A 72,089-nucleotide genomic window follows, 5' to 3' on the forward strand; every position below is an offset into this window, starting at 1 on the left:
CTTTTGAATTATTGTGAATAATTTTATTGATCAGAGTTGCTAGGTCTTTCACAGTTGATTATCATTATGATACTGCTGTAACTGTGTACAATGTTCTCCTGGTTCTGCTCACTTCATTTTGCATTAGTTCATATACATCTTCCTAGGTGTTCTCAAAACATCCCCTTCATCATTTCTTATATCAAAACAGTATTCCATCACAACCATATACTGTACCAAAACTTGTTCAATTATTCCTCAATTGACAGCCATCCATTTCCAATTCTTTGCTACCAAAAAAAGAGCACCTATAAAAATTTTTTTTTTTTGTATACATGGCTCCTTTTCCTTTTCCTTTGATCTCTTTGGGATAGTAGTATTGCTGGATCATAGTATGCAAAGGTTTATAACCCTATGGTCATAGTTCCAAATTGTTCTGAATGGTGAAATTCACAGCTTCACCAACAGTGCAATAGCGTCCCTATGTTTCTACATCCCTTCCAGCATAATATTTTCCTTTTCAGTTATGCTGGCCAATCAGATGGGTGTAAGGTTGTACATTAGAGTTGTTTTAATTTGCGTTTCTCTATTAGTGATTTAGAATGTTTTTTCACATGACTAGTGATGATTTTGATTTCCTCTGAAAACATTAATATCTATTGACTATTTTCCAATTCAAGAACATCTCATAGTTTTTTTTTTCAAATATGGATTGGTTTCCCATATATTTGAGAAATGAGATATTTATTTAAAAAAACCTGATATAACACCCCATTTCCTACTTCCTGCTTTCCTTCTACTTTCAGCCATATTCTTTTTTGTTTTAGTGAAAACTTTTTCATCTAATGTAATAAAAATTATCCATTTTATTTCCTATATTCCTCTCTATATCATTTGGTCACAAACTATTTTCACAGGTAATTTTTTTCATATTCCCCTAATTTGTTTACAATACTACCTTTTAGTTCTAAATTACATATCCATTTTGACCTTAACTTCATATATGGTATAATATATTGCTCTATGCCCTACTTTCTATAAGATTGCCTTCCAGTTTTCCCAGCAGTTTTTGTCAAATAGTGAGTTCTTGCTCCAAAAGACTAGGATTTTGGGTTTATCAAATGTTAATTTACTGTGGTCATTTATATCTATATATTTTGTATCTAATCTGTTCCATTTATCAACCAATTTATTTCTCACACAATATCAGGTTATTTTGATTATTACCTTTTTTATTGTTTGAGATGTGGCAATGTTAGGCTATCTTCTTTCAACTAAAAAAATTACACTGTATTCTCAACTTTGTGTTATTTCAAAGGAATTTTTAAAATTAATTTATTTTGATTTATCAACAATCACTTCCAAATGCTTTTGAGTTTGAAATTTTTCGCCCCGTTGCTCCCCACCACCTTCCCCAAAACAGCACACAATCTGATATAGGCTATACATATACATTCCTATTGAACATATTTTCACAGTAGTGATGTTGTAAGTAAGAATTAGAATCAATAGGAGGAAACACCAGAAAGAGGAAACAAAACTCAATAGAAGAAAAAAATAGCAAATAGTATGCTTCAATCTGCATTCAAACTCCATAGTTTTTTCTTTGGATGTGGATAGCATTTTGCATCACGAGGCCCTTGGAGATGTCTTAGATCCTTGTATTGCTGGGAGGGGTTAAGTCCATCCATCATTATTAGTCATCACACAACATGGCTGTTATTGTGTGCAACATTCTCCTGGTTCTGCTCACTTCCCCAGCATCAGATCATTCAAGTCTTTCTAGGCTTTTCTGAAATCAGCCTGTTCATCATTTCTTATAGCACAATAGTATTCCATTGCATTCATATATCACAACTTGTTCAGCCATTCCTCAACTGATGGGCATCCTCTCAATTTCCAATTCTTTGCCACCACAAAAAGAGCTGCTATAAATATATTATATATATATATATATATATATATATATATATATATATATATATGTATGTATGTATATTTGTACATGTGGGTCCTTTTCCCATTTGTATGATCTCTTTGGGATATAGCCCTAAAAGTGCACATTTGTGGTATGCACATTTTTATAGCCCTTTGGGTGAAGTTCCAAATTGCTCTCCAAAATGGTTGGATCATTTCACAACTCCACCAACAATGCATTAGTGTTCCAATTTTCCCACATGCTCTCCAACATTTATCAGTTTCTTGTTTTGTCATGTTGGCCAATCTGATAGGTGTGATGTGGTCCCTCAGAGTTGTTTTGATTTGCATTTCTCTAATCAATAGTGATTTAGAGCATTTTTTTATATGACTATAGGTGGCTTTAATTTCTTCATCTGAGAACTTCCTGTTCATATCTCCAAAGGAATTTTTTAAAATATTCTTAGCTTTATAAAATAATCCCTCATAGTTTGATTGGTATGGCACTGAAATAAGTTAATTTGGGCATTTTCATTTTTATTCTATTGGTTCCATCTATCCATGAGCAATTAATATTTCTTCAGTTGTTTAGATAAGTGTTTATATGTGTAAAATGTTTTGTAATTCTGTTAATATAGTTCCTGGGTTTGTCTTTGCAGTAGACTTTCAAGTATTTTATGTTATCTTCAGTTATTTTAAATGAAATTTCTCTTTCTATCTCTTCCTGTGATGTTTTGTTGGTAATACATAGAAATACTACTGATTCACGAGAGTTTATTTTATATCCTGAAACTTCACTAAATTGCTATTTGATTTGAACAGATTTTTAGTTGATTTTCTAGGATTTTCTAAGCATAACATCATATCAAGTGCAAAAAGTGATAGTGTTGTTTCCTCATCAAATATTCTTATTTATTTATTTTTCTTATATTTTTGCTACAGATAGCATTTCTAGTCCAATATGGAATAGTAACGGTGATAATAGGCATCCTTGCTTCATCATGATCTAACCAGAAAGTCTTCTACTTTATCTGTATAATACATGATGCTTGCTCTTGGTTTTAAATACTACTTATTTTTTAAATAAAAAATCCATTTATTCTTATGATTTCTGGCATTTTTAATAGAAATGGGTATTGTATTTTGTCATAAGATTTTTTTTTGCATCTATTGATATATGAGTCTTGTTTTTTAATTAACATATTCAATTATGCTGATTGTTTTCATAATATTGAAAAGTCTCTGAATTCCTGGTTTAAATGACCACTGGTCATATTGTATGATCTTTGTGATATATTGCTATAGTTTCCTTACTAGTATTTTATTTAAAATTTTTTGCATCTTCTATCTCGGAAATTGTTCTATAATTTTCTTTCTGTTTTTGATCTTCCTGGTTTGGGTATCAAATTCATATTTGTGTCATAGAAGGGATTTGGTGAGGCTCTTCTTTACCTGTCTTTTTTCAAATAATTCATATAATATTAGAACTAATTGTTCTTTAAATGTTTGATTGAATTTGTTTGTAAATCCATCTGGTCCTGGGGCTTTTTTCTTAGGTATCTCATTTGTGGCTTGCTAATTTTTCTTTCTGAAAAAGAGCTATTTATGCATTCTATTTCCTCTTTTGTTAATCTGGATAATTTGTGTATTTCTGTAATTATTTATCCATTTCATTTAGCTTGTAAGTTGCATTGGTGTATAATTGAGCAAAGTAGCTCTAAATAATTGCTTTAATTTTATGTTTATTGGTTATGCCTTCACCTTTTTCATTTTTGATACTAGTGATTTGGTTTTCATTTTTATTTTTTTAGTCAATTAACCAGTGAATTATCCTAGACTATTTTGTTAGTTCAATGGCTATTTTTTTTTAACTTTCAATTTTATTAATCTCTCCTTTGATTTTCAAGATTTCTATTTTGGTGCTTAATTGGTGATTTTTAATGTGTTCTTTTTATAGTTTGTTTGTTTGTTTGTTTGTTTTTGCAAGCCCAATTAATTGATCTGCTCTTTCTCCATTTTTTTGATGGAAGTGAACATTCAAAGACATACATTTTTCCCAAAGTACTGTTTGATCTGCATCCAAAAACTTTTGTTATGTTGTCTCATTGTATTCTTTATCTATAATGAAATTATTGATTCTTTCATTTTCCTCAATTATTTTCATTCCTTTGCCTTGGTTTCATTATTTCTTGATTTCTCATGGAGTCTTTAGCTTCTACCTGACCAACTTCAATTTTTAAAGATTATTTTCTTCAGTGAGGTTTTGTACCTCTTTTATACTTTGGCCAATTCTGATTTTAAGGAGTTATTTTCTTCAGCATTTCATGCCTCTTTTACCAATCTGTTAATGCTCTTTCCATAATTTTCTTGCATTTCTCTTATTTTTTCCCAATTTTTCCTATCTTTAAAATATGCTGGGTTTTTTTAACTTTTTAAAAAACATCTCTTGTGTTAGCTCTTCTAGGAATTCTTGTTAGGCTTGTATCCAATTTGTATTATTATTATTATTTTTTTCCTTTCAGTCTTTGTTTGTAGATATTTTCATGTCATCTTTTCCTGAATTTGTGTTGAGCTCCTATTACCATAGAAGTTTTGGATGGTCAGGTGCATTTTTTTTATTTTGTTCATTTTACAGAGTATTTGTTTTTTACTTTGAAGGTTTTTGTTAGAGTTTGGCTCTGCTCACCTTTAGGGAAAAAAATATGATTCTCCTGAGCTTCAGACATTTTTGTCCTGCTGTTTTCATAGCCAGTTTTAGGTGTCTTTAAGTTTTCAATGCTTTCAATGTGGTGCGATCTGGAGGGAGTTGTGGTCACTGTTCTCCTGATCTGTGCTCTGGTACAGACCCAAGTAGGACCCCTGTTCCATCATGACCACAACTCCTCTAAATCCTAGAACTATAGTCCAGAGTAGGGTAATGGGAAATGGAGTTGCCAAGTGGCTCTTGGTCTTGCATCCAGTGCTGGCAAAGAGGTGCCCTGAAATCTTTTTTTTTCTGACCAAATACTTTATCTCCGTAGTGATCCTGGGTGCTGAGTGTTCCTGGTACCTCTATTGCTGCTATTGCCCCCACACCAGTGGCTACAGACTTCCCTTTGTGTTATAATCTGTCTTAGGCTACAGAAATTATTCACTCTGCCTTTTTTTGTTGTTATGCTGCTTAGAACTCAATCTGATGCTCTTATTCAATTGTGTAGAGGGAATATTGGGAGAGCTCAGCAAAAATGCTCCCTTTACTCTGTCATCTTGGCTCCTTTCCCCTAATCTTAAAATTGTTTTCCTCATGGCCATGTCATAAAGCTGGTCACTGTAAAGTGAAATTCTGGCTATGAACACCTTGCTGACTTCAATCACTTGAAATCAGTAGAAAAATAGAATACTTGGGTAAAGATGCCTCTGTGAATGAGAAGAATGGGAGAAGTGAAGCAGAAAGTGGATTGCCTGTTTCATTGCTCCAAACCAGTCCCATTTATCCTATATATAATCTTTCAATGCTTCATTGGATTCATGATCTTATCACTTGTGTTAGTCCCTCCAAGACAATAGAATGCAATTGACCCACTCCTATTAGACTATCTCTGACTCTGGTTACCATCTTTCCCAAAAATCCTTTGAAGGAGATTCACATGATTGGACACTTCCTCCTGATATCATGGAATGTTAGGGGAAAAATGCAGCATAGGGATTGTCCAAAATTTATTCCTCCCTCTTATCACATAATTGGGCCACCTTTTTTCTTCTATTTCTATATATCTTTGATAATTTTTATTGTGTCATCCCCTAAGGGCAATTCAATATTTGTAATATACTGTAGCTTATTTGTATCCATCATACATCACTGCCCTAGATCTACATATGAGCTACAATTTCGATTATTAGGACAATGTGATATTTCAAGATTCTCAGATATGTAGTGTCAATGGAAGAATCAAAATGTCACAGATCATTCTTGTACACTTGAAGGTTTCTGACACTGCAGAATAATGAAGACTTTCCCCATGGGAATTTATTATTTATTAAATTAGTGTTAAATTATTAATTGTTAGAAACGTTAATTTATTCTGGTGGTATGAGATTTTTCCAGAAAATTCCAGATTTCACTGATTGTTAGACAATTCTATTTCAAAGAAAAAATACATTTCCCAATAAAACTGTGATATTTGAAGAGCAATTCTTACTTTTGTTTTACAACTAAAATGGAAGCCGTGAAGCATCTTTTTGAGCTCCCTCATTTTCTAGATAAGGAAAAAAATAAGGGAAAGAGACTTTCCAAAGATCAAATTGTCATTTAGTGGCAGGCCTGGAATTTGAATCCAGATTCTCAGGTTTTTAACCTTTTACTACCAGTTTGACCCATATGACAAGTTACTTAACTTCTCTCTAACCCTCAGATTCCTCATATATAAAGAGTGGCTCAGACTAGATGACATCTAAGGTCCCTTCTAACTCTTAAGACTATGATCCCATGACTTAAAACCCAGTCCTCTTTCCATTTCACATGGATTGAAGCTGCTAGGAAGATAAGATTTTATTTCAAAGAGAAGCTTAGTATCAGTGAAGATAACATAGTTTCCTAAATGCAAGCTCTCACTTTGCCTCATTCAATTCTAGGTGCAATTCATTAACTATCTAAGGAATCTATACAATACATGTAGGCATACATGCTGCTGAACCAGCACTATGGTCAATCAGTCTAAATGCCTATCAGAGTTGTATAATAGGCCTCGAGGATCCATTTTACAGTTTTCCATTGTGGATACATGGGCCAAGCTCAAATGAGTGATTGTAGATCTCACTCAGGAGTTTCATGTAATCAAGACAATATCATTTAAGAAGAACAGAATTTGGAGGATCTTGCCATTTATAGATAATCCCTCTTACATTTAAACTCTGCAATGTACATACTCTATGAAAGTGACCATTAGCTCTGGATTGTAAAACATATTTGCCTTCATTCTTGTGTTTTATGAAGTCTCTTGAATGATTTTGAGCCACACCCAGGAAACACCTTATTGGAAAAGAGGCTTTAAGGTAGCATTTTATTATATTGAATCAAATGTCATTGTTTAATAAATTAATCAGCTAGTATTTGTTAAGATTTTACTATGTGTCAGTCACTGTGCTAAGCACTGAGAATACGGGTTTGGGGGGGGGGATGACGACACAACCTGCCCTAAGGGAGTTTATATTCTAATGGGGTATATAATACATACAAAAAAATAAGTACATTCAAAACATGCAAAGACTAGGTGGAAGTTAACCTTAGAAGGCCATGAATTAGCAGCTAAGGAAACCAAGAAAATCTTCCTGAAGAAGGCTGCATTGGAGTTGAGATTTAAGGTCATTGATTCCAAGAAGTCAGGAGAAAGAGCATTTCAGTATAGAGAAAAGACATTACAAAGACAAAGAGATGGAAGATGGAGTATTGCACATAAGGAGTCGCAAGTAGGCCAATCCTGATGAACCAGTACATTCAGTAACATATAAGGTAAAGAAAGTCAGGAAGTGGGTGGGCTGTTAAGAGCTTTAAATATCAAATGAAGTAGTTTCTATTTGATCCTGGAAGTCACAGGAAGCCACTATCGTTTATTATTTGGGAAATGAATTTTGATATGGTAAGATTTATACTTTAGGAATTTCACTTTAGCAGTTTTGTGAAGGATTGCTTAGAGTCGGGAAAGGTTTGAAGCAGGGAGACCAATTAGAAGGCAATTTCAGTGGTCAAGGCATGATGTTGTGAGGCCCCAAATTAGGGCAGCAGCTGTGTTATCTAAGAGAAAAAGATGGTTATAAGAGTTGTGGACATAGAAAAGACAAGATGTGACAGATATGGGGAGGGGTTGACAGTGAGGAGTTTAAGGATAACACTTATGTTACAAACCTGGGTGACGAAAAGTATGATATTGGTCTCAATAGTGAAATTTAGAGGAAAAAATAGGGAAATTGGATTGCCTGGGGGAATAGGAAAATAAAGAGTTTTGTTTTGTTGATGTTGAATTTGAGATTCTTTGGGATACCCAATTTGATATATCTAGTAGGAAGATGTTGATGTGGACTAGGAATAGGTTGATCTGGAAATCAGCAGCATAGTAATGATAACTGAGCCCAGGGAACTTGATAATGACAATTGTGCAACACATGGTACTTAAATTGCAATTATATCATGGTGTTTTTCTTTTTTTTTTCTAACAAATGTGTAACTAGCACATAGTAGGTGTTGTGTGGATACTTATTGTCTTCTTCCCCTCTTTTTTGGTATTTCTTACCTCATTGATTGTCTAGTTGAATTGGGCTTATGGGTAGATTATGTTGATATCCCTTTCCTTCTTCAGCCCTTCTAGTATAACCTTCTAAGCTCTGTACTCCACGGAAAAAGGCAACTTTCCTTGCTGGAGGTGTATTGTTTTCAATGGTTTCATGTTTCACTGGTATAAGAGTAGCTGTGCTCTCTCCTTCTAGACAAGCTTTTGGAGTTTATTTTATGTATTTCTGTTTGTTGTTCTTCATTTGCTTCAGTCATGTATGACCATCATCTCATTTGGGGTTTTCTTGGCAAAGATTCTAGGGACATTTGCCATTTCCTTCTCCACATCATTTTGCACACAAGGATACTGAGGCAAACAGGGTTAAGTGACTTGTCCAGGTTCACCAGTTAGTAAGTGTCTGAGACCAAAGTTGAACTCAGGAAGATAAGCTTTCCAGACTCTAGGCAAGTCATTCTATCCACTGTACCACCAAGCTACCCCTTTTCCATATTAAAATATTTACAATTTCATTATTTTTAATTTACTAGGAAAATGAGTGATGGTAATCACAGGCAAGAAAGTGAGAAGGCTTTAAAGAAAACAAAGCCTATTCTTACTTACAGTTCATGTGTGTTTGTTTCTGGGAGGGTTATAAGAAATCACTCACTGTACTTTTCTAATGGGGAACCTCAAGCATTCTTTTCCTCTCATCCATGAAGATTTCCACTCTTATAATAGGCTTTTCCCTGTCAGACATAAGGGATACAACTAATGATTGTTAGCAGCTAATTTCCCAAGTGAAAGTCTATGAAATTAATGTTTTTTAATACTTTTAAAAGTTATTATCATTTTAACTAGGAAAATCCAATATACCTATAATAATTATAGGAAAAGCTAAAATGCATCCTAAATAATTATGCTCTAGTACAGCAGCTAGGTGGCACAGTGGATAGAGCCCCTGGCTTAGAGTCAAGAAGACTTATCTTTGTGAGCTCAAATATGGCTTCAGACATTTACTAGCTGTGTGGCCATGGAAAAGTCACTAAACTCTGTTTGCCTCAGTTTCCTCATCTTTAAATGAGCTAGAGAATAAAATGGTAAACCACTCCAATATATCCACCAAAAACAAAAACAAAACACAAAAACAAACTAAAAGAGATCACAAAGAGTTAGAGATGATTGAAAAATGAGTGGCCTACAGAAATAATATTTAGCTTTTGTATTTAAACAAAAAGGGAGGCACTTACTTTTATTGGTAGATATATGTTTAGTGTCATTGCTTTTGGGAAAAAGCCTTTTAAAAGAATAAATTTAAGTAGTTTTTGGTGTTGGTACAGTTCAAGTGCTATAAGTAAACTGGATCATTTGAGGTATCCAATTTATCTGTGATGTTAATCTGTGATGATAAATTCAGATATAACTTAGAAAAACAGTGAAAATAGTGCTGACCTTGCAGTCTGAAAATCTGAATTTGAATCTTACCTCTGCCACTTAACACCTCAGTTGCCTTGGACAGCTCATTTAACCATTTCTGGGTATCTGTTTCCTCACCTGTAAAATGAGATGATTTGACTCCATGAGCCCCATGAATCCTTGCAGTCCTAAATCTATTGTGCTATGATCTCTGAATCTGATCCTAAGGAGCTCTACCTCATCCTTCTCAAGGCATATTTGAAAATCTCAAATATTACAGGACAATTAAAATTTTCTCTCCAAGGAATTAATTTGTTCCATTGCCTGGAGATTTTCAGAAATTGCTAGGTCTCACTGATGTCTCTCTCTGCACAATTCTCCTACTGTGAAAACAAACCAACACAAAACATAGTTGAATGAACTTATCGTCTTTGCAGAGTGAACTTCACTTTGAAACTTAGCAATTATAAACATATCTTTTGCAGGAAAGTTCCTTTTAAGAGAATTATTCTTGCAAAAATGCTAGAAGAGATAAACTGATCAAAATTACAAAATATAAACTTATGACAATTACTCATTAAATAATTAAATTAAAGGGACATTTATTTTTCTATCATTATGCAAAACATCAATTTAGAATGATTAGAGCCATATAATGAAAAAGTAATGAAACATTATTTAAGCCTGTGATGTGACAGGTCTGCCTCTAGTAATTAGGTTTTACTTAATTGATTTAAATGTTGAAAGAAAAGAAGAAACTAATTGGGGGATTATAGTGAACAGACAAATTGTGTCTGGGAAACAAATAAAATAAAACCATGATCATACAAAAATAAATTTATTTTTGATGATTATCTTTAAGTATAAGATAATTAGGCAATGCCAGAGCTGAAAGGAACTTTTGTAGTCATCTAATCCAATTACCCACTTTACATATGAAGAAACCAAGGTACAGAGAGGTAAAGAAATTCACCTAAGAACTCATATTGAGCCTAAGTTTTCTAGAGGTAAGGCTTTTACTATTCCTTCTACACCTGGCTGAAGATGATTCAAAGAACTAGAGAATTAAGTAGCCTCTATCTTTTATCTCTTAAGTTAAAAAGAAAGATTCAGAGGAAGAACAGAAGTCTAAAAAGGTACTTAGGAAGAAAGATAGTACTGGTTCTAGCTTAAACATTTGTCCTTGATTCAGAGAGGTAGTGGGCATTCAGAGTCACACTCAGAAAGGAAAGTAGTCAAGATTACTTTGAGGTCAGTTTTCATCACTCAGAGGTGGTAAATGTCAGTCTGAGAACACTTGCAGAGTCTTTTGCATCCATAGACCACCATAGAGAATTTATCATTTATCATCTTATTCTTATAAATTTGCATCTACTTCATGTATGAGACCTTTTTCAGAGAACATTGCTACAAATATATATGCATGTGTGTACGTATATATACATATACACGTACACACATACATATATACATATATGTGTGTACATGTATATATATGTGTGTGTGTATACATATATATATATATATATATATATATATACACACATACATGTATATGCTTGTGATTTTTATTGAAGTTTCTTCTTCTTCTTGAAATCCCTAGTGTTTCAGGACTCTTTGATCCCCCCATTATTCATTTTCTGATTCCTTCTACTTTGCTAACAGTTATACCCCAAAGACTGGATTATAAAGCTTTTTCTACTTCTTAGGGGCACATAGGGTTTATTAGTCTCTGAATACCATCTCTGACTAAAATCTGAGGTTGACCAGACTAGCTTCAGGAGAATTTCAATCACCTTCCTTCAGGCCTGCTGCAGTCAACAAACTGGCAACACTCAGCAATTATTCTATTTTTCATTGTCTTTCCTTTCTTTCTTCTCTTCTCTTCCTTCCTTCCTTCCTTCCTTCCTTCCTTCCTTCCTTCCTTCCTTCCTTCCTTCCTTCCTTCCTTCCTTCCTTCCTTCCTTCCTTCCTTCCTTCCTTCCTTCCTTCCTTCCTTCCTTCCTTCCTTCCTTCCCTTCTTCTCTGGCTTAGCTGAATGAGGAGCTGTTGTTTTTTTTTTCAAGGTGATCGAGGTCATGGAAGATGCTTCTAACCTAGGGCTCAGGCCTAGAAATAAGAGAGAATATTGTTAGTTCTCCTCCACCCCTTCCTTTCATGTACCTGGGAAGTCAATGTTTGTCTCTCAATGTGTAAGGTAGTGGGCTTATAAGGGATAAGGATATCTTGGAAGAGACTTTGAAGCAGGTAGAAATCCCAGGATAAGCCTCAAACACAAGCCTGAAAGTTTGCTTTCTGTCACTGACAGAGGGCCATGGAGGATGATTGAAGATGTGGAGGTGGAGATTTAGTGAGGTGTTTAAGGATTAAAATTGTGTATTAATTCATGAGCTTTTTACTTTGTCAAAGTTCTCTCTTCTTTGTCCTGTAGATCCAACTGTATTTGCTCTATATCTGATAAATAATCTGTACTGCTATGCCTGCTTCGAGAGGAATAGAGTGAAATGGGTCTGAAAAAAGTGACCGACGCACCCTGTTGTTGGTCATGTGACTCTAAAACATAATGACAAGATATATGGGATCAAGGGACATGTAGTAAGCTGGACTTGGAAAAAAGAAGGAATATGTAATTATCAAGGAGAGAAGGATAGCAGAGAGTGGGGAATGACGTCAAAGGGTTTTAAAAGGTACAGAAAATGGAATTGTAAAATGCTAATAATAGGTAAAATGAGGCATATTTTTTCTGGGCAAGAAAAGTGTTTATTAATAGTAACTTGTATAGCTGTTAATAGAGTGGGTCACTCTGGCAACTTCAGAAAACTTCAGATGACACAGAAAAAAAAGACAGTATTCAAGAACAGAGGGGATGAGGTAGTTGAGAAGCCCTAGAATTTGGTTGTCAGTGGGGAAGGTGGAGTAGCCTTTAGAAATGATCATACCCCTCTCTGACAATTACCAAATGTTAATTGCTTTGGAGACCCCAACTGCCTCTAGTTATCTTTGCTAGAAAATCAGGACCACGAAAATCAAGACCAGCAGATTAGTTGTCTCTTGGAGACCCCTAGTTTTACATGGACAGGCAAGGACTGAAGATTTGTGTTTTGAGAGAAATTATTATTAATAAAAAATGATTTTCAGAAATCCAGAGTTACAAGTCCTGATTTTAAAAGTTCTGTCTCTTGAAAGACATTACTGACATTGGACTAACTTTTTTGTTCAGACCCCACCCAGCTGGGGAAGCCATAGTGCTTTAAGCCCAGGTTTGGGTAGGGATACATTCTTTAAATAGATTGCTCAAGACAGGGGATAACTTAGAATTAAATGACATAATCAAAGTTCATTTAAATACATTCAGTCCCTCACTGTAATATTCATTCTCTTATTAACTGTCAACCAATCAGAGTTGATTGCAACCCTTGGGAACACCCCTCTTCCAATGGGCACGTAAGCCAAGAGCTCAATGGCATGATTGTCTTTGGTCTAAGAGAGAGACATTCAAATGATCATCCTATTATTAATAAACATGCAAGCATTATTAATAGAACAATTAAATTACCCAGAAATTATGTCTTTTGCACCTTTTATAATGTTACTCTTTGGAGGATTAAGGTTTATCTGGTTTAAGCTGATCGTTCATCTACAGCCGAAAAATGAGTCCCAAGTTAAACTGTTTAGCAAGAAAATTTTGAATGTTGAGTGGTGGGGGAAGCCAGGAGCATGAACAGTAGCACTACTCTCTTTTAACTACACTTTTAAGCCAAATTAGACTAGGAAAGACTGACTTTTGAGCAAGGTAAATTCAAGCAGATGCTGACAATTCTAAAAATCAATGCAGCATAAATATTAATTACATTATAAAATCGATGCAGTAGAAATCAGAGGTAATATTAATTTTTATGACTCAGAGGAATATTCTCAGCAAATGGAATATCATCTGTAAAGTAAGAAGTGAAGTATTTGAGAGAATAGAGTGAAGAAATGAAATAGGGAATTAGGGAATGTTAAATGAATTGCTTCACTGAGGGTCAAGATTAGGTTAGAAAACAAAGATAAACATAAACTTAACATTAACATAAACTTAAGATATAAATGACTTCAAAAACTATTTAGATAATATCAAAAATAGAATAGATCTATCATGGAATTTTGGGAAAATCCAGGTTATCCACATTATACCCCTTACCTTTGAAGTTGACACCAGGGAAGTCAACCCTTCCATCCTATGAGACTTCCTTTATAGTTATTATGAGAGACAGAACATCAGAGAACATATAGATCTCAGTCAATGTGCTATTTCTTATGTTTGAATATAAAGTATTTTAAAACTGTCATAATCAAGTAAACACATTTTTTCTTATTTATTATTTTATTTTTCCCTAGTTACATGCAAAAAGAATTTTAACATCACTTTTAAAACTTTGAGTTTTAAATTCTCTCTCTTCCTCCCTCTCCATTTCCTCATTGAGATGGTAAGAAAGTCAATATAGGTCATACGTGTGTAGTTATGCAAAACATTTCTGTAATAGTCATGTTGTGAAAGAAAACATAGATCAAAAAGAAAGAAAAAAACTCGAGAAACATTCTGAAAGTTAAAAAAATGTATGTTTCAATCAGTATTCAGACAGCATCAGTTCTTTCTCTGGAGACAGACAGCATTTTTCATCATAAGTCCTTCAAAGCTGTTTTGGATCATTGTATTGCTGAGAACATCTAAGACATTCACAACTGATCATCTTACAATATTGCTGTTATTTTGTGTATGCAAACTTTCAAAAGACAAAACACGTACAACTTTGTCAGTACATAGAGTATTTCATTTGTATCAAAGTCAAGTTTATAAGCAAATATGTTTTATGTTATTTTAATAACTCACTTTAAGAGAATAAGGCACTTACATATGGATGATTAATATTTGAAGACAAATTGCGTCCATCTGAATACTTTAAAATTTGAACATCGCTTGTCCTTTTTTCCCTTGGAACTCCCAACAACTATAATCTGTGCCACTCATAAGACAGATGATTACCATTACAGCTATGTCTAACTTATAGTTTTAGAGTCCCTAATAAATATAGCTTACTGGGTCACTGAAAAAATGATCCACTTAGTGTAGGAGTGTGCCAATTGTATTCATGACCTGAAATTCTATTGGGGAGTTTGTAGCTCTAAGGAGAATTAAAAATTCATTGATAATTTGTAGTTATATAAAATAAAACTATGTGAAGCTGAAACATTTTCTCTCTTTAACCATTCACTAGCCTTTAGCCAAGACCAAAATCAAATAGTATGTACCTACACTCTGGAAAGGGAAGAGTTCAAGGGTGCCTGATCACGGCCCCTAAGTCCATAATTGTTATCATATTATCTATGAGTCAGTCTTATTTCTATATGAAGGAGATGAATGGAAATTTTAAGAATGTTAATCTTAGGGGTATTGAAAAAGATTGAAAAAAGCACACCTATTAGGGTCATCAAGAATTATAGAATCTTTGAGTTGAAAATATCCTTGAGGCAAATCCAGCACAACCACCCACATGACAAGAATTGTGTTCTATGTTAGGTGGTAGCTAGGTGGCATAGTGGATAAAGGGATGGACTTTGTGCTGGGATGATTTGAATTTATATTCTGCCACAGACTCATTATAACTTATTATGACTCATATTATAGTGTCAAGTGCTCTGAAACCATAAAGTACTATGTGACTGTTAGCTATTATTATTTTAAAGCATTCTTGAAAATGATTACAAAAGGAAAGGACTCTGGGAAGATTGTGGAATGAGGAAGAAAATTATCTGGCTCTCCCAAATTTGCCAACAATTTAAGTGTAATGGAAGAATACTCAACAAAAATATAAACTGCCTAGATTAACAAAAGAGGAAATAGAATATCTAAATAAGCCTATTTTAGAAATGAACAGGTCATAAATGAAATTCCCAACGTGTGTATGTGGGGGGGTGTGGAGCACCAGGACCAGATGTATTTACAAGAAATTTTTCCAAATAGTTGAAGATCAATTAATTACAGTATTAAATAAATTATTTGGAATAATAGGCAAAGGAATCCTACCAATCTCCTTTTATGAAACAAATATGGTACTTATACATAAACTAGAAAGGTCAAAAAGAAAGAAAGAAAATTATAGATCAATTTCACTAATGAATATGGATTCAAAAATACTAAATAAAATATTTGCTAAGAGACTACAATATATCACAAAGATTATGCTTTGTGACCAAGTGGGATTTAAACCAAAAATTCAGGGATGGTTTAACATAAGGGAAATGTCCATTATCACCAATATTATCCAAATTGTATTAAAAAATGCTAGCAATATTGTAGGATTATGGTTTTTAATTCATTCTACTATCTGTTTCCATTTTATGGGAGAGTTCATCCCACCTACATTCACAATTAAGATTACTATCTGTGTCTTTTTCTCCATCCTTTTTCCCCCCGTTTATGCTTTTATTTCTGTTTTCTCCTCCCCCCCACTAGTGTTTTGTTTTTGACCTCTGCCTCCTTGAGTCCCTCCTTCCCTCTATTAGTCCATTCCCTTTTCTTCCCCTTTAGCCTTACTGCTTCTTCCCTCCTTTTTATCCCCCTCCCTTTTCTTTCCTTTTCCCTTCTACTGCCTATAGGGCAAGTTAGATTTCTATACCTAACTATGTTATTCCCTTCTTGAGACAAATCTGATGAGAGTAAGGTTCAAACAATGCTCACTCCCCTCCCTTTTTTCCCTCTGCTGTAATAGGTTTTTGTGTCTTTTGCTGTAATGTAATTTACCCTTGTCTGCCTCCTCCTTTCTCAGTACATTTTCTTAGATCAGACTAATCCACTTACTTGGATCCATTTAACCCACTTGATTAGATTTTTTTAATCATTACATCAAATCAACTTATATCCACCCCCTTTATGTATACTCCTTTAAAATGGTGTAACAACAATACAGTCCTCAAGAGTTGCAAGTGTCATCTTCCCTTGTAGGGATGAAGACAGTTTGCCCTTATTAACAACATATTGTATTTTTCTGTCCATTTACCTTTTTATGTCTCTCTTGAATCTTGGACTTGAAGATCAAATTTTTTGTTGAGCTCTGGTCTTTTTATGAGGAAGGTTTGGAAGTCCCCTATTTTGTTGAATATCCATCTCCTCCCTTGAAATATCAGGCTCATTTTCACTGGGTAGTTGATCCTTGGCTGCAATCCAAGCTCCTTCGCCTTCCGGAATATCATGTTCCACTTCCTGCAGTCTTTTAATGTAGAAGCTGCAAGTCCTGTGTAATCCTGACTGTGGTTCCATGATATTTAAACTGTTTTTGTTTTGTTTTGTTTTGTTTTTTGGTCCAGCTGCTTGCAGTATTTTCTCTTTCATCTGGTAATTTTGGAATTTAGCTCTTATATTTCTTGGCATTTTCAATCTGGATCTCTTTCAGGCACTGAGCAGTGGATTCTTTCTATTGTTATTTTACCTTCCTGTTCCAGGACTTCAGGACAGTTTTCCTTTTGATTTCCTGAAAGATACTGTCCAGACTCTTTTTTTCATCATGATTTTCAGGTAGTCAAATAATTTTTAAGTTGTCTCTCCTCTTTGAAAAAAACTGCTGGGAAAACTGGAAAAGAGTATGGCAGAAACTATGCATAGACCAAAATCTCTCACCATATACCAAAATAAAGTCAAAATGGGTTCATGATTTAGATATAAAGGCTGATACTATAAGCAAACTGGGAGAACAAGGAATAGTTTACCTATCAGATCAAAACAGAAGAATTCATGACTGAACTAAACGGAAAGCAAAATGGATAATTGTGTTACATTAAATTTTTTTAAATGGTGTTGTATGAATAAAAGAAATGTAGCCAAGATAAGAATCTATAGAGAACTTTGCCAAATATACATGAATATGAGTCATTCTCCAATTGATAAATGGTCAAAGGATATGATCAGGCAATTTTTTGATGAATAAAACAAATCTATACATATTCATGTAAAAATGTTCTAACTAGACTATGTATCATCAATATTATTCAATATTGTTTTAGACCATTTAAAATAACTAAACAGTATAAAATACCTGAACATATGCCTGCCCAAACAGACACAGGAACTATATAAACATAAACATAAAATACTTTTTATACAAATAAAGTCAGATCTAAAAAATTTATTGTTCATGGATAGGTAAAGCCAACATAATAAAAAAATAACAATTTTACCTAACTAATCTATTTATATAATGCCATTCCAATTAAATTACTAAAAAAAAATCTTACTGAGTTAGAACAAATAGTAACAAAATTCATTTGAAAAAACAAAAGTTGAAGAATTTCAAAGAAACCAGGATAAAAAAAAGATGTAAAAGAAGCAGATTCAGTAGTATCAGACCTTAAACTACATTATAAGATGTGAACATTGTTGAAGTGTAAAATTGATCATTTTGATTACTTTAAATTAGTGTGTTTTATGTAAATAAAATCTATGTAGACAAGAATAGAAGGAATGTAGATAACTGAGGGGAAATCATTAATAGACAACTTCTCACATTGGATGTGATTGGGTTGGAATATTTCTGTGGTGTAGAAAATTATGAGCTAGTTGATTTAGAAAAAAATATGAAAGACTTGGACTTATGAAGGTGCTATCCACCTTTAGAGAAATACGTGACAAGTAGAAATAAACATAGTATGGTCTTACATATATGTCTATGAGTGTATATATGTCTATTTATAGATATCTATGTATATGCATATACGTATACATGCATATGTATATGTACACATACATGCATACACACACACACACACACTTATATATATACAAAATCTCAGTTAGTATCTTTCTTTAAGGTGGGGGGAGGGAAAAAGAAAGGGGGAAAAAAACAAAGTAAAATTTGCAAAACAAAGAACAAAAGAAAACCTACAAAGAAGCAAAGAAAAGCTGGGTAGCTTTGAAAAAAAAGTGGAGTATTTATTATATAGACTTTCTTAAAATGGAAATTTATTGTTTTATATTGAATCCTCTCATATGTTCTGCTGTATACATGGCAATGTTTTTTTTTTCCCTCTTCTCATTTTGTATTTAAGTTTAAAATAAATTTTTAAAAATTACAGAAAAAGAAAATATGCTATGAATCATTATTCATTAGAGAAATGCAATTTTAAAAAACTGAGTTATTTCATATCTACCAGATTGGCTAAAATGATAGAAAAGGAAAATGACAAATGTTGAAAGGGATGTGGAAAAATTGTGAAACTAATACACTCTTGGTGGAACTAATAAGTGATCCAACCATTTTGGGCAGCAATCTGGAATTATACCCAAAGAGTTATAGAACTATGTACACCCTTTGATTCAGCAATACAACTATTAGTCTGTTTCCCAAGGTGATCAGGGAGAAAAGGAAAATATGTTCTACATGTTCTAAAATATTTATAGCATCTCACTTTATAGCAGCTTTCCAGTAAAGAACTGGAAATTATGAAGGGATACCCCTCAGTCAGGGAATGGCTAAACAAGTGGTATGTGATTGTAATGAAATACTACTGTGCTGTAAGAAATGATGAAGTGGTTGATTTAAGGAAAAAAAACATGGAAAGATTTGCATGAAATAATGAAGTGAAATGAGCAGAACCGAAAGAACATAGTAACAGCAATATTGTTTTTTTAATAGTATTTTTTTTAATTTTGGGAGTTTTAAAATCTATTTAGGCTGATCAAATTGGGGGGAAGGGGCTTCTAAGTGCTATCTTTCTTAGTTTTAAAAATTATAATGAAAAGGAAATTTGCAAAATTGAGTTCTAACCCTGACCTATTGCCATTTCCTTTACTCTCCTAGGAATTTAATCCAATATTGGCTGCCCTTGAGGCAATATGATTGAATAGATTTAAGGTTGCAGAAATGGGGTGCTATTATTTTGCCCTAGAGTAAGGAGAAGTTGGATTCAGTTCCTGCTTTTCACAGGTACTAGTTGTGATTACGAGCAAGACATTCAACAACTAACTACTCACAGAAAAGACTACACATTACAGCTGGAGTTGCTGATCTGCATTGTGGAGGGAATTCCTAGTCAGTCAATCAGTAAGCAATTGCTTCTTAAGGTTTTACTATGTGTCAAGTGTTGTGCTATATCCTGGGGATTAAAAAGAAATCATTGCCATCAAATAAATTACATTCTAATGGGAGAGGAAAATGTGTGAATAACTATTTATTTATTCATATATATACATATATGTGTGTATTTAAACATACATACACATATATTATACATGTATATGACTATCATGTCTCCTTATTCTGAATGCCCTACCTTCCAATGTAACATAAGGCCATGTTGGAAATACAAAACATATTGAGCATTCAACAAGCAGATAGTGCCAAGATCACCTTATGTCTATTTTGTACACGTCTGTGTTGATGTTATTAGTTCTAGCTAAACTGTAAGATCATTGGTGGCAAGGACTGATTTTCTTTGGGTGTTTCTGGCCATTGTATCCCCAGAGCAGAGCACAGGGACTGGAATATCATCATTGTTCAGAAATTTAGTAGCACATGTATAGTAATGAGAATTCCATCTTTTGCTACTGGGAAAAAAAAAAACCTAGTGAAATAGGGGGTGTCTTCTGAGTAGAGTTTAACATTAACATCAGAGGAGTATTTCCATAGATAACACAGTTTACATATGTAATTCAATTTTGCTCACATTCTCCTTAGCTAACAGTTTGATAGCAGACAACATGCATAATCCATGATGGAATACAGGTTGCCTCAGAAGACAAATTTTATCTGAGAAATGCATCTGATAAATTAATAGCCATGACAGATGCAGAATGAAATGAAAGTACCCTTAGAGAGAAATTAGATGTATACTGGTATTCAGTGCAATCCCCAGCATGATCACAATGTTTCTCCAACATACTCTGAGGAGAAGTTCTGTTGGTAAGATATCTGCAGAAAGTCCCTTTCATGCTTCTCTTGAGTCTTGTATTTGAAAGTCAAATTTTCTATTCAGCTCTGCTCTTTTCATCAAGAATGCTTGAAAGTCCTCTATTTCACTGAATTTCCAGATTTTCCCAGAAAGATTGTACTTAATTTTGCTGAGTGGGTGATTCTTGATTGTAATCCTATCTCCTTTGACCTCCAGAATATTATATTCCAAGCCTTACAGTCCCTTAATGTAGAAGCTGCCAAATCTTGTGTTATCCTGATTTTGTTTTCATAATACTTGAATTGTTTCTTTCTAGCTGCTTGCAGTATTTTCTCCTTGACTGGGAAATCTGGAATTTGGATACAATATTTCCTTTGGTGATCTGTTTCAGGAGGTGATTGGTGGATTCTGTCCATTTCCATTTTATGCTCTAGCTCTAGAGTATAAGGGTAGTTTTCCTTGAAAATTTCTTGAAAGATGATGGCTTTAAGGTAGTCCAATAATTTTTAAATTTTCTCTCCTGGATCTATTTTCCAGGTCAGTTGTTTTTCCAATGAGATATTTGACATTGTATTCTATTTTTTTTTCCATTCTTTTGGTTTTGTTTTACATTTTGATTTTTCATAGTCATTAGCTCCCATTTCCTCTATTATAATTTTTCAGGAAATATTTTCTTCAGTGAACTTTTGGACTTCCTTTTCCATTTGGCCAATTCTACTTTTTAAGGCATTCTTTTCCTCATTGGCATTTTCTACCCCTTTTGCATTTTGGGTTAGTCTATTTTTAAGGTATAATTTTCTTCAGTATTTTTTGGGTCTCCTTTAGCAAGCTGTTGACTTGTTTTTCATGCTTTTCTTGTATCACTGTCATTTCTCTTCCCAGTTTTTCCTCTACTTCTCTTGCTTCTCACGATTCTTTTTGAGCTCTTCCATGGCCTCGGACTGATTCATATTTTTCTTGGAGGCTTTGGATGTAGGATCTTTGACTTTGTTGTCTTCTTATGGTTGTATGTTTTGATCTTACATAGAATGTAAGATTCTGTGGTCTGACTTTTTTTTTTTGCAATGTTTCCTCACTTTCCCAGACAATTACTTGAGTTTTAAACTGTTTGTTAAGGTAGGGGTCTGCTTCCAGTGTGAAGAATGTACTGTCGGGGGTTTGTGCTGCTTTTTTCAGAGATACTACTAGGGGCCTATAAATTTTCAGTTCTTCCAAGGTAGTATGGTCAAGGATGAGATGTTACTCCTTTCCTGACCTGGGCTTTGGTCTATAAATGACCACAAGCACTCTTTTCTGCCTTGGAACTGGGAAGAGGATTCTGTCTCCACTGCCATGACAAGCTCCACCATACCAACACTCCTCCTAGCCCCAGGCCTGCCACCTAGAACTGTGACCCAGATCCAAAGATGGGAAAAGAAAGAGAATCTTGCTTCAGTGCCAGCAAAGATATTGCTGCGATCCCCCTCTGATCAGCCACTTGATCACTCCTCCATCTGTGGGCTGAGAGCTCTGGAATCAGCTGCTGGTCCAGGGCCTCTGACAGGCCTGGGGCAGGACCAAGCTCCTCTTTCATTGTGGTACAATAGATCTTTCCCAGTGGCCCTCTAAGTTTTCTTTGGTGTTTGTTGGTTGAGAAGTCTGGAAGCTGCCATAGCTCCCTTGATTCAACCTCCTGAGGACTGCTCCAGGTTGGCTGAGGCCTAGTCTTTGCCAGCACAACGTGTGTGGACCATGTTGAACTGTGCTCCTCTTCCAGCCCAGTGCAACAGATCTTTCCAATCAACCATCCAGGTTGTCTTGGGCTGGACATTTGTTTCACTTTCTCTTTTTGTGGGTTCTGCTGCTCTAGAATTTGTTTAGAGCCATTTTTTACAGGTATTTGGATGGGTTTGGGGGAGAACTCAAGCAGGTCACTGCTTTTACTCAGCCATCTTGTCTCAGCCTAGCAATTTTTTTTTTAAGAATAACTGTGACTAAGATATTTTGAGTATTACAAATACTCAAATCAACTACAAAGGACCTATGAAAGAAGATGCTATCCACCTCCAGAGAAAGAACTGATAAATAGATGTATAGCATGTTTACACACACATACATATGTATATATAATATATATATATATATATATATATATATATATACACATATGAATGTATGTCTGTATGTATGTATGTATTTATATCTGTGTCTAATGGCGACCTTCTCTAGTGTGGGCTAGGGAGGGATGGGGAAAATAATAAAAAGTGCCCAGCAGACAACAAAAGTATACTCAGAAGGTAGGACAGAAAAGCAAGGTAGCTTTGAATATGATGTATTGTATTTATTACATAGTTTTTGAAAAAAAAAAGTAAACAGTATGAAATGAAGATTCATGATTTAATATTGAAAACTCTCTTTGTGTGGTGCTATGTAAATGGAATTTTTTTGTCTTTTTGTGTTTAAGTCCAAAATGAATATAAACATTTTAAAGTGATTATTTTTTAAAAATCTGCTTATATACTCAATGTCAACTTTGTTGATATGGAGTTCATTTACTAATGAGAAAGGCAATTACATTTTCAGGTAGGTCCTTCTAGAAAAAAAAATCCCCAAGCTTTTTCATATTTAGATGAATTTTGCCTTCCTATAATTTATTAGCCATTGATCTTAGTGTCTGTTAGACATAGATATGTTCCACTACAATGATGAAGGCTAAATGAATATGTGTGTGTGTATACATATATGTGTGTGTGTATATGTGTATATATAATATATATATGTGTGTGTGTGTGTGTGTGTGTATATATATATATATATATATATATATATATATATATATATATATATATATATATATATATATATATATATATATATGGAGAGAGAGAGAGAGAGAATTGTGTAGTTGTAGGATTATAAACCCTTCATATTATTTCATTAATTTGTTAAGACCAAGACAGTGAACATCAAACAACCTGACAACTTATCTTAGTTTAGATCCTTAGGACAACTAATTGTAAAATACCTATTCCATTGTGTTGTCATTGTCTTCCATTAATGTCTCTTGAGAATCTGCTAATCAAACCTTGCAAGTATAGCACCCTCCTGCTTATCAACTCCCCTCCCTTCCTGTCTCTTGCATGATTTGTGAAATCACCTTTGAAAATTGTGTTACTTTAGACAGTGTCTGGCTGAAAACAAAATCATAAGCATTTATACATCAGAATATCTTCTATGCATATCCCTCACAGTGACTCTTGGACATTTGCCCCTTCATGGACCCAAACAGCAGGGAGAGCAAAATCACAGCAATTCAGTTCTTCCATGTTCTCATCTATAAGCTAAGTGAATCACTCATTAACAACTGCTGTCTCTCTTAAGACTATCCTGATGAATATAAGAATGAGAAACCAACATATTTCTCCTAAAAAAGAAACAAAAAATAAACAAACAAACAACTGGTGTAGGTAAGGAGAGAGTCAGCGTCCATTTCACTTTTCCTTGAAATTATATAGAAAGTTTCATCTTCCCCCAAATTCTGCCTAGGTAATTTCTCACACTTGAGATCAAATGAATGTCTTAGCTTTACCTTTCTCACTTTAGTATTGAACAACATCTGAGAATATTGCAGATCCTCAGAGCAGATGGAACAAGAGAGGGAGAAAGGAGAGTGCTATCTGACTGTCAAAGTTCCTTCTTTTACAAGGACTGGAAATTGTTTTTCCTCTCTCTTAAATTACTCAACTCTACTGGTCACTGCCCAAACAAGAATGCTATTGTCTCTTAAGCTCATTCGCTCCTGACTGAGTTGTATGCAAAAATGGTCACTACTCAGGGGAACTCAAGCAAGCTATCAATAAAGTACTTACTATAGCTGGTTATTTCTCTAATTGATGGGGATATTAATAGAAAACTGAGATCATTTTTGCCTTTAAGAAGCCTACATTTTATAAGGGGCATATAACACATTGTCAAGTAAGGTTCAGTGAAAAGAGTACTGGCTCTGTAGCTAGTCAGAGGACTGAAGTCTAGAATCAACATCTGAAACTACCGGTATGACTTTGGGAAAGGCTTCTAACCTCCTGAGGCCTCAATTTACTCAATTATAGCATGAGGGCCTACACTAGATGGCCCTTTGAGGTCCCTTCCTGCTCTAGAGCTATGGTACTGAGCAATAAAGTATGGGCACCAAAAAAAAAAAACATGATAGAGGCAGGGAAAACTCATGGGGAAATCAAGTTAGGCTGTATAGACAAGAAAAAATAATTCTAGAGGTAGACTTGCCATGCTGAAATTTGATTAATATTATAATGGTAGGCAATAACTAGGAATTTAAATATTTATAGTTTTGTATCCCTTAAAGCAATCTGTCTTCATGGGCACAAAAGGGAAATTTTTTCTCCTGACCATTTCTCTATAACTCTTTATTAATAAAATTTTAAAATAAATGTTACAAAAATATTTGGTAAAATATTAAATTTTGCCTCTAAGTTTTGTTATTTTTCAAAGATATACTTCAGTGACATTACGTGCTCTCTAATTAAAAGTGTGTTTAGTTTAAATCTTCTGAAATGTATTTCTTTCCTTAATTTCTTATTTTTTTGCCCCAGTAGCTCAAAAAACCAAGTCTAACTATTATCAGCATCTTTTTGTCTACTTAACTCAGGGGCAGAGTTGACTTGAGGGTTTTCTGCTACAGTTTGCACCTCCTAGCCAAGGACAGGGATGGAGGAGGGGGGACATAGATGTAACAGGGAATATATTACAGAATACAGAAGAAATGATAGCCCTTAGCTCTGGAGTTAGAGCTCACTGAGTCACACATGTTAGTGTTGTTATCTTTGATGTCTATCTGTGCTTAACACCTACCTGAATTTTTCTGACTTCACTGCCTTCCTGTCTGTGGTATAAATCTAATCATTTCAACTATGTCTACCTTAGAAATTGTCTTATGTGATTTAAAGTAGTTGTTAGTCTGCTTTTCTTTAGCCAAACCCCAAGTCTTGATCACACTTGTGTTTTTTGTTTCTTTGTTTGTTTCATTTTGTTTTATTCATGTCCTGTTGTGACAGACTAACCAGTGGGTAAGTTAGTGGTCCTTGTAAAATGAATAGTGTTTCTTCTGTCATTTATATAATATTTCCCCTGGTCATAAATGCCATATTTATAGTACAAATGTATATTATAATACTATACTATAGATCTCTACAATACTATAATATAATACTATGGTATAAATAGTTTAATAAAAGAATGGTATCTGTAAACATACATTGCTTTTTGCTTATGAATTATAGTACCTTTTAAAGGTTTTGACTGTTGTCTGAACATAGTTAATGTCTAAAGCAGGGAAGAAAAATAGAAACTCATGAATTATCCTTCAATTTATGTTTCCATTGAAAATATTTAACTTATAGTTTGCTTTGATCAAAGGTATTTCTACATTTAAATGCTAACCAAGTCTGATTCCTTGATTTGAAAGGATTATTTTCGTTTGAAGTGTAAACAGGGAGATATTCACATATTTGCTGATTACAGAAAACTCAGGTTACACCAGGGACAGACCATAAGTGCTGCTGATCATAGGATCATAGGATTTTAGATTTCAAAGGGACCTCAGAAGACCTCTATATCTAGAGGAGAATTCCCGGCACAATATAGACAATCAGCCAGTTTTCCCCTCAAGACCTTTAATGAAGGGAAATACACTCTTTTTCCCAAGAAAGCCCATTCCACTTGTGGAAAGCTCTAATTATTCAGTTTTTTTCTTACCTCAAGCCTAAATGTGTTCCCTTTAACATTTTCACCCACTGTTCCTTCTCTTGGCCATTCAGGCCAATTTGACCAAATCTCTTTCCCATGATATGACTCAACTCTGAAGACAGCTGCTGTGTTAGCCTCTAACAAAATCTTTTTTCTCCAGAATAAAGATCCCCACTTCCTTCAATAAATTCTCATATAGCATAACCTTGAGGTGCTTTAGTAAGCAGCCTGGTTGTCTTCTTCTAGGCCTTCTTCTTTTAAATGCTCTTTACAGAAAGTGACAAGTAGGACTCTGCATTAAAGTATTACTACAGATATAGTGTGACAGTGCAGAGGAAGCAAAACTAACACTTGTCAATTATTTTTTTTCTGCTTTCCGAATTGTTTTGCAACTACAACAAAATAGTACATAGTATACACTGTATAACAACATCAAAGTAAAGATGTAATTCTCAAGGTGCTCCTATGGCAAGGCTGAAGATTTCAGTCTCTAGCATGCGGGATTTAGGCTGCAGTCCTTTTTATTTAGATGTATTGCTGGGCAGGTCCATCTTGATCTGTACTGAATTTGTTGTTCACAAAAACTCAGATTCTTTTTTTTTTTAAGGTGAACTGAAGTCTAGACATTCCTTTCCACCTTGTACCTACAAAATCAATTCCTCTTAAAATTTTGTATTTATCCTTACCAAATGCTGTCGTACTTAATTTGGCCCAACTTTCTAGGTTATTGAGATCTTTTATGATCTTGATTTTGCCATCTGACAAGTTAGTTACCACACTTTTTCCCTTCCCCCCAGGTCATCTGAAAATTTGATAAGCATTTCATCTCTACCTTTATTTACTCTATTGATGAAAAGGTTAAATAGTATGGGACCAAGCATGAACGCATAGGCTACTCCAAGAGAGTCCTAATTTAGAAAGACATTGCACTGGTAATGATTATTCTTTGGTCCACACATTCAATCATTGCAATACCCATATAACCATGCTATTATCTAGTCCATATTTTTCTAACTTTTTCAAAACAGGATTAATTTTCATCTAGCCTGTATTTTTCTATCTTTTTCTCTTTTTCTTTTTTTACACAGAATTAACTTTAGAGACTGATATAGGCCATAATCTCGATGAAGAAGGGTACAATTGATAATAACCTTTTCTTCAACGCCCAAGACTGACTGCTTCACTTCCACTATCTCATATCTGTGCATTTTTGCTTTCTCTATCCAGGTGTGCTTTTGACAGCTCCCTGTATAAAGGGCATGGCTTTCATCAAGAACATCCTGTAATATTCTGCAATTGCCAACCATCCAGGTGCCTATTGGGGAAAGGGTATATCATTGATACATCACTGGCATTTGTTTGACTATGTGTCAACTGTCACTCTATATTACATAAGACAGAGGCCTACAACTTACTATATGTGTCTATATATGTGAATTCCTAGGGAATATCTGAATTTAAGGTGGAAAGGATTTTTTAGGATGTTTTTAAAGTAGAGGTGAATTTGAGAAGGTGATACGAAAAAAATGAAGGTGTATTTGAAAATACATTTGAATAGAAGCATAGAATTAATAGTCTCAAGAGGTGGAAGGGTTCAGAAAAGGATATCTAGTCCAACTTCTTTTATACATAAGGAAAATAGGACCCAAACAGTTTAAATGACTTGACCAAAGTCATATAAGTAGTCAACTTGGAGCCCAGATTCAAACTCAGGTCATGTGAAGCCAATTTCCATGCTTTTCTACTGCACCAAGGGAACAATGAATAATACTTCCTCAAATATTTAAGCCCTCCTTTATTTCTGTAAGAATTAATTTCTAAATTTATGTAAATATTCTTTCAGTATGCATATAAGTTCTGACTGTATCTTTACAGATGCTCATATATTATAATTATTCTAAAATCAAAAAAAATTCTATTATCTTCCTACAAACATTTTGGAAAAGTATGGTAAGAATAATGAACTTTGCTGATGTTGTAAATATCTTGCTACATTATTGATGCTATTAATTATTTTCATTAATTTTCATTGAATGTCTTATATCCTGTAAGACTCAGGGGTGGGGAGCCTGTAACCTCTAGGCCACATGTGGCCCTCTAAGTCCTCAAGTGTGATTCAGTCAAACTGTCACTCTTGAGAACCTAGAGGGCAACATGGGGTCTCGAGGCTGCAGGTTGCCCACCGCTGCTAAGTAAATCACATTATCTACTACTGTTCTTTACCTAAGCTTGTTCTTTAAATTTATTTTTATCTTATTGCTATAGCTTAGCATTTCTAAAACAATAGCAAATAATAGTTGACAATATACAGTCTTTCTTTATCCATTGATCTTATTGGAAAGGCTTCTAGTGTTGCACTATTACAAATACTGCTGGTGCTTAATTTTAGACAGTTACTGTTTATCATTTTAAGGGACCTAATTGCTGTATTTTATCAAAGGCCTTTTCTGCATCTATTAATATAATTGTGTGATATTTATTGTTTTTGTTGTTATATTATCTATGATGTTTATTTTTCTTTATTCCAATGTATAAATAACTATCACTGAGAAGGAAATGGAGAGTCTTATAAGGGTAAATATGCTTTAACATAATAGAACTATAATTTTTTTTAAAGAAGTAAAATAAAAGCTATAAGAAAAATATATAGAAAAAAGAAGAAAAAGGAGTAGGAGGAGGAAAAGGAGGAGAATGAACATGTACTGAAAGTAAGAAATAACTGGGGGACAACTCATGAGTATTATAGTATAAATAGTTTAATAAAAGAATGGCATATGTAAATGTATGTTGTTTTTTGCTTATAAATTACAGTAGCTTTAAAAGATTTTGATTGATATCTGAACATAGTTAATGTCTAAAGCAAGGGAAAATGTAGAAAAATCATGAATTATGAAAATTCATGAGCTCCACTATTATACTTATGATGTCAGGAGAAAGCAGAGAAGGCTCTTAATTGGATGGTATCTCCATGGCCATGGGCAAGTAACAAGCTTCCAAAGTTTCAGTTTCTTAATCTTTTAAAAGGAGATAGTGTTTGTTGGGTTACTTTTCAATGAGTGATGTGTAAACTTTAAAGCATTCTATAAATGTAATTGTTATCTAGCACAAAAAGTCAATCATGTTTACCCTTTCTAGTTTTTCTTTGAAGGAGAAAAAATGTCTAGTAGAAATTCTTTTCTCAACTTCAGAAAAAACTATATGAAGAAGTATTTCTTTGCTAAGAGTTATTTGGTTACAGTTTCCAAGATCCCTGAATGAAAATGGAGATGGAGTTTAGATCGACAGTATTAAAGGGTGGCTCCAAATGTTCTTTTCTCAGCCAGATATCCCAAAACATCATGTTTTTTAGGCAATTGGCGTTAAGTGACTTGTCCAGGGTCACACAGCTAGTAAGTGTCAAGTGTTTGGTCTGAGGCTGGATTTGAACTCAGGTCCTCCTCCTTCAGGGCCAGTTCTCTAACCACTGTGCCACCTAGCTGCCCCCCAAAACATCATTTTCATGGCCCTGCAAATTCCTTCCTATCAAAACCCTGGGAAATCTGTGGAAATGCAACTTAGTTCTTCTTTTAGCCCCATGTTTGGCACATAATAAGTGCTAATAAGTTCTTTTTTTTCCTCTTTACTAACTATATCTATCCATTCATTCATTCATTCATTCATTTATTCAGACAAGGTCATTAAAGCAATGACCTGTAACACAAAACCCTTTAGCCTACCTAGACTTGCCAAAAGACTCTTTCAAAACAGCTGTAAATCCAACCTAAGAAGAGTTTTTTTTTTTTCTGAGATACTTAGTGCCTCAGGTACTATAGAGACCCAGAGTCAGGCCTCTTATCTGTGAGCTCTAAGATTGTCTGAGTATGGTTGATGTTGGAGTCTTTAGTGTAATGAGGTACTAAAACTAAGCTGCAAAGAGTTTGGCCATGGGCAATTAGGCTCTTTGGGGATAGAAGACCTAAGAAAAGGAGGGCTGTTTTATTTTTAATTTTTTTGTTTTGATTTTTTTTTCATGTTGCATTAATTTTCTAAAATGTCACCACCCTACTCAAGGACCTACTAGTTCCTTGTTTTTATCACACCTATCATACTGTCTTCTTGCCATAAATGGTCATTATTTAACAGTAACCCTTGCTTTCTCAAAGTGTTGGTAAAAGTTCATAAAAAGCTCCCTTTCATTCTAAGAATATAAAAACTATTGAAAAAAAAACTGAAGTTGATGAGATTCTCGCTTAATTTACAGCCTGAGGCATTAGAAAGAATAGAGTCCCAGAATCCTTTAATAATGCAGTTACACATTTCCATTTGCTCATGAAAACTGCTTACTTATGACAAGTTCAAAAGGTACTACAAAAATATTTAGAGATATACAGGATGGGTTTAAAAAGAGTCTGGCTGAGCACTTTTTCAGGCATGGGAGGAACTGCTGACGGATAGTGATTGTAGGAGATCTAGAATCCAATTTAGCTATTGATATCTTTGCAATGCCTCTCTTTACTGAATTAGGGTGAGGTTTACAGAGATTAAAGAAGCAGATCAGAATATCAACACCCTTGAACTTACACAATCTCCTCCCCCTCACCCTTGTTAGTACATATAACTTTATAATGAAAATATCAATGGAAAAATGAGAACATAATATGAGTAACTGAGACCATATCAAAAATCTAAAAAAAAATCAAATGATAAAGAAATTAGAAAAATGGTATTTATAAAATGAATTTATATTAAAAATATTAAATATATGTCCATACAGTTGGTAAAAATTACACAATATGTTAAAGATTAATGAATCAGATACAAGGAAGATAATCAGCTCCACAGTATTTGTACTATCAGGATGTATAATTTTGCCACCTGAACCTCAACCTTTAGCATGTTTCCTCCCTGATATATCTCTCCCCCCTTCATACTGGATGAATTTTGTTGTATCCCTGTTGCATCTTACCCATTTGTATTGCCATGTAGTGAGTGTATATATGTTGAGTTTTTGTTTGTTTTGTCTGCTTGCTGTGCCACATGATAATAAAGCTTGTTTGTATCAGCTTCCCAAATATCAATATCCTGTAAATTCCTGCACTGGTATCTTGCTTTAACCAGGGCAGTAAAACACGCGCGCACACACACACACACACACACACACACACACACCCTCACACAAAAAGGTTTGTCTATTAAATAAAAGATATTCATTTAGCATAGCATTCTACCACATCACTGAGGATCAAAGAGAAGGATATATTGAGGGATGTCACCATCTTTAATGGCCAGCTCAGAGCAAAAGATCCTATCTAAGGAATATTTAGATAAAAGATTGGCTCTTTCCCCAGTGTCCCCTCCAAGTGCCTACTATTCACAGACACTATAATATAATCCACTGTTTTGTCATCCAGACAGACATTGCCAGTAAACTGAATTCTGCCTCAACTGCTGAGGCCCAAGGTTAGCTACAGATGAAGGAAATCCAAGTTAAGCAAAGAGCCTAACCTCTGTTTAAATATTAGGAATTTTCTTAAGTAGCTGCTTGGCATTATTGTGACTCATATATTTGAGTGTAAAATAACCTCTCTTAAGCTAAAATTGTGTGAACTACATGGACCATTTTGTTGCTCTGGAGTTTTAAAAAGGTAATTATTGTAATAAAATATTACACTAACCTGATCTTAGGTGCATTAGTTGAAATAGTGTCCCTTACAAAGTCTTATTTAATGTTTCATTCTGTCATTAGGGTGATTCAAATATGCTAGAAAATAATATTTCCTGGCAAGTTTAGCCATCCTATAAATGCAATCCTGGAAAAAATTGAATCAGTTTTCTGAGGAATGTTATGTGTATTAAGTATGGAGAAGCTCAGCATAAGGAAGCTGGTCACTTGGTGATGAATTTTTTTGGCCATGGAAATTTTTCAAAATGAAGAAAAATTTAAAAAAAAAACTTCCCTCAGTCTGGTATGGCCACCTTCAACTTCTGTAATAAGAGTAGAATAACAGAGGAAAAGACAGCCAAGAGTCCTTATAAACACATAATTTTTAGACCGTATAAACTCTCTCTTAGTTGATAGTATTCTAAGTGTGAGAGCCTTATTTAATAACCAATGAATGGAAATACTATTAGAGGTTTGGAACTACATCGATCTTAATAAATTCCCACTACAACTGAAACCAAAAGAAAGAAACAAAATTGCTTCTAAACAAAAAGTTGTCTTTTAGGTTGACTTTAGAGAAGAATTGTATCATATGCAATAGAAGTAATTTTTTATAATATATTATTATGACATAAATGTACAGTATATAATTCATAACATGCTATTAGGTATTATCACATTGGCTTTATTATGCACCCAAAGGTAGCCAATAAATATCATTTCATCAGACATTTGGCAATTTCTATCTCCTGCCTTTACTCCAACAACTTGGCTTCACCTGCAGCAATTTCTATTTCCTCGAAAATAGTTCTACAATTCTCACCTTACATAAATTCACATTTTGTAAATTCAACTTAACATAAAGAATTCTGAAATAAATCTGCACTCCAAAAAAACACAAAAAAGAAAATTCCTTACACAAAGCAGACACTGTATGATAACAAAGACTGTACTATATGGAAAGGTAGGAAGCTGAGAAGGATTTCTAAGTCAGTTCCTTTGTGTCTATGGACTGTGAATGGCACTGTACCTTTTTCCCTGTGTTAATATTTTCACCATGGCTGGCAGCAAATGTGCTCTTGAGGAGAAAAGTAAACCATCCCCAAAACATAAGCCAATAGAGTTGGAAATTAAAATGAAAATAATTAGAAAATAAAAAAGGTGAAAATTGTTATCTACTGCACATGAAATTTGTCTTGCCGTGTCAGCTGTAGACACTGTAGTGAAGGATGCTGACCAGATGAAAGAGCAAGCAAAAGGCAATGCTTGCATGAAATCAACTTATCTGTCCAAATAAACAGAAGGTGCAATTCTAGAGCTGGATAAAACTATTATGTGGATAGAAGATCAGACTCAGAAGAATATCCCTTTAAATTTAATGATAATTCAAGCCAAGCTCAGAGCCACTTTGAAGATTTAAAGGTAAAGTACCCTAAAGGAACACAGGAATTTATAGCAAGCAGTGGTTGGTTTGCATGATTTAAAAATCATGCAGGTTTTCATAATGTGTAAGTGTCTGGAGTGGCAGCTAATGTAAATATTGAAACAGCAAAGAAATTCCCAGAGTAACTGCAAAAAAAATAAATAGGTGAAGTTCCCTATTTGCTAGAGCAAATCTTTAATGTAGACAAAACCAGCCTATTTTATCAAAGAATGATATCTCCAAACTACATTTCAGTGGAGGAAAAAAAAAAACTATGCCAGGGGCATAAAGCTTATTAGAAAAATAGTTACTCTTCTGCTTGGAGGGAATCCATCTGGGACTTACAAATTAAAACCTGTTTTTGTGCACCACACAGATAATTCCAGAGCACCGAAAAGAATCAGCACAATAACACTACCTGTGAACTATTTCATTAACCCCAAAGCATGGAGAGCACTTATCATCTTTGAACAATGGTTTATGCACTGCTTTATTCCCAAGTCCCAAGAATTCCCAAGAAGTTTTGTAATGATAATGTCATTTCTTTCAAGATTCTACTTATTTTGGATAATACTCCAGATTACCCTCCCCACCTGGATAATTTTAATGAAAATGTAAAAGAGATCTACCTTCCCCCAATACTACCTTATTATTACAACCTATGGATCAGAGAGTGATTGTGAATTTCAAGGCATATTATTTACACACTACATTTGCCCGGACAAGTATAGCTTTGGATATAAATAAGGACTAGACATTGAGAGATTTCTAGAAGTCCTATAATATTTACTAGGCAATCTAGAATATTGCTAAGGCATTGAATGATATAACAGAAACATATATGAAAAGAGTTTGGAGAAAGTGTGCCTACAGCTCATTGCCAGTTTTCATGGATTTGACAAACCAAGGTTAAGTGACTTTCCCAGGATCACACAACTAATAAGTATCTAAGGCCAGATCTGAATTCAGGTCTTCCTGACTCCAGATACAACATTCTATCCACTACTCTGCCTAGGTGCCTCTTAACCAATGTATCTTTCTGGACTCTTTTTCATATTAGACTTAGCTACTCTACTTGCTATCCATGCCCTGTCTACCAGCCTCAGTCCTACCTTTCCTTTGTATGTACTTGGAAAACTCTCCCTCCTCATTTCTGCTTCTCAGAATCTCTAGCTCTGTTTAAGCTCAGCTTATGTGCCACATTCAATATGAAGTCTTCCCTAGTTCCCCCTTTTGTTGACTTCCCAGTAAAAATTTACACATATACCCCCCACACACACACTTTTATTTATTCACCTTTATTGGAATTTTAAAGATCATGTTACCAAATCTTCTCTCTTTAGATCCCTGATTTCAAGTCTTGGGTGATAGTAATGCTGGTTCCTTGGTAATTGTAGTATTTCTTTCTGGTTGCTTGAATTTCTTTTTCCTTTTATTTAGAAGTTCTGGATTTTGGCTATGACATTCCTGGATAGTTTCAGTTTTTACTTCTTTCAGGAGGTTATCAATGGATTATTTTCATTTTTCCTTTGCATGCTGATTCTAACGAATGTGAGTGGTTTTCTTTTATGAATTTTAGAATATGGCTTATAAGATTTTTGTTTGTTCATGGCTTTCATGGAAATAAATGATTCCTAAATTATCTTTCTTTGAATGTCTTTTAAGGTCACTTATTTTTCATAGCAGATAGCTTACATTTTCTTATACTTTAAGCAGGTTTTGACTTGGTTCTTATATTTCTCTTTGTCTTCTGAATCAGTAAATACCAATTCTGGATTCTAATGTTTGCTTCATTCTGTTTTTTTTTCAGGAGTCTACTATCTGAATAATGATTTCTACCTTCTATCTTAAGCCATTTAACCTCATTTCAAATTCATTTCTCATTTAAAAAAAATCTCTTACATTATTTATTTAATTCACTCTTACAACTAAATCATGTTTTTTTTTCCCCTTTTAGGTCCTTGTGGGGTTACTGCGTTCTTGGTTTACATCTTGGGCTGCTCTTAACCCATGTTATTTTTTAATTATGCTTCATATTTTCTCTTATTTGCCAATATTTTTAGCCTTAGTTACTTGTTTGGTACACTTAGGCCAGTTCCCTCTAGTACTGTTGGATAGGTTGGGTAGGTTTTATTTGGTCCTGAATACTCCCACCTCCATAAGTGTAGAAACCACAGCCACTGCCAACTTGCAGATAGTGGCTGCTTTTAGCACCACTCTTTGTTTTAGTTTTCAGTTTTAATGTTTTGTGCAGGTTTAGGCCTCATATATATCTCATATAGTCCTCACTGGGAGTTCTCTATATCCATCTACCCACCCTCTCCTATGGCCCTAAAAGTCCCTGTGGGGTATTGTATTTCACATTGGTCTCAGGCCTCCTGTACCACCTTCCCATTCTGGTAACCCAGGTGCTGAGTTGGCCTTGTTTCTAACAGAATTCTGAAGATAGCTCAGCCATGCTCTCCCTACCTGGGCATTCACCTACTGGGGTTCTCCACTCATATTCTGACAGACCAGAGCTGGAAATTGACTTCATGTACCCAATTATTACAGCCAGTACTAGCTTAAAACACCTTTGTTCAGAGCACTGACTGGCTTCTGGTCTATTTATATTTGTGGAAATTTGAGGGGTTCCTCATCTCTCCTCACCTCCAATAACTTCTATACAAGCTACAATGATTTTTACTTTGCCTTTACTGTTTCTGAGTTTAACTGCACTCCTATCAGCTTCCATAACTTGACTATTATATCACACTCCACCTACCTTTGGTCTTTATGTATACTTCTGAACTGGACAGACTCGATCATACACACACACACACACACACACACACACACACACACACACACACACACATTTATTTATTTATTTATTTATTTATTTATTTATTGTCATTAGTCTTTCTTGGTGATATACAATATGTGCTGAAGTTAATACAGGTGGGTTAGATTCACAATAACCTTTCACAATGCCATATGAACTAGAAGAACAGGATGATTCTACCTCAACATGTATATTTGTCTAAGCTTACATTTGCAAGATCAGAGGAACCAAAGGTTTATACTTTTTATCAGCTAAAGAATATCTTATGAAATAGTTATATTAATTCATTTTTTTTTGTTTTCAGGTAGACCTTCTACTACTTAGAATCCAAGAATTTAAGGCCTGTGTGAGTTATTTCAAATATGGGTCACATGTATTCTATCTGAAATAAATTTATGAGCTTTGATCCACTGTGTGGGAAATCTCTTTTCCAAAGCAATAATTACACAATATTCAGAAAACAGTGGAGGCAGGGTGCCCCAGCAGCAAATACCTTTGTTTTGCAGTCAGACGACCTAGGTTATAACACAGTTTCTGACACAACTTGTATAATTTTGGAAAAGTTACTTAACTTCCCTGGTCTTAGTTTCCTTGTGCATAAAAAATCAGGGAATAGGGTTTGGGGGTAAATGGGAAGAATAGACCAGATAGCCTTTAAGGTCCCTTTCATCTCTCAACTTATCATACTCTGAATAACAAAATAAAATTATTCCATAAAGACTTTCATATTTAATTTTCCTATAACAACAGTTATCAACCATCTTACGTGTGGGTGCGACAAAGAATGAATATATTTCTGAAGGATTGCTTCATATGAGAATAACTGAAAATGGGATGCCAAAACTCCTACACTTGATGAGGCACTGCAGAGAGACTACAATGAAGAATAATATTGATAGTTACTAATCTGCTATCTAAGCAAACTTTTAACATTACTTATTTTGGCACATTTCAAATGCCCAAAGTGAAATATGAATGCCCAACTATGACTCTGGCAGCCCAAGAAAAATATTTGATTTATCTTAAAAAAGGAAGTATGAAAGAAAGAAATATAGAAAGAAAAAAAAAGAAAGTCATTCATTTCAAACACCCCAATTCAGACAGTATTTCGTTTTATAAGATGACACTATTTCATGCAGTAGTCAGAGGCTGAAGATCGCAGTTGGTACAAAGAAAAAAGCTACATTTGGACTCAGTCAAACCACAAACATTTATTAAATGTTTTCTATTTACTAGGGTCTATGCTAAGCACTGGATATACAACAAAACACAACAAAAGCAGGGTCCTTGCTGAAAGAACTTCATATTCTCATGAAGAAGACAATCTGCAAACCATCATGTCCATGCAAGATATATATAGTATAAATGGGAGGAAATATCAGCAGGAAGGCATTAGCAGTGAAGAAAGGGAAGTGGTGATAGAGAGGGAGAACTAAGAAAAGAGAAGAAAAAGAAGTAAGAATTTGAGCTGAGACTTGAAAGAATCCAGAAGGCAGAGGTAAGGAGAGCAATTAGGGATGAGGGACAGTCATTAAAAAAGCATGCTGTGCAAAGACAGAGTGTTACAGAGGAGGAAAAGCAAGAAAGCTTATATAGCTATAAGTAAGAAGGCCTGTATGGCTATGTGAGAGAACTGAAACGTTAAAAAGACTGAAAAGGCAGGTAGGGACCAGATCGTGAAGGGGTTGAAAAGCCTTTCTGAACAAAAAAGAAGACTTTCATATTCACAAAAAATAGAGGTTTTTGTGAATTTTTGATTATTTTTATACTTACAAAAAGAAAACTTTATATTTAAACTTGAAGGTAATAGGAAGCCACAATTTATTGAATAGGCTGTGACAGTCAGACCTGCACTTTATGATCACTGATAGTTTGGTATTGGATAGGCTGGAATGGGTATTGATTTGAGTCAAGGAGACCAAAAAGAAAGCTATTGACAAAGTACAACCATAAGGTGATGGTAGCCTGCAACAGCATACGAATTTACAAGTGGAAAGAGGTCATATAATACAGATGGTGTGAAAGTAGAAATGACTATGGAATCAGATCAGATATGGGGGAGAAGTGAGTTATTTATTTCTGACATGGATGAAGGAGGTGATAATGGGGTAAGACATCTGAATGATGAGGAATAAAGACAGAGAAAAGGAGGACTTCATAGAAAAGTAAAGTAGTAGACAGAGTTCTTGAATTAAAGATGGGGGGAGGATCTTAAGGACAGTTGAGAAGGTTTGGAATGGTCATTGGAGAGAATACCAAAGTGAATGGATTGGGGAGGGAAATGAATTGCCTTGCTGTGGGGAAGGCCTAGTTAAGATTATCCAACATAAACCTGTAGTGAATCTATAAGAATCATGATTTCCTCCATCTACATTCAACAGCACATGCATGTAGTAAAAGCGGTGGCAAGGCCTGATTAGTAATAGGCTAAGGAAATAATCAGATGGTTAAGAAAGAGAAGGAAAGACATTATAACTAGTGCAGTGAAAATGACCTGGGAAAGAACTGAAGGATGGAACAATTACAGGTCACAGGAAGGAGGAAGAATAGAGCTAAGGGAGTGGGGAAAAAAAAGATTATGAACAAATAAGAAAATTTCAAATTTTATGAAGTAGAAAGTTGTGGGTAATAGCGAGATAAAGGGTGTGAGCTGAGACACAGTGGATGAGTTAGTCATAGGTGCTGAGTGGAATGAGAACTGGGAAATGTTTCAAGCAGTATGAATATGTATGTTGGAGTCCTCTTCAGGAGTTACAATGACAGCTAGGGCTTTCATATCACTGAAAAGAAGAGTGCATAACAGAATGGGAGCATGTTAATGACTGAGGAATAAATCACAGCAGAGTATCTAAGGGAGGTATCAGGGTGGAAACCGTAAGCCAGTTACCAGACTCTTTGAGGAAAGAAGGGCAATGTAACAAGAGGCTGGTAGATAACAAGTACCATAATTTTGATCAGGTGGGAGATATGGATTGGGTGAATATAAAGGGAGAGAGGTTACTAAGAAGTAACCTTCCCGGCTGAGGAATAGTATGGAAATGAGAATGAGGAGCAAGGTGAGTAAGCTGAATTCCCCACCAATACCAGTGAGAAATGAATAAAAGTGCAACCCGTGTTCAAAAGGGTGGTCAGGGATACAGTACCATCAGGAAGGAGCAAAGTCTAAGTGAAAGCAAGAAGGGAGTGAGAAATGAATAAAAATGCAACCCGTGTTCAAAAGGGTGGTCAGGGATACAGTACCATCAGGAAGGAGAAAAGTCTAAGTGAAAGCAAGAAGGGAGTGAGAAATGAAAAGGTTTAAGATCAAAGAAAGTTTAACAAGGGAGCAAGCATTAGAATTTCTGGAAAGAGGACAGTACCACAGGATAGGAACATGCAAATGACTGAGGAATTAGTCTTAGTAGAGAATATCAGTGGGAAGAGAGAATCCTATTGAAGAAGACAAGTAATTAAACACTTTGCAGCCTTCCCTTGAGGTCCAGTCTCATATCAGGTAATGCTGCTGTGTGATTTGAGGCCTGGAAGCAAGACTCACAACAGGTAGAAGCAAGAGAAAGTACAACTTGGGGGAGTCAGAAATGGAAGAAGGTTTTGGCAAAGAGATGGTGGGGGAGTTCTGATTAGAGAAAGGCTTCCTGAGAATTGGAGGAAGTCCTGGGGCAAAGACAGAGTCTACAGGCAGGTGTCTCAGATTAGAAGCTGAGACCTTGCTCCCTGAGGCATCCTAAGTGTGAAGAGACCATAAAAGGGTGTGCAGAGGTTTTAATTCTACCTTGCTATCTGGTTGACCACAGGCAAGTCACTTGACTTCTCTCCATCTTAGTTTCCCTATAATTAAAATGAAAAGGTTGGACTAGATGACTTTCAGCGTCCCTTCTAGCAGCAAATTTATAGTTTGATATTTATCCCGTATTATCTACGTATCTTTCTATATGCCTATGATGTTTTTTGTATCCAGAATACAATCATTCTTCACCTGACTGTTAAATTTAGAACCAGGGAAAAGTATTAAGATGTGTGTTATTTCAGCACAATTAAGCTGTACCTTAACACTTCTGGAAGCCAATATGGCAGAGTAAACAGTAAATTATTGTAACTCTCCCACATTAACCTCCAAACAACCAAAAATCAGAACCAGCCAAAAGGTGGGGTGAAACAACCTTTTAGCCTGAGAAATTTGGAAGAATGGCAAGAAAGGTCCATCTAACTTGGGAAAAAAGGGGAACACATTCCAGGCCAGGGAGCATTACAGCAAGTCAGCAGAAAGCCCCACCTCAGCAAACCAGTGGGAGAACATGAGCCCCAGTGTAGTGGAGCAGCTAAGTGCTAACACCAAGACCCCACACATGCCTTAACATAGCCAGGGGAACCAGCAGCCTCCACCTCTGAGAACCACCATGTGCTTCAGTGTAGCCTCAGGTGAAAGGGCATTGTCCACCACCCAGAACTCTTGTGCTTCAGTGTAGCCTGGAGGAAAGGCAGCAACACCCCACAGGACCTCAGCACATGCCAGACACTACTACTAGGAACCCAGCTTAGGTAAGGTATCAGACCTACATGACCTCCTGCAGTGCCAACCACCACTCCACCTCCCATGGCATCTCCACAGCACAGCACTAGACATGATGGTTTCCTATGGGCCTCAAGGTGGCATCAGCAAAGCACCAGGTAAACAGCCAGGGCCTGCAGCCACTGGCAACAGAAGCCTGAGACAGTGCCCCTTTCAACCTCGGTTCAGAGCTCAAATTTAGAAGAAAGGGGAAAAAAGCCTGTTTAAAAAAAAAAAGATGAGCACAAAAACAAGAAAAATGGCTTTCATCATACAAAGTTATTATAGTGACAGGGAAGACCAAGACACAAACTCAGAAGAGGACAACAATGTCAAAACACCTATGGACAAAACCCCAAAGAAAAATGGAAAGTGGTTTCAAGCCCAGAAAGAACACATAGGAAAATTCAAAGAGGAGTTTAAAAAATCATATGAGAGGTAAAAGAAAAAATGGAAAAAGAAATGAGAGTGACACAAGAGAATTATGAAAAAGGAGTCAACAGCTTAAAAAACTGATTTAAAAAAAAGTAGAATTGGCCAAATGGAAAAGGAGATACAAAAATCCACTGAAGAAAACATCTCCTTAAGGGGGCAGCTAGGTGGCACAGTGAAAAGAGCACCCTGGATTCAGGAGGACCTGAGTTCAAATCTTTCCTCAGACACATAGCATTTACTAGCTGTGTGACTCTGGGCAAGTCAGTTAAGCCACATTTCCCAACAACAAAAAAGAAAGAAAGAAAGAAAGAAAGAAAGAAAAGAAAGAAAGAAAGAAAGAAAGAAAGAAAGAAAGAAAGAAAGAAAGAAAGAAAGAAAGAAAGAAAGAAAGGAAGGAAGGAAGAAAGAAAGAAAGAAACAACTCCTTTACCAAATGGAAAAGTGGAAAAGTACAAAAACTAATGGAGGAAAACAATTCCTTAAAAGTTAGAGCTGGGCAAGCAGAAATTAATGACTCTATGAGACATCATGAATCAATCAAACAAATTCAAAAGAATGAAAAAAATGTAAGAAAATGTAAAATACATCATAGGAAAAACAAATGACCTGAAAAATAGATCCAGGAGCACAATATAAGAATCTTTGGACTATCTGAAAGTCATAATCAAAAGGAGGACCTGGACAGTTTCTTTTAAGAAATTATCAAAGAAAACTGTCCTACTGTCCTGGAACCAGAGGGCAAAATAGGCATTGAAAGAATCCACCAATCACCTCAGGAAAGAGATCCCCAAATAAAAACTCCAAGGAACATTATAGCCAAATTTCATAGCTATCAGATCAAGGAAAAACTGCTACAAGTGGCCAGAAAGAAACAACTCAAATATCTGGGAGTCACAATCAGGATGACAGAGTTCCTGGCAGCTGCAATATCAAAGCGTGTGAGGTTATAGAACACTATATTCCGAAGATCAAAGGAGCTAGGACTACAACCAAGAATCACAAAATTAAGCATAATATATAAAGGGAAAAATGTTCATTAAATGAAATAGAAGAGTTTCAAGCCTCCATAAAGAGAAGATCAGAATTCAACCAAAAATTTGACCTAAAATATGAAGACCTGAGAGAAGCATAAACAGGTAAAAAGGGAAAAGAAAAGGTAACATATTCATTAGAGCTAAATTGTTTAGATGCCTACACAGGAAGATGATACTTATAGTTCTCAAAAAGTGTACTACTATTAATACAGGTAGAAGGAATATACATAGATAGAAGGTATGGATATAAAGTAAATTTGAAGGAATGATATAAAATAATTAAGGGATAAGAAAGAGAGTGCAGAAGGAAGGAAGAGGTAGAATAGGGTAAATTATCTCACATGAAGAGGTTAGAAAGACCTATTATATTGGAGGGGAAGATAGGTAGACGAGCATTGCTCGAACTGTACTCTCATCAGTATTGGCTTAAAGAAGGAATAATATACAAAAAATAGTTGAATATGGAAATCTATCTTATCTGACTAGAAAATAAGAGGGTAGGAGATCAAGTAAAAGGGTGGTGGGGACTGACAGAAAGGAAAGCAGATCAGGGGATGTAGTAGACAGAAGTGAGGAGGGAAAGGGTGAAAGGAGAGAGATGCCAGACAGGAGGAAGATTAGGATTGAGGGAAATACACAGGTCATAATCATAACTGTGAATGTGAATGAGATGAACTCTCCCGTAAAATGGAAGTGGATAGCAGAATGGATCAAAAACCAGAATCCTACAATATGTCGTTTATAAGAAACACACTGAAGTGGAGAAACACACATAGAGTACAGGTAAGGGGCTGGAACAGAATCTATTATGATTCATCTCAATTAATAAAAGCATGGGTAGCAATCTTGATCTCAGACAAAGCAAAAACAAATATAGACCTAATTGAAAGAGATAAGGAAAATACATCTTGCTAAAAGGTACCACAGACAATGAAACAACATCACCACTAAACATATATGAACCAAGTGGTATAGCATAGAAATTCAGAAAAGAGAAGTTAAGTGAGTTATAGGAAGAAATAGAGAACAAAACTATACTACCAGAGGACTTCCACTGTCCACTTTCAGAACTCATATAATACAACCAAAAATAAATAAATAAATAGTTAAATAATAAATAAATAAAATAAATAAATGGATGGATGTATAAATAAATAAATAAACAAACAAGAAAGAAACTAAGTTTGTGAATAGAATACTAGAAAAGTTAGATATGACAGAACTTTGGCATGATTTAGACATAATGGGTGACACCATAACAAACTAGAAGAAGAACAAATAGTATACCTGTCAGATCTATGGGGAGGGGAAGAATTCATGACCAAACCAGAGATAAAGAGCATTACAAAATGCGAAATAGATAATTTGATCATATTAAATTTAAAAGTTTTTGTACAAACAAAACCAATGCAACCAAGATTAGAAGGAAAGCAGAAAGATGGGAAACAATCTTTATAGATGTGTCAGTGATAAAAGCATCATTTCCCAAATATATAGAGAAATACATCAAATTTACAAAATTTACAAGAATTACCAGCCATTTCCCAATTGATAAATGGTCAAATGATATGAAATTTTCAGATGAAGAAATCAAAGGTATCTATAGGCATATGAAGAAGTGCTCTAAATCATGTTTGATTAGAGAAATGCAAATTAAAACAACTCTGAAATACCATCTCACACCAATCAGATTGGCTAATAGGACAGAAAAGGAAAATAATAAATGCTGAAGATGTGGGAAAATTCAGACACTGATCACTGTTGGTGGAGTTGTGAACTCATCCAACTATTCTAGAAAGCAATTTGGAACTGTGCTCAAAGGGAAATCAAAATGTGCATACCCTTTGATCCAGCACTGCCACTACTAGGTCTGTATCCCAAAGAGATCACAAAAAGAGGGAAATGACATACATATGTAAAAGTATTTATAGCAGGCCTTTGCATAGTGGTAAAATATTGAAAATTCAGGGGATGCCCATCAATTGAGGAACGGCTGAACAATCTGTGCTGTATGAATGTAATAGAGTATAATCATTCCACAAGAATGGTGAACAAGAAGATTTCAGAAAAACTTGGAAAGACTTGTGCAAACTGATGCAAAGTGAAATGAGCAGAACTAGGAAAATGTATCAGCACTGTATCAGCAACACTGTGTGACGATCAACTATGAATGACTTAGCTCCTCTCAGTAACACAAAGATCCAAGACTAATATAAAGTACTCACGAAGGAAAATGCCATCCATATCCAAACACGGTTCATCCTTCATTCTTGAAGAGGACCATGACATCAGGGAGGGGATGATATGACTTGCAATTGAATTGGATTTGAGTGAGTGAGGGCTGTGCAATGTTACCAGCCTCACTTTTCTATTCCAGAGTCATCTGGGTCCAGTGGGCAGATATAGATCAGGATGACTGGAGATGGTCCAGGATGTAGTGGGAGACCCTGGCCTTTTAAAGCTAAGGTCTTTTCAAGCTCTCATTTTGAGTGAAGCAGTGCCCATGCAGTGAATTTGCCTTTTTAATAAGTGAGGCAAGGGATGTCCCCTTTAATAAAAAAAATAAAATAATAAAACAAAGAGGGAGGGGGAACACCCTCAGGGTTGCTGGCCAAAAGAGAAACAGTTACTATTTACATTCATTTTGAGCCAGGAGGTCCTAAAAATAATTAAGCACACTAAGTGGTGCTTGGGCAGAGACCTTTTATTCTCTAATCAATGAGATCTAGAGAGAATTGGGTTAAAGGTATGGTCTTTAAGAAAGAAATCAAGGGGCAGCTAGGTAGCACAATGGGTAGAGTACAGGCCCTGAAGTCAAGAGGATCTGAGTTCAAATCTGGCCTCAGACCAAATACTTGAGACTCACTAGCTGTGTGACCCCAATTGCCTAAAATTAAAAAAAATAATAATAATGAAGTAAAATAAAAGAGAAAGAAATTAAGCCAGTAAACCCCAAGTTAACTAGGCAGATTTCAGCCATCAAAATTTACCTTCCTTTGGGCAGAGTACTTTCAGTTAAGGACACGATCCCCCCTGTCAAGGGAGCAGAGAAGAAGGGAGGAAAGCAGAGGAGAGAGGAGTAGGAGGACAAGTTGAGTTGCCTAACTAGAACTAGCTAGTTGGGTCTTGATTTGGGCAGCTCAGACTACTCACAGTCCATTCAGTGATTAGGGCTATTCAAAAAGTGAGCCAAGGGATGGGTCCTTTAATAAAAATAAAAAATGAAAGTAAAAACCTGGAAAGACTTGTATGAATTGATGCAAAATGAAATGGGCAGAACCAGGAAAACATATTAGCAACATTGTGTCATGATCAACTATGAATGATTCAGCTCTTCTCAGCAACAAAATGATCCAAGACAAGTACAAAGGACTCATGAAGGAAAACGCTATCCATATCCAGATAAAGAACTGATGGACTCTGAATGCAGATCAAAGAATATTTTTTCACTTACTTTATTATTTATTGTTTTTTTTTCCCTTTTGATCTACTTCTTCCTTCATAACTATGACTAATATGGAAAAAAATTTACATGATAGAACATGTATGAACTATATCAAACTGCCTAACATTTTCAGAAGAGTGGAAGGGAAGGAGAAAGGGATAAAAATTTGGAACTCAAAATTTTGTAAAAATGAATGCCAAACTTTTTTTGACATGTAACTGGGGAAAAATGCTATTTAAAGAAAAAAAAAGATGTGCCTTAACAAAGAACATGATACCATTTTTCTCTCTGATGTGACTCACATGCAGGCAAAAAAAAAATATATATATAATGTTGCTTATATACAATAAAATACTCCATCCCCTGTCAGTCATATAAGTGAAATCCATTGCTTAATGGACTTGGAATTTTGTCATATATGCAAATGGATGAGCTATCGTAGCTAATTTATTTGTAGAAAGGTTTGGATATTTCCTATTTATATTCTAACAGTAAAAAGAATTTGAGGGGAGCAGAGCCAAGATGCAGGAGTAAAACAGTGACTTGCTTGAGCTCTCCCACAAACACCTCCAAATACCTGGAAAAATGGTTTTAAACAAATTCTAGAGCATCAGAACCCACAAAAAGACAGGGTGAAATAAATGTCCAGCCCAACACAACCTGGATGGTTGATGGGAAAGGTCTGCTGCACCTGGCTGGAAGAAGAGTGCAGTTCAGTGTGGGCCATGCAGGCAAAAACCAGGCCTCAGCAAATGTGGAGCAGAACACAGGGGACTAAAACATGGGCAGGTATGGTTTCTAGACTTCTCAATCCACAAATGCCAAAGACAACTTACAAGGTCAATAGGAAAGGTGTGTCTAACCGTGATGAGAAGTGTGATCTAGCCCCAGACATGGTGCAACCCCAGCATGGTGGCTGCTTCCAGAGCTCATGGCCCACAGACTGAGGGGGAATTGAGTGGCTGATCAAAGGGGGATTGTAAGGATCTCTTTGCTGGTGCTGAGGCAGGATTCTCTTTCTTTGTCTGTGCGTGGCTAGGTCACAGTTCTAGGTCACAGTTCTAGGTGGCAGTCCTGGGGCAAGGAGTAGTGCTGGTGTGATGGAGCTTGTGGTGATGGTAAAGAGGTAATCCTCCTCACAGTTCCAAGGCAGAAAAAAAGTGCTTGTGGTCACTCACAGACCAGAGCCCAGGCTAGGAAAGGAGTAAATGCGTCATACTTGATCATACCACCCTGGAAGAAATGAGAATATACAGGTCTGTAGAAGTATTTCTGAAAATAGTTGCACAAGACCTCCAAAGCTTGGCACAGTACATTCTCCACACTGGAAGCAGACTCCTACCTTAACAAAGCATTTGGGGGCAGCTAGGTGGCACAGTAGATAAAGCTCCAGCCTTGGTGTCAGGAGGACCTGAGTTCAAATCCAGCCTCAAACACTTGACACTTACTATATGTATGACTCTGGGCAAGTCACTTAACCCTGATTGCCTTACCAAAAAAAAAAAGAAAAAAAAAGAAAAAAGCAGAGTTTAAAACTCAAGTAATGGGCTGGGATCATGAGCAAACAGTGTAAAAAAAGTTAGACCATAGAATTTTACTTTGGTGACGAAGATCAAAACAAACAACCAGGGGTAGCTAGGTGGCACAGTGGATAGGGCACCAGCCCTGGAGTTAGGAGGACCTGAGTTCAAATCTGGCCTCAGACACTTGACACTTACTAGCTGAATGAACTCGGGCAGGTCATTTAATCCCAATTGCCACACCAAAAAAAAAAAACCTAACAAACAAACATACATACAACCAGAAAAGGACAACAAAGTCAAAGCTGCTACATCCAAAGCCTCCAAGAAAAATATGAATCAGTCGCATGCAATGAAAGAGCTTCAAAAGGATTTTGAGAAGCAAGTAAGAGAAGTAGAGGAAAAACTTGGAAGAGAAATGAGAGTGATGTAAGAAAATCATGAAAACCAGTCAACAGCTTGCTAAAGGAGACCACCCCAAAAAAAAAATACTGAAGAAAACTACACCTTGAGAAACAGACTAACCCAAATGGCAAAAGATGCCTAAAAAGCCAATGAAGAGAAGAATGCCTTCAAAAGCAGAATTAGCCAGATGGAAAAAGAAAGTCCAAAAGCTCACTGAAGAAAATTCTTCCTTAAAAATTAAAAAGTGAGTAAATGGAAGCTAATGACTTCTGAGAAATCAAGAAATTGTAAAACAAAACCAAAGGAATGAGAAGAAGAAGAAGAAGAAGAAGAAGAAGAAGAAGAAGAAGAAGAAGAAGAAGAAGAAGAAGAAGAAGAAGAAGAAGAAGAAGAAGAAGAAGAAGAAGAAGAAGAAGAAGAAGAGGAAGAAGAAGAAAATGTGAACTATCTCATTGGAAAAACAACTGGCCTGGGACATCTAGGTGGTGAAGTGAATAGAGCTCTGGGCTTGGAGTCAGCAGGACCTGAGTTCAAATCCAGCCTCAGACACTTAACACTTACTAGCTGTGTGACACTAGACAAGCCACTTAACCCAAGCGCCTCACCAAAAAGCAAAAGAGAAAAAGAAAAAGAAAAAAAAACTGACATGGAAAATAGACACAGGAGAGATAACTGAAAAATTAAAAATTATTGGACTACTTAAAGCCATGATCAAAAAAAGAACCTGGACATAATCTTTCAAGAAATTATCAAGGAAAATTGCCCTGATGTTTTAGAACCAGAGGGCAAAACAGAAATTGAAAGAATCCACAGATCACCTCCTGAAAGAGATCTCCAAAGGTAAATCCTAGGAATATTTCAGCCAAATTCCAGACTTCCCAGATCAAGGAGAAAATATTACAAGCAGCCAGAAAGAAACAAGTCAAGTGTTGTGGAAACATGATCAGGTTAACACAAGATTTAGCAACTTCCATATTAAGGGACCAGAGTGCTTGGAATATAATATCCTGGAGGTCAAAGGAGATAAGATTACAACAAAGAATCACCTACCTAGTAAGACCGAGTATAATCCTTTAGGGGGAAAAATAGACATTCAGTGAAATAGAGGACTTCCAAGATTCCTGAGGAAAAGACCAGAGCTGAATATAGAATTTGACTTTCAAATACAAGACTCAAGTGAAACATGAAGAGGTGAACAGGAAAGAGAAATTATAAGAGACTTGTTAAGGTTGAACTGTTGACATTCCTACATGGAAAGATGATATTTGAAATTCATAAGATCTTTGTCAGTATTAAGGCAGTTGGAGGGAAAAAATTAAATGGATAGATAGATAAATAGATAGAGGGCACAGAGTTGAAGATGAAGGGGTGATATAAAAAATAAAATTAAGAGGTGAGAGAGGATTATACTGTGAGAAGGAGAAAGGGAGAGGGGGAATGCAGTAAATTATCTCACATAAAATAGGCAAGAAAAAGCTTTTACAGTGGAGGGGAATGGGGAAAGGTGAGAGGGAATGAGTGAATCTTATTCTCATTGGATTTGTCTTAAGAAGGTCACACACTCAATTGGGTATGGAAAGTTATCTTACCCTACAGGAAAATGCGGGGGGAAAGTGGATGAGAGAGGTGGGGGGATGAGAGGAGGCCAGATTAGGGGAGGGGATAATCAGAAGCAAACACTTCTGAGGAGGGACAGGGTTAAAAGAGAGAATAGAATAAATGGGGGCTGACTAGGATGAAGGGAAATATAGTTAGTGTTTCACAACATGACTACTATGGAAGTGTTTTACAAGACTACACATGTATAACCAGTACTGACTTGTCTGCCTTCTCAATAAGGGTGGGTGGGGAAGGAGGAAGAGAGAATATTTGGAACCCAAAGTTTTAAAAACAAATGTTAAAAATTGTTTTTACATGCAACTGGGAAATAAGATATGCAGACAATGGGGTATAGAAATCTATCCTGTCTTACAGGAAAAAGAAGGAGAAGAGGACAAGAGAAGGGAGGGATGATAGAAGGGAGGACAGATTATGGGAAGGAGTATTCAGAATGCATGCCGTCTTGGGGTGGGGGAAGGGGGGAGGTGGGGAGAAAATTTGGAACTCAAAATGTTGTGGAAGTTAATGTTGAAAACTAAATAAAGAAATTAATAAAAGAATAAATATGTTAATAAGTGAAAGTCTTATCAGAATATAGGACTGATAGAGTTATTCATTCCATTCAAGACTTTAGAGCTAATTCTATGGAATGTTTTATGAATCCCAGGCAACATATAAAAAAAATGCCTTATTTTCTTCTTCATGCTGAGATGCATTCTCAAGAAGCATGGCTAAAGGGAAGAATTGAGGGAAACAGCTGATTTCATGAAAATTTAATTGACTCATGTAGTTGGAAATTCACCTACCCAAATATTCCATTCATCCTAACAAAAATTATGAACCACTATACTTTGAAAGGGCAACTAGGTGGCACAGTGCATAGGGTACTAGGATATGGAATTTGGAAGACACATCTTCCTGAGTACAGATTTGACCTCAGACATTTAATAACTGTGTGATCCTTGGCAAGTCACTTAATATTGTTTGCCTCAATTTCCTCATATATAAAATGATCTGGAAAAGGACATGCCAAAGCACTCCAGTGTCTTTGCCCCAAATATGGTCACAAAGTGTCACACATGACTGAAAATAATTGAACAACAATCAACACTTTCAAAACTGTCAATCTACTTACTACCTCCTATCACTAGTCACTGGAGTACAAACTATTTCATTAGCCCCAGTGTTATATACAATAGTGTTTGCTATTACTATTCAGCCAAAGGTAATTACTTTAACACAAAGGCAGTTAATTACATGGCAAAGTAAGAAAAATATCATCATTGGAACAGTCCCCTCCTAGACCTGGAGCAGAATCTCTCACAAACATATAGGTCAACAATGGGGAAGAGTGGACATGCATAGGGATCAGACATGGCTATCAAATGGAGGGAACACATGTGCCAAGGGCCTCTGTTTTAGGGGTAGACACATAGGTAACAGATATGACCAAGACTTATCTTCAAAGGGCAACTTATGCCTCTGTTGTTATAGGTCAGCCCTCTTTTAGTAATATTAGTATTCTGTTCTCTTGGCCTTTTCCTTTCTGGTTGCTGCTTTCTTCTGGGCCTGCAACTGCATTGTTACTTTAAAGCTAATACTCCACACTAAAGATTTTCTCTCTTCTAAGTTCCCATTGATTGTTTCATGTCTACTAATCTATACCTCTCTCTCTTTTCTCAAGTGGGTTATGTCACTCCACTGAAAATGTTCAGCATTGCTTCCCATTACTACTTTCTAGGCTTCATCCCTTTAGGACCATCTGCTGTCCATTTCAGCTCTAGTCTGCCATGGCATAGCTGTTGGAAAGCCTTTTTTTTTTCTTTTTTAATTGAAGGCTGATAGATTTTTAGTTACATAAAATAACTGAACTATCACACCTAGCTAACAAAATTCAAGCAAAAGTCTAATATTGTCTTTTCTCTTAACTTCTTACTTTTGAGATTGAATCCCAGTCCTTAGTTATAGGCAACCAAATCATTAAGGGTTAAAAATTCCCCAGATCTTCTATGGACTAGTATGCAAATGAATTTAAGTTAGAATAAAAGCTTATTACAAAAGTTAGGGTCATTTTTCTTTATCAACTTGGCCCACATTCAAAATTTATAATACATTATTAGTCAGGAGAAAATCTTCCTGGCTTCCTGCAAAACGAGATGCTCAGATAATTCTTTATTGGATTTTACTGAAGAATCAAACTCAGGTAAGCAAGTGGCCCATTAGCAGAATACATGTTACTTTAAATAAGAATCTTGATAGGATGACGTATGTCTAAATATAGGCAAACTAAGAACTTTTGCAATAATGTAAAATATGCATGAGTTAAATACTATAATCACTAATGGCCATCTGGAATTCACATGAAAGCCCTAGGGGATTAATGGGACTAAATTAAAAAAAAATCTTTATTGATTTGAGATTTAATCTATTTTATTGATTTTTTTTAGGGAAATCATTAGTCTGAATCTTCAGTTTCAATTTTAAATTCTCAATTTGTAGATTAGCTTTTTGTGTTAAAATGCCATAAATGGAGTAGGCTTCCTCTTGGAGGTAATGCATCCTCACCACTGGGATGCTTAAAATATAAACTAGATGAAGACTTTTCAAAGATATTGTGGGTATTTCAGTTCAGAGATAAGTTGGATCAGACAATCTCTAAAAAACCTTCCAAATCTAAGATTCTTTGATTCAGTGAAACTAAATAATGCTTGCCTCACTGTAGCTGTAGGTGGGTTCCCCAGGACAGCTCAGATAGTAGGTGCCGATACATTGCTCTTTAACCATACTAAGATGGGGATGAATTGATCAAATGGAAGCTAATGACTTTATGAGAAATCAAGAAAAAATAAAACAAAGCCAAAAGAATGAAAAAAGTAGAAGACAATGTGAACTATCTCACTGGAAAAACAATTGACCTGGAAAGTAGATCCAGGAGAGATAATTTAAAAATTATTGGACTATATGAAAGACATGATAAAAAAAAAAAACACAGACATAATATTTCAAGAAATTATTGTGGAAAACTGCCCTGATACTCTAGAACAAGAGGGTAAAATAGAAATTGAAAGAATCCACCAATCACCTTCTGAAAGAGATCGCTAAATGAAAACTCCCAGCAATATTACAGCCAAATTCTGAAGCTCCCAGGTCAAGTAGAGACTATTGAAAACAGCCAGAAAAATGCAATTCAAGTATTGTGGAGCCACAGTCAATATAACACAAGATTTCGCAGCTTCTACATAAAGAATCAGAGAGCTTGGAATATGATATTCTGGAGGGCAAAAGAGTTAGAATTACAACCCAGAATAACTTACACAGCAAAACTGAGGATAATCCTTCCAGGGAAAAATGGATACTCAATGAAATAGAAGACTTTCAAGCATTCTTAATGAAGATACCAGAGTTGAATAGAAAATTTTACTTTCATATACAAGATTTAAGAGAAGTATAAAAAGGTAAATAAGAAAATGGAATCAGAAGTTTAAACTGCTGCCATTCTTACATAGGAAGATGATGATTGCAATTCATTAAAAAAAATTCTCATTATTAGGCAGTTAGAAGTGTATATAGACAGAGGGCACAGGTGTGAGTTTAATATGATGGGATACTATCTAAGAAATAAAATTAAGGGATAAGAAAGAGGAATGTCCTGAGAGAAATGGAAAGGGAGAGGCAGAATGGGGTAAACTATCTCACATAAAAGAGAAAAAGCTTTTACAGTGAAGCAGAAGATGATCAAGAGATATGAACAGTTTTCAGATTAAGTAATCAAAGCTATCTATAGCCATATGGGAAGTTGCTCTAAATTGGTTTTGATTGGAGGAATGGGAATTGAAACAATTCTGAGGTACTGACTCACTTAGTACTTCATTTAGCTTCTTAGTACCTCAGTTTCCTCAGCTATAAAATGAGTATAATGATATTTGTGTTATACCCATTTCAGAGGGTTGCTGGAGAAATGTAATATTACAAATTTTAAAGTACTTTCCACAAAATGAGTTTTGTTGTTGTTCTTATCTTTATTTTTGATCTTATTATGTAGCAAGCACAATTCAAATAAAATCATTGTTTGAAAATAATGATTAGACCAAAGGCACTGAAACCATGACAATTCAGGAAAGGAAAGCATATTCAATTTTGTTAGAGTCTGTTTGTTAAAGAAGCTGAACTTTTTTTTCTCTTTTTGGCCATCTTGTGGAATGGGATATCAGCAAGAGACCATTCATTAAAAAACATAGACACAACTTAGAAAAGACTCCTGTAGAGAATTCTGTCAACTTCAACAAACCTTGAAGCTCCAAAAAAGAAAACATATAGACAAACAAATATATGATGTCAGTAATGATTGTATAAGGAACCAATGCAGATGAAATGGTCCCTCCCTTCAATCAGCTTTCCCTGAGTCAGGTGTTATGCTCCTTACTGAAAGTACAGCTTCTTTATAATTTCATCTTTTTTGTCACCTGACTTTAATCACTCTATTACGTGGTATCCACTCAGAATGTACACATCTCTAGATCAGGGGTCAGTGATACCAGAAGGCCAAATCCAGCCTTTTGCTAGTTATTTTATGGCCTGAGAGCTAAGAATGAGTGTTATATTTTAAAATAAAGTTTTCTTCCATTTTAAAATGTAATACTCGTTTTTAGCTTCCACATCATACAAAAATAGCATCTAGGAGGTTTGGGGGCTCTAGCCTGGTTGGCCTACTCCTTTTCCTCCCTAAGACCTATTTGAACTCAAATCCACACTTCACTTCTGTTTACCTGTTAATTGTGAAAATTGGTGAGATTCATTCTGAAAATAAATATATTTTAAAATGGAATTTAACATGGCTATCTTTGGTATGGAATCTTATTTTTTTTTAATCTTTGAGCAGCCTGCATTGCCTTTTGAAGAAGGGATGGTTATTGGAAATCACTCCTTTAAATAATCTATTCTTCATTTCTGAACATTAACTGATTTAGCATTTGAAAAGTCAATATGCCTTCAAATGACTCTTAGCAATAAAGTTCATACCATAAAATGACATGCTATCTGATGAAAACAGATGTGATATCCAGTGAACAAATTGATATATTTGAGATTTTCAGTATTAATTTCTGTATATCATAAGCTTCACTTTTCTAACATCAAGCTAAATAGATGGCGATCACCATGAAAATAGATTTTTTCCCTATCATCCTGATCATTCACTTTCTTTCACATATTATTTTCTTGTTCTTCTTATGGTTTATTAAAATAAAACTTTATAGTGACCTCTAAACTACTCTGTCTTTTTGGTCTTCATTGTGAATTCTGATGTGTTTGAATAAAGAGTCAATTTAAATTCTTCTTTCACTATGTGCTTTAGGATTTTAGAGAATTTCTTCAGTGAACTTATCACAGCACATTAACTTCTCTTAACTCATATATATGGCAATTACTTAAACTGTATTATTGGAAGAAGTTTAGCTGTTTCTGATTGTTAAATCATAGGTTTAAAAAAAACTTTCCTGGTTTTCTTTGCTATCATTAGAAAATTTCCTTAATTTAAAAAGTGGCATTCAGAAAGTTAAAAAAATATGCTAATTCATAAAAACACAAAATTATTTTGATGACAATTTTTTTCAGATCTAATGGTAGTTTAGTATAATAAGGTAACTGAGTGGAAGATAATAATCTTTGTAACAATAAAGACTACTGACTGTTGCATCGATTTAAAACATTCTTAAATTTGAATAAGGTTATATAAAATATGAAGGAATATAAATGTATTTTTCCTAGAAAGACTATAATCTCTATGGGTATTAAGTAATAGCTGGAAAATGTAGTGACTCCAATAACAGACAATGCATTCTCCTTAGTCAGGAGTTGTGGAAAGATGGCATAATATTAGGACTCAAAGGAGCCCACATCCCCCACAAACATCCTAGAAAAGCATTAAAATTATATAAGAAACAATGAGATAAGGAAGGGAAGGAAGAAAGGAAGAAGAGAAAGGGAGACAGAGACAGAGAGAGAGAGAATGAAAATCAACTCTAAAACCATCTTTTTAGACCAATTCTGCACAAAAAGAATACCAGAATCCTACAGAAATTCTGAGTTGAAAAAAAAAAAAGATGAATGCAAGAAGGACAGGACAGATCCTGGCAAATACTATCATAGCTCAAGGCACCAAATAAACAAAGGACCAGACCAGTTTCCTATGCAGGGCAGTTCAGAGCCACAGCTACAGCTGGTAACAGGGCCAAACATACAAAGTAAAATTTCTGGGGAACCATAGCTACAGGAAGAGACAGGGCCAGACCAGCAGACAGGATAGGGATATACTTAGCCCAGGGTCCAGATAGCCTAAACCCAACTCATATCTCAGGCATTCCAGGTATAAATCACAGGAGGAGACAAGGACGGACAATTCCTTTGGTAAGTGAGACCTAGTCTCAGCCACCACATTTATGACCAAACAAGGCCCCCTCATACCATCCAAGAGTAAGAGGGACAGAATGAAGGGAGCAGAACCTGGAGAACATTGTACAAAGTAAGAGCCACATTGTGCAATGACTAACTTTGATAGACTTAGCTCTTCTCAGCAATGCAAACATCTAAGACAACTCCAAAACATACATGATGGAAAATGCTATCCACATCCAGAAAAAAGAACTACTGAGTCTGAATGCAGATGGAAGCATACTATTTCCTTTCTCTTTCTTTTTTTTTGTTTCTTCTTTCTCTTGTTTCTTCCCATTGATTCTAATTCTTCTTTATAGCATGACTAATGTGAAAACATGTTTAATATGAATGTATATGTAGAGCCTATATCAGATTGCATGCTGTCTTGGGGAGGGAGGAGGGAAATGTGAGGGAGGAAATTTAAAACACAAAATCTTATGGAAGTAAATGTTGAAAACTAAAAATATTTTTTTTTTGAAAAAAGAGTAATGGAGATAGCATTGTCTGACCTAGCAAAAACTTCAAATCTAGAAACTTAAGTGGAACATATAAGTATATGGAAGAAAATACCATAATGAAGAAATACTTTGGAGTGAGAGAAACCTAAAAGTTAAATCATGAAGAAGAGAGTAACTCTAGAAGATCAATTGGAGTTTCAAAAAAGTCCTAGAAATGTGAAGAGGACATGGAAAAAGGAAATGAGCAATACAAACATAATGTTAAAGGAAATAACAGCTAGGGTGGAAAGGATAGTGAGAGGAATTAATAGCTTAGCACATATATTAGTGAACCTTATCTATGAGTGGAATGCCTTGATAATTAGGAGGAGACAAAAAGGAATAATTGACTTCATGAGACAAGAAAACACATTAAAAGAAAATCAAATGATAAAAAAGTAAGGAATTTACTATCAAAAGTAACTGACCTAGAAAATAGGTTAGGAATTTAAGAATCATCTGCTGCCTGAACTCTTTACAACCAACCAACCAATTAATCAATCAGTCAATAAACCATATTTAAAGAAATCATGAAAAAAAGAGTTAGTATTTCTTCGAATCAAAGGGAAAGGATAGCCTAGAGATGTGTAATAAAGGTGGCAGTGATAGAAACAATGCACTGAGTTCTCAAGACTTTTCCCACTTGATCTAGAAAATGCACCCAAATGATCATGACTTGGGAATTCCCAAAATGTCACAGTGAGTCTTTTGTCTAGCCCAATGTGGTATACCAATCAAACAACTAAAGAATTATTTTATACAGCTAAAAATAATAATGATATTCAGTTGGAGGAACAAAAAGGAAATAATCTGAAGGGAAATAATGGGGAAAGAAGTAGGAAAGAAGAGAGTCTGACATTAGGCTCTCTCAAACTGTAATACCAAGCATCGATCATCAAAACTATTTCATACCAGCTAAAACATATAGAGGTTGATCAGTGGAACAGATTAGTGGAAAAGAAGCAAAAGCACATGGAATTTTAGTGTTTAATAAATCCATATACCCCAGCAACTACGGTAAAGTCTATTTAAGAAAAACTGCTGAGAAAACTCAAAAGCACTCTGGGAGAAATTAGGTCTAGATTCATATCTTCCACCATATACTAAAATAAGCTCCAAATGGATTTGAGACTTGGACATAAAAGGTTAAATCATAAGCACATTTGAGAAGTGTTCGGGGTTGGGCCTAACTCAGGCCAAAACTCTGATAGTTTAGGCTTGATACTGGAAGAAAATGAGACTTTCATAAGTCATCCAATCATTAACAAATAGAGATTTACTTAGCCATAGCAGGGGATTAAGAAACCCTTGAGCTGATTCAGTTGAGTGAAACCCTCATCACCAGCCATCAGTTAAGCATCTGGGATCCCCATTCAGGTCCCAAGGCTGCTTTGTACTCAGTCAATGAAGAAGTGAGGTAAAGAGTCTGAATAATCTTAGTCTCTGAGCCAATCAAGTCTCAAGGAATGTGAAAATACCTTTAAGGAAAAAACTATCCCAAGCTGAAGAAAGGGGGGTATTAAGATACTGCTTCTACCACAATGGACAAGGATGAAATATCTTTTTAGATGTATGGATAGGAGAAGATATGACATTATGAAAATGTCATTATATTGATTTAAAATATGCTAGCAGTGTAGACCAAACTGTTCTCTCTGTGCTTGTAGGAATACGGACAAAACACACATTACCTCCATCTGAGGAAAAAATTCCTATTGAAGAGGGAATATGTATTTTGACTCTTTACTTGTATCACCTGGGAGCTTCTTTTTATGTAGCTTTGGAAGAAGTAAGGGGAGTTTTCCAAGGCAGAGTTTGATATCTGCTTCAGAATACTTCTTAAATTCATACATGCCCTAGTACATACTAAGAGCTTTATCCACATCTTGGTGAATTTGTATGCTCACATTCTCATACAATGACCAAATACAGCTTGATGACCATGAAATGTTTTCCTTCCCATATTTTCAACAGCTAGCCTTGAAAATCAGTCTTCAAAACCAGCTTTTATCACTGATGCCTTCTTTTTGGACTGACTCAATACAGGAAGAAATTGATAGTTGCAGTCTCTCAGAGCTCAAGGATTTTGAAACTGATAAACATTGGTTGTAGTCTAAAATTGCCTTCTACATTGCTTACCAATAAAAGTGTTAGGGGATCCTTAGAAACTAAATCCAAATGGAGTTTTTCTTTTTCTTTCTTAGAAATATAATTTTGGAAGGCATCTTATTTTAGAATAAGTCTGATTTACCCATATCCAAAATGACAAACCTTTCAGTGTATCCACTGCTGATTGCATGGGTAGTCAGTCTCTCCATCTCACCTATTGTTACTTTTGTCCATTTTGTCGAGGGCTCTTAAAACAAACACACAACACACACACACACACACACACACAGGTTGATAATATGGTGGTAAGCAGTAATCACATCAATACATGGGGATAGGTAAGTGCAGACTAATGTGGTGGTCAGTTAAAACCCCCTAGTAGCTCATACATGTCGCATTAAATGAATTTCGAATCGAATTAAATGTGATTTGGCATTTTATAATTAGCACTAAATTGAATTTGGCATTAACCAAACTTGCATTGATCATGACCTAGCTTTAATTAAAAAGAAAAGTAAGCTGTGTATAATAGAAATCTGCAGTTTAATTGGCAATCTGCTTTTTCTATTCTACATGTATATGAAAATGTCCTTTTTCATTTTGTGTTTGTTAAGTTTAGACTAAAAATAAGTATTTTAAAGAAAGTAATATTCTCTAATAGGCATAACAAAGGCACTCTTTTATCCTTCTGTCTTGAACATAACTGAAAAATAACAAAGTGTGGTGATGTCTACACAAGTGAAATGAAAACATGAATTAATTAATTGTCTTATATGTGTGATATTCCTCTACTTTGTGTTACCCAACAACACTAATTGAAGTCGCCAGCATATTTCATCACTGCCAGTTCATCTTATCTATTCAGTTTAGTATTTGTCAAACTATAGCATTCAGGCCACTGAGCTGTATTAGCATAGGCAAGAAAGGGGAAAAAAAGAAAGGAAAAAAAGAGAAAACTAAGAGCTAAGTAAGTGGATTTAGCCTCCATACTTTGAGAAGGTTCAAAGTACTACCATAAATTCACTTGAAAACCTTATATAAAGAGATGCAGAAAATCAAAGCACCCTTCTATGGACCAATTGCACTTTTATATTTGTTCCCCTAACATAGGCAATATGGATTGCATGCCAGTTTATCTCTTACCCAGACAAGGTGAAAGGTCAGACTTAGTGTTGTGCAGTACACTGGCTTTGGAGAAAGAACACTTAGGTTGAAATCTTCTCTCAGTATCTTACCAGCTGTGTGATTTTCAGCAAGTCACTTAACCAGTCTGGGCCTTTTCCTTTATAAAATGAGAAGGGATGTACTAGATAAGCTTTCAGTCTATAATATAATGATCTTATGACAACTTTCTAAACTTTAGCAGAGTAGGACAAAAAGTGATTTCTCCTTCTACAAATTCCCTTTCATTTACTTACCTACGTACTTACTGTATTTTCTCTTCACTGTGGGCAGAGTATACCTTGTACATCACAGACATTTAATGTATGTATGCTATTTTTTGGGGGGTGGGGGAGATTAAATTTGAATTAAAGCTTTTACTAAATACCTGTTTTAACAGGGACTCTGGTAGTTGATCCAGGGAATACCCTGGTAAATAAGGCAAAATCCCTGTCCTCCAAAAATTTTCAATCAAGTTAAGAGGGCAAATCTCAGACAAAAATAACTATAATAAAGGTAGCTGCTTTTTGAAAGTAGCAGTGCATATTCCTGACATTTCTTTGAGGTGGAAAACATGGAGTAGCACTTAGGCTAAAGTTTAGGCAAAGCCTGGTCAAGGAAGGTAGGTGGCACAGTATATAGAATTCCAGGCCTGGAGTCAGGAAGACTTATCTTCATGTGTTTGAATCTGGCCTTAGACACTTACCAGCTGTTTGACCCTGGGCAAATCACTTAATTAACACTATTTGCATCATTTTTCCCATCTGTAAAATGAGCTGGAGAAGGAAATGGCAAACCACTCCAACATCATTGCCAAGACAGCTCAAAAAGTGATCATAAGGATCCCTTTTGTCAGACATTACTGAAAAATTACTAAAAAAAAAAAAACAGGTTTTCTCTCTAGTCTCTGCCTTTCTCCTTCCATGTCAAAACAGATTTTAGGAGTGGAGCTGACCCCTCTGGGGCCTTAGCCATTTCAGTGGGTTGTGAAGTTTTTATTCTATTTTTCAGTCTTTGAAACCCTAAAGATATATTCCTGAAACTCTCCCAAACCTTCTGCTAATTCTTTCTTCCCTCACACCAATCTTGTTTTACTACCTATTTAGTGTTCTCTGCACTCTTCTAAAGAAGTTTTCTTGAGAATGGAGGGGTGGAGCCAAGACGGCAGAGTAAAAGCAGTGACTTGCTTGACCTCTCCCTCAAACCCCTCCAAATACCTATCAAAAATGGCTCTAAACAAATTCTAAAGCAGCAGAACCTACAAAAAGACAGAGTGAAACAAATTTCCAGCCCAAGACAACCTGCATGGTTGTTTGGAAAGGTATGTTGTGCTGGGGTGGTAGAAGAGCATAGTTCAGTGCGGGTGGCAGGCCTCAGGGAACCTGGAGCAGGCTTCGGAGGACTATACTGCAGGCAGCTGTGGTGGTTTCTAAAACTCTCAAACCATGAATTCCAAAGACAACTTAGAAGGTCAGTGGGAAAAATCTGTGTCTGTGGTGAGAGGGTGAGAGAGAGAAGCATGGTGGTCTCAGCTCCAGTCCCCAACCTCTGCCCCAGGGCAGTGGCTGCCTCCTGAGCTTCCAGCCCACAGACAAAGAGGGAATCCAGTGGCTGATCGGGGGAGATTATAGGGATCTCTTTGCTGGTGCAGGATTCTCTTGCTTTGCCCAAGTTTGGATCTGGGTCACAGTTGTCTATGGCGGTCCTGGGATAAGAAGGAGCACTGGTGTGGTACAGCTTGTAGTGACTGTGAGGAGCAAATCCTCCTCACAGTCCCAGGACAGAAAAGAGTGCTTGTGGTCACTCACAGACCAGAGCACAGGCTGGGAAAGGAATAAACACCTCACCCCTTATCATACCACCTTGGAAGAACTGAAAATTTTCAGGTCCCTAGAAGTATCTCTGAAAACAGCTGCACAAAATCCCTGAAGCTTGGGACAGTGCATCCTGCACACTGGAAACAGACCCCTACCTTAACAAAGAGTTTATAACTCAAGTAATTAGCCGGGATCATGAGCAAGCAGCACAAAAAGAGTCAGACTGTATTATCTTACTTTGGTGACAAAGAAGATCAAAACATACAACCAGAAGAAGACAACAAAGTCAGAGTTCCTACATCCAAAGCCTCCAAGAAAAATATGAATTTGTCCCAGTCCATGGAAGAGCTCGAAAAGGATTTTGAGAAGCAAGTAAGGGAAGTAGAGGAAAAACTGAGAATGATGCTAAAGGAGACCCAAAAATAATACTGAAGCCAATAACACCTTAAAAATAGCCTAACCCAAATGGCAAAAGAGGCCAAAAAGCCAATGAGAAGAATGCCCTAAAAAGCAAGATGGACAAACTGAAAAGGAAGTCCAAAAGCTTACTGAAGAAAAACTTCCTTAAAAATTAGAATGGAGCAATTGGAAGCTAGTGACTTTATGAGAAATCAAGGCACTGTAAAACAAATCCAAAAGAATGAAAAAAATAGAAGAGAATGTAAAATATCTCACTGGAAAAACAACTGACCTGGAAAATAGATCCAGGAGAGAGAATTAAAAATTATTGAAGTGTCTGAAAGCCATGAGCAAAAGAAGAGCCTAGACATCATCTTTCAAGAAATTATCAAGGAAAACTGCCCTGATATTTTAGAACCAGAGGGCAAAATAGAAATTGAAAGAATCCACAGATCACATCCTGAAAGAGATCCCCAAAGGAAAACTCCCAGGAATATTGTAGCCAAATTCCAGAGTTCCCAGGTGAAGGAGAAAATATTGCAAGCAGCCAGAAAGAAACAATTCAAGTATTGTGGAAAAGCAATCAGGAAAACACAAGATTTAACAGCTTCTGTATTAACGGACCAGAGGGAATGGAATATAATACTCTGGAGGGCAAAGGATATAGGATTACAACCAAGAATCACCTACCCAGCAAAACTGAGTATAATCTGTCAGGGGTCAAAATGGTCATTCAGTGAAATAGGGGATTTTCAAGCATTCTTGATGAAAGGACCAGAGCTGAATAGAAAATTTGACTTTCAAATAAAAGACTCAAGTCAAACATGAAAAGGTAAAAAGGAAGGAGAAATCATAAAAAATTATTAAGGATGAACTGTTTACATTCCTGCATGTAAGATGATATTTGTAACTCATGAGTCCTTTGTCAGTATTAGGCTAGTAGGAGGGAAAAATTATATGTATGTATGTAGATAGATAGATAGATAGATAGATAGATAGATAGATAGATAGATAGAGGGCACAGGGTGAGTTGAAGATGAAGGGGTAGTATCTGGAAAATAAAATTAAGGGGTGAGAGAGGATTACACTGGGAGGAGAAAGAGAGAGGTAGAATGGGGTAAATTATCTCACATGAAACAGACAAGAAAAGGCTTTTACAGTGGAGGGGAAATGGGGGAAGGTAAGAGGAAATGAGTGAATCTTATTCTCATAGGATTTGAATTAAGGAGGGAATTACATACACAATTGGGATATGGAAATGTATCTTACCCTACAGGATAAGAGATGAAGGGGACAAGAGAGCAGGGAGTTGACATAGGAGGGCAGATTGAGGGAGGGGGTAATCAGAAGCAAACACTTCTGAGGACAAACAGGGTCAAAAGAGAGAATAGAATAAATGGGGAGCAGAATAGGATGAAGGGAAATATATTTAGCTTTTCACAACATGACTACTATGGAAGTGTTTTGTTTGATTACACATCTATAACCTGTATGGGGTTGCTTGCCTTTTCAATGAGGGTTGGTGGGGACGGAAGAAGGGAGAAAATTTGTAACCCAAAGTTTTAAAAACACTCGTTAAATTTTTTTTAATTGAAAAAAAAAAAGAAATTGTCTTACAGGGAGATAGAATGAGTAGTAGGGGACTAAGAAGGAACAATGGTAGTGATTTGCCATCTCCTTTGACCTTTTCCCTCTGGCTACCAGGATCTAGTCCATAGGAGGCTGCATTTGATATCAGGAAGAACTTACTTCAAATGGTGCCTCTTTTACTTAGTAACTTTCGTCCTCAACTTCAATAAGTCTCAATTCCCTAACAGTGAAACAACAATAGCACATACTTCAAGAGGTTTTTGTGAGGATCTGATCAGAGATAATGTATGTCTGACACTTTTAGACTACGATAAAACTTAATAGGCAAGAACAGATTCAGTCTAAAGCTTTGATAGTTGATTTACGTATAAGACAAAGGATTTGACCCCAGGGAGTAGACTACCTTATTACCTTGTTTTCCAGATGCTTATTTGCTTAAGATCAGCTGGGGAAATTTGGAGTTAAAACTACAACAACAACAACAACACTGGAGAACCCAGAACCACAGTTATTTGGTGATTAAGTGCCAAATGAACATAATCTTCAGAGATGAAAGCTTTGACAGATGCACTATGTACCCACAATATGTTAGAGGGGACCCAGACCTGAATCAAGAAGGTGTTCTGAACAAAAGAAGTATAGATGATCAGTCTCTTTGTACTTTCACTTGCTTTCTGGAGAATGGAAAAGAAAAGAAGAATCTATGTTTCACTGCTGCTTGTTAGGCTGGGGGAGACAAAACAAAAACAAAACAAAACAAACAAATAAAAAACAACCACCAAAATAGAAAAACAAACAAAAACAAAAATACCTTAGGATCCAGGAGAGGGAGCAAGACTTCTGGTAAGGTTTTGTTAGTCCTAGGCTAAGGATTCTATCCTTTCTGAAAAAGTAGCAAGCTGATCTAGCTGAGGGCTACAGCTGAGGTTGAAACAGGAAGTGATGTAGATTGTAACTGCCATTGAAGATTAAGAGAAGATCCTACCGGGAGACCTACACATGGCAGCAGCAGCAGCAGCAGGAGCAGCAGCAGCATCACCATTTGTCTAGAACAGACAGGTGAACTTTGTGAAAACAATTGGAGGAAAAAGCAAACAAACATGTTGATGTCCTATAAATTATAGAAAGAGAAGGGATGCTGGAGCTCTGCAGGTGTAGGCTGCCTTGGCCTCAAGTGTTTCCTCTAAGACTGCCATACTATTATTGTTTTTAAAGTTTGTGCCCACTCTCACCCACAGTTACTCTCTATTTTGATATGTAAAGGGAACTATTTTTTTTAACTGGCTGTCCTGCTACGCCATTTGTTAAAACTTAATTGAGCCTACTAGCTGAATGGTAATGGAAAACACACTGTGGGCAGGGGTGCAGGCAAGTGAACTACATCACTTAAAACCAAGGTAGCAGTCACTCCATACCCCTAAACTGCTGGTGCAATTTGAAGAAGGGAATGAACCCAGAAGGGGTGTTGCATATGTGAAATGTTCTACAAACCTTAAAGCACTCTATGAATGACAGCTGTTTTATTAATTCTAAAACTATGAATCCTCTTGTCATAGACTTTGACTCTGTACAGGCTCTGTGATGAGATGAAAAGCGAAGTGGGAAATCAGAGGCAGGGCTTGATGGGAGCATAAAGAGAAAGAACATAGCAGGGGCAACAGGGAAGGAGAAGATGTTCCTGGGGCCGACAACTGTCCTATTGGGTTCAAGTAAGAGATGTAGGAAAGTATCCTGCCAGTATTCAGTGCAATCACTTCCCCAGAGCTAGTTAAACACATTAACTCGTACAGAATTTTATCACAACTCACAAACACATGTAGATTCCTAAAACATCCTTGAACTTTAATTTTGTGCCTGAGAGCACCATAGACTATCAGACAAGCCAGTGCACGATTATTTTTTTTATGACAATCTCATAGAACTTAACAAGACTAAGCTTCCTAAAGTGAACTTTAAACAATGGATGTAGTTTATCTACTTACAATAATTCTATGCCATCTAGATTTGTGTCACTTAGAGAAGAGGGCCAGAAAGCAACCAGCTGCTTGTGTAATTGAAACATTCTATCTGCAAACATCAGGCAACAACAAGCAATAATTGTGACATTATAGACACAGATTAGGAGCAGTTTCAATGCATGGCTTTTCTCAATGATCATTTACAAGGATCCATGAAAATAACCCTATCACAATTTCAATGACCATTACAAATAAGAACATATGGAAAGAGTGCATGTCACCCTTCATAAAGGACTTTTGAATTTATATTTGACAGCCTGCACTGCTTGGTGGTTGGCCCGCTGGTCTGGAAGTCAGGAAGACCTTGACTCAAGTCGAACTCTGACACAGACCATCTGTGTGACTCTGGTCAAGTCACTTAACCTTGCATTGCTCCAGGTGAGTTAAATATTTGCATCAGTGGAGGAAATTTTCAAACAAGACATTCTTTCCAGTGTTGAAGTCATTGGTCTCATATCTATCTCCTTGAAAAATTCATAGGGGTATGTGTGTATATTTATACATCTACAGGGACCATTTTTAAATTTATTAAAGCTATTAAGGTTATAACTGCACTAAAATTTTTGGGGCATCCTGGAAAAGGAAAATATCTTCCTTTGACATTTATTTTCTTAAGGTAACAAATACCCTAATAAGATTAAAACAGCAACAAAAACAATTAAAAAAAACAACTAAGTGGAGGTTTTTAGTGAAAACAATTCTAAATGATTTCGTTGAACAGGGTATTGTTTTTTCTATAGCTCCAACAAAGCACAGGAGCAATAAAAGCTTCATTAAAATGCCTACATTTTTTCATAAAGTCCAAGCATAGGTTACCATTCTCTTAAAAAGAAATGTAATGTCTAGGTTGATGATGGCTTCATATTTCAAGTTTGTTTCCCCCTCACCATTGGGAGGAAATATGTAAGTCATATAATTTACCTTCATAGGTAGGAGGCATAAATGATTATCACATATATTGTTTTGAAGCAATCAGTGCCTTATTACCCGTACACTGGAATAAATTTAGAGATCAAACAGAAAGCATACTATCAATTATGATGAAGAGAAAATTGGGTGAATATGATCCTCTATACTGTCTTATAAAAATGGGGAATAGATTGGTTTCCTGCATTATAATATAATTGGATGTGTCTAAGTACTTAAAAGGCTCTCTTTTTAACAAGTCTGGTTCTAAAATTTAATTCTCTTAGGAAAGTGGCATACAATTTTATTCTATGGAAGCAAAGATTTTTCTAACTCTCAGAGTGCAATGACCTCATTTTTGGTAGGAATCATTTAAAAGGATTCTATTAATTGAATTTAGCTATTTGGTACCTGAATATAAAGACATTTTCTTCCTCCAGCTTCTAACTGTATGTTCTCTATAACTACTTGGGGATTTTTAAATAAATAACAACTTGGCAGGGAAGGGTATTGGTAAGCTGGAAAGTGTCCAAAGCAGGGTAACCAAGATGGTGAATGGACTTGAATCCATGTCACTAAGGACTGATTTAGGAAACTAAGGCTGTCTGGAAAAGTCTCAAGGCAACACGATGACTGTCTTCAAAGGGGGGTCATGTGAAAGGGAATTAACCCTGTTCCGGTTAGTCCTTAAGGGCAGGGTTATTATCAAGGGGAGAAAATTACAAAGAGGTAAAATAAGTTTGTTGTCAGGGAAAAGTCCCTAGCAATTACAGCTGTCCAAAAGTGGAACCGGCTGTCTCCAGAGCTGATACATTTGTTTTTTCCTTCCTAGAGGTCTTTTAAGAGAGGTTGCACCACCACTTGTCAAATATGTTATAATAGCATTTCTCTTTGGGTATGGGATAGACCAATGACTGCTGAGGCCCCTTCCAACTCTTATTTCTGTAGTATACTATGTTTTCCAGAGCTACTTTTCCTCTATATTTATATGGAAAGAAACCACAAAGGACACTGTGATGCCATTTGCTCAAATCATTTACTCAGAGTAAACACCTATAAGAAAGGTGCTCAATTAAACTTTTATTTTCAGAGATAATGATAATAATAAAAATATTTACATAGTGCCTTAAGGCTTAAAGTGCCTTACATATATTAGCTTATTTTATCCTTACAACACTGGGAAACATTTTGATTATCACTGGGGAATCATCAGTCATTATCACTAGCATCAAGGAAATTCACCAACGGGCCACTATGACTGAAACCAACACAACAGATCAGTAATAACAAAGACACAATTCTATCATGTAGGTTGCCCTTTCCCACATTTATTGGCCTAAGAATTTGGACGTCCTCCATTATGGGATGAGTCTTGGCAACATATAAGGGGACCCTAAATGCCCACCATAATACCAGAGAAGCGAAGGGAAGCACATTTCAAGCCTGCCAGCAGTCAACCACTGTTCAGAGGCATAAGATTTGGGCTCATTTGAAAGCTTAGTGGAGAGCACATCATCAGGTATCAGAGTGATGCCTGGAAGTACCACCTCAGGAAGTAGTAGAACAGTTAAACCTAGGTCAGAGTCTAGGTATGAAAGAACAGCCCTTTGTAACTGGGAGACCTGAGGCCCTTTTGTAATTGCTTGTCTAATGCTGCCTAACCTTGACTCTTCCAAACTCATCACAGGCTACACATGATATAGTGAAAAAGTTAACAAAGGAATTTTTTTAATATATCCTGTAATGAGGGTCTAGTGTCTCTGTAGACTCTATCATCTTGCTCAAATGGCATCTTTCTCCATATGGATGACACTGGAGAGAAGGATTGCAGACTTGTGAAGTGCCTTGGTGAGACAGTGGATCAATCACACAAAGTAATTATGTAACTGGTTCTAGCTGGCTAACCCTATGATTGAGAAAAGGCTTTTTCAAATGTCTGTGCAGCATGCATCAAAGGCCTTTCTACTTCATCTATTTCCTTTCAACTTTTCTTTGTCTCACTAAATTTCAGAAGAATACAGTGACTCATCACACATGGTATATGTGACTGGGAGTAAGATCTCTGACCAGGGAGAGAAAGCAATGAAAATTCAGGAGTCAGACTGCAGACAAAGTGTCTTAGCATCAGTAGCAAGGAGCAATCTTCAGAAGGGACCTTCTGGACACCTGCTAGTAAAAACTGAAATGAGGATTCATCTAGCAAGAATACCATTTTTTGACATGAACTTGTTGGGACCAAGGAACTGAGCTAAATTTCAACCCTACTCATCCAGATACTCAGGTCATAGAGAAGAAAATGTGCCCTGGAGGTATTGGGGTGAAATAATTGTTCTTGCTATATCTTTGAAATAAATATCATATACTTTTGTAAAAGCTAAATGATATGGTGGACAAATGAAATTGGGGATGCTTATTTGTAGCCCCCTAATTAATGGAGAGAACATAGTTGGTGGTAGCCCTAGTGTTAGCAGAGAGAAGAGACATTCTGCAACAATTTGGGTAACTTAACACCTTGAGGAGGAGATGCAACAGATCTGGTTCTGGAAGAGTGGCCTAGTGCATTAATATCACCCAAGACAAGGCTATTTTTTTAGAGTGTGTGTGTGTGTGTGTGTGTGTGTGTGTGTGTGTGTGTGTAATTGTGCTGCTTTTGTCCTATGGAATAACAAATCACAGTTTTCACTGCAGTTGGAGAGATAACCATTTCATGACTATTTAAAAGAAGTTGGGCTGTTACATGGTAAATGAATAATTATGACAGGGCAATAAATTTTATTTATCTAATTAGACAAATTTCAAAGGTTCTCAAGCTTCTTCCATCAAATACTTTTGGTTATAGACAAGAAACACAGCCTTGTGGTGGAGGATATGGTGGTGTTGGTATCATATCTATATTTTGTCCCAAGCATGAAGCTACAATCTCTGTGTGCCCTCTAAAAGCCCTGTAGTAGGGGCAGCTAGGTGGCACAGTGGGTAGAGCACCAGCCCGCAAGTCAGGAGGACCTGAGTTCAAATCTGGCCTCAGACCAAACACTTGACACTTAATAGTTGTGTGACCCTGGGCAAGTCACTTCACCCCCATTGCCTAAAAAAAAAAAAATCCCCATAGTATGTTGGAGTGGATAACCATGAATACTCTCCACTGAACAAAGAATGGTTCTCATGATGGTTGGGGTATGAGTGTTGAATAAGTTTTGGAGGCACATTTCTACATGTCATATAAAGAAGAAAAGAAACCAAATGATTTCCAGCTAAACTAGATACAGTGCTAGCTTGCATTTGAAGCTTAAATGGGCTTTCATCTTCTCCAAATGTAAAGTGAATTCTGAACAGCAGAATTTCTTTTCAATGGGAAGGCATTAGTATTCATGGGCTAAAAAATTCACTTGAAATGTTGCAATTAGCACATTTCCTTAGCAAAGGCTGCAGGCAGAAAGCTTTAGAAGAGTCCCTGTGATTTCAAGGTAAATAATAAACAAAACTAAGAGATATTAAACACACACACACACACACACACAAGACTCCCATGTTGCAACGTACAGAGGGTTCTTTCTAAGGAGTCTGAAGCTACTACATCAGCATGAAAGTTCACTGACTACAATGCTGCATACCAAAATAATATGGAATTCATCTGAAAAATAAGACACAAAAGCAAAAGCATTGGGTAACTGTGAATAATTCTGCTAGTATTTTTTAAATGGAAAAACCCATCATAAATCAAAGCACGAAATACAGTATTATCACTACTGCATCTCATATAAGGTATGACAGAGTTATGTTCCTATATTTATGAAATACTCTTGCCATAATCAATAGTCTAAACTATTAAATTTTACTTTATAGTTAGCAATGGTGGAGTAAGAAGGAATACAGTATTTCAGTGGTAGTTAGTAGGCTGAATTGACGTCAGAAATTTAAAATATCTTTCAATCACAAAAATATAATGAATATATTAAAATATTTTACTTCATTTTTCTATCATACCAGAAATTATAATCTAACATTTTTCTCAAATTCAAGAAAAGCTACAATAAGTTCAAGTTATCAAAGGGGGGAAAATACATAGTGGGACTTATTATATTAAATTTGCATTGTCTACAAAATTTGAATCACCAATGTTTCCAGCCCATTTGGCTTTAAAACAAGACCAAAAAAAAGCCTCCCCTCCCCCTCAAAAAAAAAACTTTCAGGTAGTTGTGAGAATTCCACCCCTCCATAAAACTTTCCTTAACTAAATGGAAGAGAAATAACAGATAATTTTCTTCAAAGCTTTGGCCTACATGCAAAAAGCAGGTTACAAAATTTTCCAAGATGCCAAGCTAGAGTTTCTAACTCTGGTTGGACTGACACACTTGCCTTTACCAGAAATGTGTAGTAAGTAAAGCTTAACTCACAGTCCAGGATGCAAAAATGTCTAATTGTCCTTTGGACTAATTCCATTGCAATGGAGAGGTACAAGACAAAATTAGAGACTGAGTATGAAAAAAGATTTCTAAAAGTCATATTGTCTAACTTATAGGGTTGTTTTGTGGTTCTTATGAAGCAACTTTCTTAAGGGTAAAATTAATATCTTCTATTATTGTTAGTATTATTATTATTATTTTTGCATATGGAATGATTTGTCTCAATTTGTTCACTGTATTTCTTCTTGCATGTGATATGAGTTTAAGACAATATAATTATATAATGTTGATAATCATTTTATGTTATACTATTGATATTCATTTTGAAAAAGTTCTCATATTAGCCAAGTTACTTGTAGTATATATGGAAATTCAGAGAATTTAAATGACTTGCCCTGGATCCCATGGTTTGTAGGTGTCTGAGGCAGAATTTACTAATGACCAATCTAACTTTATATCCACTAACTATGGTACCCATGAATTCTGACAATCTATTAACATCACGTTAAGTTCAAAAAGTTTCAAAGACATTTTCAAATACACATGCATGTATTTATGTGCACATATATGCACATATGAGGAATATATATGTGTGTATGTATGAGTATATAGAGATATACCCATGTGTTTGTATATGAGTATTGCACATGTATATAAATAGATACATACATGTCCATATATAGCAGTGGATATATCTATGTGTATATATGCATGTATGTATACCTACATATACGCTTATGTGTATGGTTTTAAGGTAATCGACAGATATTAATTATTGGTATGTATATATGCATGTATGTATATAAATAACAACATATTAGTCCTGGCTTTAGTACTAAAAGAAGCTGCAGTAAATAGATACTTGGTATTGAAGATTATGCAATGAATTACCAATCCCAATATTTTTACTGACAAATCCAGTTCCTTTGGCTTCCATTCATAAAAGGGCATTTCTCTCTCTCCCTCTCTCTCTCTCTCTCTCTCTCTCTCTCTCTCTCTCTCTCTCTCTCTCTCTCTCTCTCTCTCTCTCTCTCTTTTTCTCTCTCTCAATTTATTCTACAATCTAACTATATCTTTCTCTGCTAGACAGACCCCAGGTAACTGTCAATCTCTTTTTTTCCCCTAATTCTAGTTAGGGTAATTATTTCTTTATTCTTAGAGGTCACCCAATGAAACCAGACATAATTAAATGAAGTTGGCTATCTGTCTGGAATGGTTCAATGGCTCATTTCAGTTATTTCAGAAATAACAAATCGTTTCCACAAGGGATTCTTCTTTGCCAAGTTCTGCTACTGCTAATCTTCACCAATTGTTTTTTGGATTACTTTGGAAGGAATCAGTCTTCTAAAAGAAATTAAATAGCAGAACATGAAAAACTAGATGAATCCCTCATTTAACATTTTTAAACATTTTAATTACAGGATTTACTGTTTCTATTCCAAGTTCAGTCTAAATATCTCTTAAGCCTTTAAATCCTCAGGTATTATAGAATATTTTGGGGCAATATTCTATCAGTCTTTGTTCAAAACTCTCACTGATGTTTATAGGGACTCTTTGTATACCTTTTGAGCATCTAAAGAAAAAAGATTTTCTTGGTTAAAAAGTGTGTGTGGGGGGATTTTCAATTTTAGCTGGGGCTACAGTTGAAATTGGGCTTTACGGT

The sequence above is a fragment of the Phascolarctos cinereus genome, unplaced genomic scaffold (genome assembly GCF_003287225.1).
Source record: "Phascolarctos cinereus isolate Bilbo 61053 unplaced genomic scaffold, phaCin_HiC Scaffold_9;HRSCAF=440, whole genome shotgun sequence".
Taxonomy (NCBI): domain Eukaryota; kingdom Metazoa; phylum Chordata; class Mammalia; order Diprotodontia; family Phascolarctidae; genus Phascolarctos; species Phascolarctos cinereus.